This window comes from Anas acuta, chromosome 8, assembly GCF_963932015.1.
Source record: "Anas acuta chromosome 8, bAnaAcu1.1, whole genome shotgun sequence".
In the NCBI taxonomy this organism is placed as follows: Eukaryota; Metazoa; Chordata; class Aves; order Anseriformes; family Anatidae; genus Anas; species Anas acuta.
The window spans coordinates 9,016,362-9,087,088 of record NC_088986.1 but is presented as its reverse complement, the minus strand read 5'-3'; the positions used below and the strand labels follow the sequence as shown (position 1 = coordinate 9,087,088).

The 70,727-nt window shown below is 48.3% G+C and overlaps 2 long non-coding RNA genes across 2 annotated transcripts; one reads left to right on the top strand and one right to left on the bottom strand.

Annotated features, from left to right (window-relative positions):
- Window positions 1-16,659: 16,659 nt before the first annotated feature.
- Window positions 16,660-42,765, top strand: LOC137860435 (uncharacterized). The gene is made up of 3 exons (XR_011098908.1): window positions 16,660-16,683; window positions 17,554-17,624; window positions 42,318-42,765. It is a non-coding gene; the product is annotated as an uncharacterized lncRNA (long non-coding RNA).
- Window positions 20,691-30,130, bottom strand: LOC137860434 (uncharacterized). The gene is made up of 2 exons (XR_011098907.1): window positions 29,815-30,130; window positions 20,691-20,879 (listed from the first exon to the last, which is right to left on the bottom strand). It is a non-coding gene; the product is annotated as an uncharacterized lncRNA (long non-coding RNA).
- Window positions 42,766-70,727: the final 27,962 nt, after the last annotated feature.

The window sequence follows — 70,727 nt, the reverse complement described above, 5'->3', positions numbered from 1 at the left end:
AGGGAATGCGGTGCCAGCTCCGCGCTCGGTGTCCCTGCGGGACGGACCCCAGGCGTGTCGGGGACGGGGGGGGGGGTGCCGCCACCGCCGCTTTAAATTTAAACAAAATTGGTGGAGAAGGGAAAAATTCCCCATCTGGGGATGGGGCCAAAAATGCCAGGGTCCTGCCCCGCGGACCTCACGCTCCCCGCGCTGCCTGGGCCGCCCGGCGGGGACAAGGGGGCATGAGGATGGGGGCGAGGAGCAGCGGGGGCACTGCGGCTCGGCCGGGCTGGGGGGGCCGTGAGCAGCGCCGAGCACCCCCGGCCGGCCCTGGCTGGCGTTGGGGGGGCCCCAACCTCTTCCCTGGGCTGGGGTCTCCCAGAGCTGCAGTTCCTAAAGGCACCTTCCCACGGCTGAGCCCCCGAGATTTTCCTGGGGTTATTTTTAAATGCCCTTTCCCGCTGCCCCCCCCCCCCCTTTTTTTTTATAATTTTTTGGGGGGTTTAATTGTTCCTCTTGCAAAACCCGAGTCACCTAACGCGGATCCCGGCACTGAAATCCACGTCTCCTCTGTGACTTACAACCCAAATCCCAGTCCCATGACCTTTCTCTACCCCCCCTCTCAGGTCCCCCCACCCTCGGTCATGTGGGACACGAGTAAATTTATCCACCCTGGTGGAAAGGCCTCCCTTCTGCAGTTGCTCCGAAGAAGCCTGACACGTTTTCCCAAGGAGGATAATTTCGTTTCCCACCTTTCCCTCTCTTTCACCTCCTAAATTCGATTTTATTTTCATTTTTCCCCTGCCACGCAGGGCTCACACCTCCCCTCGGGCACGCTCCCTCTCCGTGTCTCTCTTCCAATAAACCTGTGCCAAGAGGATCAGCTCGGAGGGACCTTTCTGACGGCCCTCCAGCTCGGGGAGCGGGTGGTCGTGAGGGCATTTCTGGCCCATTTCTGGCCCAGGGAGGCAGCTCCGGAGCTGGCTGCAGCCCTTAAGGAGCGGTGCCCCCCTGGAGCCCGCATTCCCCGAGCTCCGGGCCCCGCAGCCCCTCTCGGGGTCTCAGCCCCGACGGCTCCGGGGAGGTTTGCACCCAAATCCCCCCCCCTCCGACCCCTTTCCCATTTTTTTCCCCTTTTTTTCTTTTCTTTTCCTTTTTTTTTTTTTCTTTCCTTGCCAGCTCAGGGCACGCTGCAGATTTCGGGGACAGAGAAAACCACCGCGGAAAACAAAAGCCGCAAAAGCAAATACCGGCCCCAAACCGCCCCCCACTAACCCGGGGGCTGCCCGGAGGTGGGTTTTGCCCCCCTCCCCCGACCGCAGGCAGGTGCCAGGCACATGTTGGCGGAGGAAATGAAAGCGCAGCTCGGAGCGGAGCTCTCTCCTCTTCTCCTTTCTTCCTGCCCGGGGAAAAACGCTCGGGGCTGGGGAGCGGCGCTGAAATCCCGGGGCCGGGCGCTGCTGGTGGGGAGGGAAGAGGGGAAGAGGAGCAGAGGAGCAGAGGAGCAGAGAGCATCCTCCTCCACGCCAAACACCCGCACCGGGACCACCCGCCAGAAGCAGGCGATGTTGGAGCTGCTCTTCCCAGAATTTCCCTTCTCCTATCTCGCAGCCTGCTCGCCGCAGCGCTGGTTGATGCGCCCGGGACGGAACAACTGGGAAATATTTGTGGGGACGTGCGGGTGACTTGTGCTGGTTGGGATCGCGGGGCCTTCTTTAGGCAGCTCCTCTCACCCCGCTTTCGAGGGGAAAAAACGGCGAAAAGCGGCGAGGCAGCGCCGAAGGGAACTGATCGTGGCAAAACGATCGGAAACGATCGTTTGCCTGAAAAAGAAGTTGCAGAAAGTGAGTTTCAGAGCGGGGCTGGCCCGAGGGAGAGGCACCCACCACCCGACCCGCAGGTGCCGTGCGGGGGCTTGGTCACCGGCACGTTTGTACCGTTTGCTCTGAAAAAAAAATAATAATAAAAAAGGAAAAAAAAAATTACAACCCCGAGTACCATTTTCTTTACTTTTCGCCTCGCTCCGACCGGGTTTATTTTGCTTTAATTCAGCCGCTTTCTAGGGGAAGGCTGAAGGAAACCCAAACCGCCCTCCCGGCTCCGCTGGCGGGGGGGGGGGGCAGCGGGTTACCGCTACGATTTTCGGGGCATCCGGAGCGCTGCGGCTTTATTTTTTTTTTTTTTTGCCGGGACTGCTCCCATTTATTATTATTATTTTTTTTTTGGGGAGGTGGGGGGGGGTCGAGGGATGCGGAGAGGAGCCCCCGGGGGCGCCGCATCCCCGCTGCTCGCCGCGGCGGTGGCCGCCTCTATTTTAATGTCATTATAGTTGCCGTGGCAACCCATCGGATCACTCCTCGTGGAGTGAACCTGGTGACAATGGTTGGTTTGAGAGAAATCAGGAAATGTGCAACCGAGGGACACAGCTACATTACCGCGAACAACAGCGAGGGTTTAACATGTGACCCCTTCCAATTAGACTGATGATACCTCGCTGCAGCTGCCTCCGCCGCGCCAAGGAGATGTGGCTGCTTTGGGGGTATGGGGAAAGGGGGGAAAAAGGGTGCCGGGGGGGGGGTTTGGGGGCGGCCCGGGGGGGCACAGCCCGGCGGGGATGGGGCCGCAGCCTCCTGGGGAGCCCGAGGAGAGCTCAGCATCGCCGCAGCCGCATCGCGAAGGTGGTCTCAATCCTTCCAAAATAAAAAAAAAAAAAGGAAAAAAAGAAAAAAAAAGAAGAAAAAAAGAAAAAGGGAGGACCCCCGCCCCCGGAGCAGGCAGCACCAGCAGCACATCTGGGGCACGGGTGCGGGCAAAACCGACCAAATCCTCTCCCCCCTACCCAGCAGAAAAAGAAAAGGAAAAAAAAAAAAAAGAGTTTGAAGTCTTAAAATATGGTTCAGAGAATTACAAGTAATCAGAGCTGCGGGGGTCAGCAGTGCAAACTTTTTAAGACTAATGTTTATTTAGAAAAGTGAGTGGTGTCTGCGTTGCTTTTCTAGTGCCCCGGCACAAAAGTCCTAATGGCTTTTGCAGACTTGCCCTAAGAAACCCCCGCGCCCGGAGCGGGGAGCAGCGACCCCAAACCCCGTCCCCAGCCGATCGCTGTGCCAGGGGCATTGGCACAGGGCTTGGAAATCTCCCTCCTTGCTCCCCTCTTCGTATTTTTTTCTATTTTTTTCCCCCCGATTTTGCCTTGCTTCCCCATTTGTTTGGTGTAACCTGACCCCTCGGTAATATTGGGAAGGAGGAATCAGGGCGCAGGGGCTGCGATCCCCCCCTCCCCTTTCCAAATCCATCCAGCAGCGCTGCCCACTCTCGGTCCCTGGGAATGGGCAGGGGGCTCAGCCTCAGCCCATGCCCCCCCCCGGGGGATTCTTGCAGTCTGCGCCCCCTGAGTCACGTCCCACCACCCCCTGCCACCCTCGGGCACCCCCAGTTTTGGGATCTCTGCTGGGCCCACCCCAAAAACCACCCCGGGGGTATCCAAAAGGATCCCCGGGTGGGATCTGACTCCCCTCACCTCCGTCCCGCGATGCCCCTTTCCTTCCCAGGAGGGAAGGGATCAATCCAGCAGCCCCCAAACTTCGCAGGGCTTTTGGGGCATCCCCCAGCTTTAAAAAGGGGCTGGACTCAGGGGAGAGGCAGACTTGGATCCCGGTGGAAACCAGCAGCACCGGCCCCAGGTGCTTCACAGGCAGGCTGGGATTTCTCAGCCAGGTTTAACCCTTCCTGGCAGGTGCCAGGATCCAGGAGGGCTGAGCAGGGCAGGGGACGCAGCCTGGATGTGCACCACCACCAGCAAGTGCCTCTCCTTCCTAGAGCCCCGCGGGGAGGCCGGAGGTATTGGGGCTGCTCAGGAAAATGCCTGTGCTCACCCCCTCTCCCCGACCCATGTGCCAAATAGCCCGAGGAGCTTTCTATTTACTCCCTTTCTAAACACAGACGCTTTTACTAGCCGTGAGCCCAGCTGGCAGGAGGTGGTGGTGCTGCTAAAATCCTCCTGTTTCTTGGCGAAGGTGAGACCAGCCCTAAGCCCCCCCAATCTGTGGGGGTCACCGGCCACTGGGGACACCTCATCCCCTTTCCTATTCAGCTTTGAGCAAGGGCCAGGGTTAACCTGGGGCTGTGCTGCTCTGGGCCGTCTGAGCCAAGGGATGGCAGCAGGAGGAGGCTCTGAAGCCTCCCGCACACCTGAGGCTGGATCCTGCCTTCCCCTGGCCAAGTCCAGCTGCGGTGCTCAGCTGTGCGTGGGGCTGAGGACGCAGCCAGGAGGGAGGACGTCAGTATTTATAAGGTGCTGAAATGCGCCTGACACTCGAGGGAAGATCCTCTCTTCTCCCTCAAGAGCTTTCATTTGAAGGACTTGGCTCTGCCCTCGGAGCAGTCGGGAAGATCTCCTGGCTCCCGTTACCTCCCGCGGCCCCGCGTTGCTCTCTCTCCTTGCTGCGAGCTGAGGCGCCCACATCGCTTTGCCAAATCCCCTGGGAGATTGGGGGGGGGTCCCAGGCAGGGCTGGCACCGGGGTTTGGGCTGCAGGGGCAATGCCAGGCTGGGTGCAGGGGCCGGGTGGCTGAGCCCTTTGCTGTCCCAAGCTTCCCTCCATCCCCTCACAAAGCACCATGATGGGAATGCAGCATTTAATCCTAAACTGAGAACCTCAAAAATTCAGGCTGAAACCTTGTAAATGCATTAGAAAGGGGGAACAGAGGTGGGGGTGGCGGTGGAGGTGACAGTGCAGGTGACAATGGGTGGCTCAGGGTGGTCCAGGGCTGGGGCTAGCCTGGTGCTCCAGCAGGGCTCTCCACCCAGCGCAGGGGAGAGGCGAACCCCTCTGTTGGGACACGTGTTTCAAATAACCGGAGTTTTTTCTCCTTCCCGGCGGCGCGGTGGGCTTGGCACACCTCTTGGTTTGCACAACTGCCAGGCCTGCGTGGTCGGCTGCCCAAGTAAGGAGGAAAAGATCCCGTGTGCGATCTGGAGGTGTGCTTTGCTGGTTCTGACATGTAAATATTAATAAAGAAACGACATCAAAGAGACAAAGAAATTAAAAAATCCTCTCCTACCCCTGGACCCCTCCAGATCCCTTTCTTGTCCTGGCAGTTGTTGCACTTGGCCTGGCTTCCCACGCTCTGCTCTCAGATCGGCTGGCAGCAGCCACGGTCCCCAGATTCCACAGCTACGTCCCACTGAGGGAAAACATTTGCTGAAGTGTTCAGATTATTGGGGAAATACATATTTCTACCTCTTCTCAAGGCTCCACCGAGGTCTAAGCCAGCCCCGCGTGTCAGAGCAGGGGTACGGAGGCATCCTCGGCTCTCCTGTGAGCTCCGTGTACCCAAAAAGGCCACGGAGGGGGATTCTCATGGCCACCACGTGCTCCACCAGTGGCTGTGGTGGTGAGCATGCGTGGGGTTGATTTTCCTCCGCCAAGCTTCACTTCAGCCCACTCTGTTGGCACACATGACTGTGACTGAGCAGAGCGGACACACGTGGGGTTGGACCAAGCACTCACCTGGAGCATCTCCATCAGCCCCCCCAGAACCAGGGCTCCCTGCACGTCACAGCCTCCCTTCACCGTGCGTGCCCACGTCCCGTCCCCCAGCACCCTGGCTCGGGGACAGGGTGCTCAGCACCCTTGGCTGCTCCTGCAGGCTCTGCCCCGTGTGTGTGTGTGTGTACACACGCGTGTGCATGTGTGGAGCTCTCTCCCAGCAGCACAATGGGAGAGCAAAGTGTAAAATGCTCCCATTCTGGCTCGGGGGGATAAATTGCCTACAAAGGGCTCTTCAACTTGAACACGCGCGGCGGAGACGCGTGGCACTTCTGCGGGCGAACAAAGGCTCAGGCTGAGTCACCGCGCTGCCGAGAGGCGTCCCAGCGCTACCTGGCAGGGGAAGAGGTTTGGGTTTTACCTCCGAGATGGCTTTTCTTAGTGAATTTCTGAGATCAGGGTGGGACCAGGGGTTGCAGGAAAGAAAAGAGGACGGGGAGAAGAGGCACAAACCCCTCTTGTGCCCCTCTGCGTCCGCAGCAGCGGGCAGAGCTCCGGTGATGCCAGTCCCTTCCCAGCACGCAGCCCACTTCACAAGGGGAAGGGAAATGCCTTTCCCCGGGGCACCCCATAAAACTCACTCTGCTGTGCCTCTCACTCCACCAGCAGCTTCTCAGCCCCAAAAGAGAGGTGGGTTGGGATGGGGTTTCCAGCCGGTGGCTCTCTGGGTAACCACCAAGCGCACGAGGTGGCTTTTAGTGCCAGATGCCCTTGAAGCCACGGCTGCCAGTGGCTGCCAGGGTGCAGTGGGGAAAGGATTGCTCTGGGCTCACTGTTTCTGATGTTTTCTTTCTAAGCATCCATCACCAGCCACGGCTGGAGAGGAGATACTGGAGCTTTGGATGAAATCCCACAAATGCTCATGAAAGCGGAACGGCAGGAAGGCAAACAGGAAAGAAGAGGAGTAATATACTATTCTCAGGGGCACTGCTTGCATTTCTCTGTTTGCTTTGCTGTGTCGTTTCCTTTTCCTCCAGCCGCATACTATGGGATTATGGTAAACGAATTAAGGAATAAAATCACGAGGGAAGATTAGGATCCTGCTGATTTAGAGGCAGGAAGGATACCTGGGCAGGCTTGTAGAACTCCAGATGATGCAAGAGCGTCTCGGGCAGTGTTGTGGGTATAGAGCACAGGATGATTTAGGTTGGAAGGAGCCTCTGAAGGTCTCTGGTCCAACAGCCCTCAAAGCAGAGCCAGCTAGGGTCAGCTTGCCCAGGGCTTTGTGCAGCCAAGTTCCAAATGTCCCCAAGGAGGGAGGTGCCCACCTCTCCATTCCCCTCTGCCTACAAATCTCCTTCTGCAGCTTGTGTTCATTGCCACGCCTTCTGTCGCTGTGTACCTTGAATGCTGGTGGGCGTCAAGGGGCATCAGGGGCTTATTCAGGCCCTGCTGTACCTGCCTTGTGAGCCAGATTGCTGGGGATGTGCTTCGGGGGGGGTTCTGGTAGGGACACCAGGTCCTGGGCCTCCTGAGCCCCCTGGGTGCGCTGCTCTGTGCTGCTGGGGTCGCACGGCACAAGACCTTGCTCAGTGACAGGCTCCCGGGCAGGTGGACCTCATCCAGGGCATTTCAGCAGCTGGAAATCATCTCAGTGAAAGATGGAGCTGTGACACGTTTGGCTGCACCTTGGAAAAGGAAAGAAAAGAAAAAAGACAAAAGGAGTTGTCTGCAGCATCTCCGTGTGTCCCTGCCCCCGGGAGTGGATGTGGGGGCTTGTCTGGGGAAGAGGCAGCCTGGCCCCATGCAGCAAGGAAGGGAGAGGCAGGAGTCATGAAACAGGGCTCTGTTTGGACCCAAATTCGATTTGCATGGTTAAAACGTGTTGATCCCATACAAGGTTTTCCTGGCTGGGAGCTGTGCTTGGTTCCACAGCCAAGCTTTTTTCTTTTCCAGAGCGTTCAGCATAAATCAGACTTTCACAGCCGCCTTTGAGTGGAAGGAGCAAGAAATCACGTTTTGTCTCCTGTCCAGGAGCTCCGGGAGAAGGGAGCTGTCAGCAGGCAGACCAGATCCCCTGACACGTGCTCCTTGCATCTCTGCTGCCTGCCTTTGCTCCCCGTCCTTGGCCGTAATGCGCTGTGGCTCCACCAGCTCCCGTGCGCTGCGGTCCCAGCTGGGCTGCTGGCATCCCGGGGGAGCTGTGCCCCACACAAGGGACATCAGCACCACTTCCAGGCTGGGCTGGGCTCTTCCCTGCCTCTGCCCCGTGGATTTAAGCACACATATCCACACCTGGCCTGGTGCCCTGCCAGGACACCGCTTGCACTCCCCCAGGGTCACGTCTTCATCTCTGGCTCAACAAGCCCAGCTCCCCCTGCATCCCAACACACCCAATGCCTCTGATTTGGCAATGCATTTGCAATTTTTCTTGCACTTTTTCATAGGAATTTGAGGGAGAGGAGCAAGTTCCCATCAGCACTACACAGGGCACCCACGCTGAGCATCTCCTGGCAGCCAGGGAGGGCCTGGGTGGAGGTGGCCACGGGAACCCCACCAGCACCTGCCCGTGCCAAGCTGCCGATGGTGATGAAACTGAGGGTTAAAGCCTCTCTGCTGGAGCCTTTCCCTGCTGCTGAGATCCATACAGTCCATTAAAATTAGGGATCTTATTATGGGCTATATAAAAAAGGTAAAGAGGAAATGAGAACCTTATGAAGGGTTTCTTATGTGCACAGATGGCAGGGGCACCTGAGGCCAGGAAAGCCCCTCCAACAGGCTTTGTGCAAAGCTGCTCACTTCTTTGCAGGTTTCCTCCTCTCTCCAAAAGAGAGGTAGAGGTGATGCTGGAGCTGCAGAAAGTCCCAGAGCTGCTCTCTGAGCCTGTGGGATCCTTGGGGTCCCTTGGCCACCCCACTGAGTCCTGCTGGGACCCCAAGGGGACTGCAGAGGTTGGAAGTGACCCTTTCTTTTTACAGAAGCGTGCCCCCAGCAGCAGGGGGGATCTTCTCACCCTATGTGGGTGCAGAGCTGAAGTCCAGTGAGGCTGAGTGGGGCAGCCAAGGCTGTGCTAGCCCCCCAGGTGCAAAGCCACGCCGCCAGCCCGCTCCCTTCTCGGCCAGGCTCTTAAAATAAGGCTCGCAAGGGCTCGAGCCTGGTTTCGTTTCCACTAATAAATCCCTGCTTGCACTTGAAGCTGCTGTGCCTTTTAAAACATTATCCGGGGCTCTGATTACACTCCCGATGAAAGCAGCCTCGGCCCTATTAGTTTTCACGGCAAGAAGCGATGCCACGTCCCGCTGTCCCTTACGCACTTGGTGTAACCCAAGTTTGACAGGAGAGGGAGGGGTAAAAGAAGACATCTCGTAGAGGCAGCGTCTGCAGCCGCTTCTGGCGGAGGGCGTTATGCGTCCTGAAATCCCTCCCCTGCCTAGAGACAGCTTCCATCAGTGCACGTCAGTTTTTAATAGTGGTGCAGTGGTGTCTACTCGCCATGGCTCAGAGGACACAGGTTTTTGGGGAGCAGGAGTTAAGGGCCAACAGCTGACCAGTGTGGGATGCCCAGTCCAATGGCAGCAGGGCTGCTCTGGGTCACTGGGACAGGTTTGCAGGTGGGTACAGAGAGGAAAGGAAAGGAAAGGAAAGGAAAGGAAAGGAAAGGAAAGGAAAGGAAAGGAAAGGAAAGGAAAGGAAAGGAAAGGAAAGGAAAGGAAAGGAAAGGAAAGGAAAGGAAAGGAAAGGAAAGGAAAGGAAAGGAAAGGAAAGGAAAATAAGATAGTAAGAAAAAAAAAAAGGAAGAGAAAAAGAAAAATAGAGAAAAGAAAACAAGAGAAAAGAAAACAAGAGGACAGAGGAGAAGGAGAGGAAGCCCTGTGGCTGCAGGACGCACGCTCACACTCTCCCCGTGTGGGTCCAAGCTGTGTTGAAGCACATTTCCTCCCCAGCAGAGCCCCCCGAGCCCCTGCCTGCCCCCAGACGGAGCCCAGCAGCTGCCCGAGGCCAAGGAGGTGGTGGGTGGCTGAGCTGTGGCAGGGCAGCACTGGCTTGGCTGGCGTGGAGGAGCAGCCGGGAGCGGGTGAGAGGCGCAGCCATCCTCCGGCAGATGGGAGAGGCGTGACGTTACGTGGCAGGGCTATTATTTACCAAGCGCTCATGTTTGTCATGGCTGAAGATGACATCTTATTAAGGAGTCATGACACCGGGGGATTTTTTTTAAAGCCTGGGGGCCAAGAAGGCTAATGAACAGGGATAGCTCCAGGAATAGATGGAGGGTGGTGCTGTTTGCAGGTCGCAGGCTAAGCTGACTAATGGTTCCCGAACCCGGTTTCTGGGAGACTTCCAGGCTGTGGCACATCTCCCTCTCACTGCTTAGGGGCAGACACTCCTGTGCCAGGGCTGCCTTCACTGCTCTTGTGCTGCCTTGGGTCTGGAGAGCCCCTGCTGCAGAGGAACAAAGCCTGAGCTGCACAAAGCACCTGCCTGCACCTAGCACCCAGGGGCAGCCAAAAGCTGCTACACCTGCAAACAAGGGCCATAGAGTGGCAGGGAATGGCTTTGGGACAGTTCCCCAAATCCCACCTTGCAGGCGGTTCGGAGGAAGGCTCTCAGCTCATACAATGTGAGGCAGCAAATGCGGTACCTGGGGGGTGAAGGAAGCGGGACCCTGCTGTCGGCATGGCACTGCCACCCCGTATGATGCCTGGCAGGAGGGACAAACCGACCTCAGGGCTCTGTGTCCCACACTGTGTCCCCTCAGCACCAGCTCCGCAGCCCTGCCCTCCGTCACCGCGCTCCCTCCCCGAGCCTGAAACTGGAGCCGTCCCCCCACAGCTCCCATGCGCCGGCTCCTTATCGTTGCCCCGCTCTGTCAGTGCAGATGCTTGACTAATGTTCCCTTGTAAAATGTTGTGTTAAGCACATTCCAGCCGCTGACATTAAATACTTGGGCCAGGGCAGCGCTAAACCTCCGGCAGACGGAGCGCTGAGCCATCCATCCCCAGCCGCACGCCTGCTGCTGCCGCAGTGAAAACATTTGCTCTTTTCTGCCCCAGCTGCCTGCCCTCGCCTCTCCCCTGCCCCGTGTCCAGGCAGGACCACGGCTCTCTGGCAGATGAAATAATAATTACCCCGGCCGCATCCCGGCCTCCCTTGCATTCCTCTGCGCTAACAGCTCGGCTTATTTTGTTTTCGTCCGCAAATATTGACTCGCTGGGTTCTTTTCACCCCGCGCCTATTAAAAAGGCATCGCTCGTGTTATTGTTATTGAATTTGTTCTGCAGCTGCGAGAAGCATCCAGCGGCTTCAAGGCATTCGCCCGCGCCGCTGCGTGCCAGGGCTGTGCCCTCGGTGCCCCCAGCCCTCCTCGCCTGTGCCCCCCTGAGCTGGGGACAGGACGGGCGCCGAGGGGGTGTTGGGGTGATCCTGGGGCTGGGGTGTGCTCGGTTCCTGGGGTGATGCTTTGCTGCTCCGTGCCTCAGTTTCCCTTTTACACCCCAGGAGTGCTGACCATTTCTGCTGTGTTCTCTGAGTGTCAATATAAGGATTTGCTTTTTAAGTCACTGGCTGCAACTTGTTTTACACTCAGTTCAGCTCGAAAATGTGCAGCCCCTGACTCTGAGGGAGAACAAGAAGTTGCTGAAGAAGTTGTTTCTGGATGCCTTAACCTGTCCGGTGCAATAACCACAAAATAACCCCCTTGATTTCACACCAAGCTGAATTATCTGGGTAATTAGACCCTGGGCATTTGGGACCATGGCAGGTTCCTCTCCCTGATGTGCGGGGTTTTGAGGTGTGAGGTGGATGTGGCAAATCTCCCCCTGGCAGCGGGCAGGGGCAGTGGACAGCAGCCTGCTCGTGAGGAAAGCCCGTGTTTCGGCAGCTGTGCTCAGCTCTGGCTTCTCTCCCAGAACAAAACCGACTGGCACCGCATTCCCGGGGACTCCCCTGTGTCCCCAGCCATCCCTCCGGGGGAAATCCCAGGGATGCCGGTGCTCCACCAGCAGACCTTACCTGGTTCCCAAATCCCCAGCCAGGATGGGGGTAAGGAACTGGGGTGTAGGAGAAAGGCTGCGGCTTCAGTCGGCACCCTGGCCTGGGGGTCCTTGTAGGAACCTCTCCCTGTCCCCTGTGCTGTCCCCTGCTCCTCCATCGGACATCTGGTGGTGGCCTGTTTCTGCAGACAGCTGGGACGTGAGCACCTTGGCATCCTCTCCTTGCTCATCTCTGGCCTCCGTGGGAGGACAGGAGCTGTGAGGCAGCTTGTGGGGTGACGTCTGCGCAGACAAGGAGTGCCAGGCCTGCCTCCCCTCCGCCCAGCTGGCCTCGCTCATCCTCCTGACAGCTCAGCAGCAAATCCGCAGAGAAACTTTGCTTGCTGAGCTGATTGACCTATCCCTCCCATCCTCTGCAGGGCCCTTGGGGCTCCCACCATCAACTTCTTCATCCCTTTAATCACCCCCCGGATGCCTTTTTACCTCCCGAGCACGCAAAGAGCCAGCAGGAGCTGCCAGTTCCCTTGAAGGTGCCAGCATGAGGAGGGCAAAGCCTGGCAAGAGATGCTCAGCCCCATGGAGACACCTGGTGCCGTCACGTGTGGCACAGAGGGGACCGAGGGCTGTGTGGAGGTGGCCAGCAGTGTGCTGGGGATGGCCACAAAGTCACGGGGACGGCTGTGATCCTGGACACCCTGTGCCGAGCAGCTTGCCTCCTGCCTCGTGACCAGCCTGCAGAAAATACCGCGGCCGCCTCCTTCGCCTGGTGCCTGCTGTCGGACAGCAAATGTCAGCGCCGCCGTGCCTGAGTGTTTATTTTGGCAGTGGCTGGAGGCCTGGCCAGCAGGCTGCAGGGACGTGGTGGGGCAGATCGGCTCCCACCACCTCCTGCTGAGGGTGCGGCCGGCCGGAGGGTGCTTTTCTCCAGGCTTTGGGCTGCACGGCATCGGGACCTTCATAAATACATGTGGGCATCATTTTGGGTGCTGGTAGTGGAGGTTGAGGGCCTGCCCGTGGGTACCACCAGCCCTGGTGCCCCACCACTGGCTCTGGCCAATGCCCGAGGTCATTCCAGGCATTGCAGCCCGGCGGGGGTGGGAGGAAAATCACTGCCGAGGAGTGTCCTGTTCTCCTGACCTTTGCTCTCAAAATATTTAGGATCCCACAGTGTGCAGTCACAGGCCTTGTTCGGCTTCAGCGCAATGCCATTTGCCTCCCGTCTCAGCTGTCCCCAGTAATTCATCTCCAGCTTGCTGAGGTGGGGACGGGGCGGACGTGCTTGGGGCGGGCCGTGGGGCACTCTCCCAGGCCCTGTCCAATTCTCTTGGCCCCGTGTTCCCTGTGTGTCCCCGTGTCCCAGGCTCCCATCTCCAGGGACCAAGAGGAGCATCCCTGGCTGGGCAGTCCCCCATCCCTGGCAGGGATCTCACTTTCCTCACCGGCATCCTCCAAGCCGGAGGTGATGAAGGAGCCCAACCATGGTCATCAGACCAAACCGTGGTAAAGGCTTGGGCTTTAGCATGAAGGAAGGTGTGTTTGGGGAGAGTTGGTGTAATCAGGAGAAGGAGAAAATGGAGGTGCCTGAGAGCCACAGAGAAGCAGTTCAAGGCACCAACACAGCCTAGGTTTTTTGGTCAAGGGCCTGGGCTGGTGGCCATGTGAGGCTGTGCTGCAGGTCATGCGTGTGCTGTAGCTCCCAGCCCATACAAATGACCCTGTGGGGGCTGAGCTCACAGTCAGGAGGTGGCATAAATTAAGGAGGATGCTCTTATCTCCTGGGGTGTCTGTAGATGGACAATCCTTGCTGCATCAGTTCCTACAGGTGTCTCTGGCCTCTTGGAAGAGATAGCTGGTGGAGATGGCTGGCTGGAGCCTGGCGCCTTTGGAAGAGACCCCGTGAGGGTTTGGAAGGGGCAAAAACATCTTTTGAACTACCTCTGCTCTGACTCTAAGTATGGCTTATTACACACGCTAAAATCTCAGGGCTGGTCATGCTTTTGCTCACTTTGGTTGAACATCCACTGTGTTCACAGAGGATTTTGCCATTCATATTCCACACAGGGAAAGAACTTCTTTGCTTTGCTGAGCACAAACCACATGAGAGTGAGAACTTCAAATGAGACAAAGCCAGAGGGGATGTGTCCAGCACAGCCCACTGAGCCAGGCAGTCCAAACGGACCCCACAGTGAAGAAGTCCCTTTGGTGCTGCTTGCCAGGGGCTGAGAGTGGCAAAAATCCCACACTGTAGCACGTAGCACGATGACCTGAAGGCCTATGATGTTTTACATACCAAAAAGAAAATTAAAGCTATTTTAAAATTAATTTTTATGAAACTATTTTAATATTAATTATATTATTGTATTTTTAATGAAATTAGAGTTGACTTTTTAATATGAAATGTGAAATCCCGGTAGTAATTCTTTTATTGGCCAGACCCTACATTTTCTCACCAAAAGGCACGTTTCAAAAGGTTTCCTAAAATAACAATAACTTCAGTTAATGATGAAAATAATAGAAGAGGGGACAGCTTCAAAGCATGTGAAGTGGAAAAAAGTCTGATTTTTTTTTCCAGGTGGATTTATTTCCATTTCCAATCAACTTTTGATCACTGAGCAATGGTGTTGCCTTGAGAGAAGGGAAAGCCCACGTCACCTGCAACACAGTTTGGGTTTTCAGCTGGTGCAGGACAGCCCGTCTTCACAGGAACTTGTGCCAGGTTACATGGAGGGGAGGTTGAACCCTGTACATTCGTGTGGTGTCTTCTCACCCCTGTTTCCTGCTGAAACCAGAAGCATCGCTCCTGCCCGGACCAAGGAGCTGTGGCTGAATGGTGCTTGGTAGGAAGCCCTGTGGAGATAGAGTGAAGATCATAAGCAGATGACAAATGAATGTTGAAAGGTGAAGTTTGATGAGGGGAAGTGACTCATGGGTTGGGAATGGGGATGGGGTCCCCGGGAGGCTTGGCAGCTCCAGTGACCCCTGGCTGCAAGGAGTCGTGGGGCAGGGGGGAGAGGCCAAGCACTGAGGAATGAAACCAATGGTTGAGTCCGTGGAGAGTTATGAAAACGTAAAAGACAAGCCCAAAGCGGTCATGTGGAAACTGGAGGAATATCCAGCGTTTCCAAACTGTTTGTGCCGTTCTTCCTTCCCTTGGCTTTGATCAGTGTGAAGCAAGCAGAGATAGAGACCTGAGGGAAGCCAGTGAAGTTGATGCAATGCTTTCAAGCTGTGTTCGAGCTCCTGAGCCCACAGCTGCCGTGCTGCGCAGGGATGGGGCAGCAGCATTTCCTAAGCTGCTGTAACATAAAGGAATGGAGTAGTATGTTTTAAATAGTCTAGACGGCCTCAAATGAACCCTCTGATCTTCTCCTGCAAGAGCCACCAGAAGCCAGCAGAGCTGTCGTGTGTCTGCAGGCAGGGTGGATGCGCTGGGGAGGGAGGCACAGATGCTGCCGGCACACATGTCCCACATTAAGCAATGCAAATCGGGGAGTGAGTCACCGACCCGTTTCTCCTCCCACCACACTCCAGTAGATGTGTGTGCAGCGCCTGTGTGCAGCGAGGCTCAGCAGATTTGCATTTGGTTGTAAATACGGCTATTTGGACCCCAGCTGTGCCTCAGCAAATGGTGCCTGAAATAACACAAGGAAGACCTCACGCCTGTAAAACAAGGCTGGCTCAAGGCTCAGCGAGCTGCTTGCAAAGGTGCTGTGGTGGCAGCAGGACACCAGGCCATGCACAAACCCCCTAGTGTCTGCTGCCCACCCCAACCCCACTCCCTGCTGCCCACACCTCCTCGCACGCTCCACAGGGGCTGTGGCTCCCATGGCATCTTCATCGCTCTGAGATCAGGCAGAGAGCAAGTGCCAAAAGGCATCCTTGTCTTTCTCCACCTCCGGCAGCAGTGAGCTGTTCTGGGCCCTATTAAAGCTTAACATTGACACAGAAGAGAAATAATTAGCTCGGACAGGATGCGGCCTTCAGAGGGATGTAATGCTTATGAGGGAGCTGTGGAGAAAAGTGGCTTTTTCAGACAACCCATGGAAGGGACAATGTACAGATATGTATGTTGGCAGTAGATGCCTGTTTTTGAAGGTAGATACAACTTTTATTTCACAAAATGAAGGATGGGCTGGAGCATTTGCTTCCTTGGGAGCATTGAGATGGAAACCCCGTTGGTGCCTGAGCTGAGGGGACACCAGAAGGAGAGGCTGCTCGGGGCTGTTCCCCCAGGGTTGGCCTTGAGGAGACGGAGCTGAAGGGGACCCCTTTGATCTGTTGGTCCTTCAGCCTTCATATTTGGTCAGTGCTTCTGGGGACAGAGGAGGCAGACCCTTGTTATTGAGAAGACGAAATTGTTCGGTGAGGTGTGGCAGGATGGAGGCAGACACCGCTAAGCACAGCTTTCACTTATCCCTTCTGGGTGGAAAGCCCCCACAGATACCACACAGCCTGCCCGAGGCCTGGCTGGGCCTCAGCCGCCACGGAGCAATTTCCACGCTCGCTTCCAGGAGGCTTGAGGCCAACCTGGTTTAAACTCCGTGTGCTGAGGAGCTCAGCGGGGGATGACGACTCCAGCCAGGTAGGTTCGGCTCTTCCCATCTCTTCTGATAAATCTGCAGCCGTCATGAGCTAAAACCGAGCGTCTGCAGACTGACAGGGGAATTTCTCTCCCGCTTTCCTAGACCAGCACTTGGACGAGGCTCTGCAGAAATTTTATCATGGATCCCACCGGGCATAATACCGAAGCCTTTATTTAATTGCTGCAGGAGTTGGCCTGGAGTCCTCTATTCCTTGAGTGCTGTCGAGACAAACGTCCCGGCCAAACCATCCGCCCAGGTCCCACCTAGGTGGGAGGCAGCAGCTGGGCCAAGCGCTGCAGTGAAGCGCTGAGCAATTCGCCAGCATCCAGCCTGGCTTTGACCCTCACGCAGAAAGCAGTAGGTGTGACTAGTTTGGACCATGTACCTACAGGTTATTTAATGAACCTGAGCCCTGAAAAGTAACACTGCTCTAAAGCCGAGGCAGCAGTGCCCCTGACATTACCTAGCACAGCTTGGTGGCCACCCTCCCTGTAACTGTGTGTGTGCGCATATGTGTTAGGCCCACTCTGTCACAACAGACCCCACCAAGTCACAACAGACCCCACCCACAGGGGGCTTTCCTACAAAATGCCCTTTACGTGCAGCACAAGGTGCTGGGCAGTGGGAGAGGATGGAGGTGTGTGTTCTGCTTGCAGGGGGAAAGATAGGAAATTTAGGTTACTGGCAACTCCTGTGTGAGGTTTTCTCCTCTGTGTTCTGCAATTAGGAAAGAAATCTCCCTCCACAGCTTGGAAAATAATCTGTAATATTCACAAGCGCTGGATTTGTTGATTGTAAAGTTAGAGGTGGTTTCGAGATTAGGGATCCTGACCTTGGATGTAGCTCTTCTAAGGCTGAGAATCCAGGCTGGTGTTTTAGCTGGAAAGCAAAAATTTTGAGTGAGCAATAACAATAAACAAGCTTAATGTTGGTTTGTTATGCCTCTGTCAGGAGAGTTTTAAATGTGGAGCCCTAATTGCAGAGAGAGACAGGTTAATAATGAGTATGTGAAGCTGGCTAGGGGATTGCTTTAATTTTAAATTTGTTTTGGAAAATCTTATTTTTTTGTGGAAGGAAAAAATGTTTTATTCACTTTCTGGAGCTATTTTTAATGGGGGACAGGGAAGGGAAGGCATGAGCTGTACTTTTTGTATATAACCAATACTTACTTTCTCTGTACTAAAATGGTAGGGGAAAAAGGAGAGAAAAAAAGGTAATATCAGAAAACTATCTTCTCTCCCCTAGTCTGATTGATCAAAGTATTTATAAAAGTTTTTGTTTGTTTGTTTTTGTTTTCTTTGAGAATAAATACTGTTACTTTGTGAAATATATAGGATGAAAAATTTTGTGTTTTGATGAAATGGGACTTTTTAAAGATTTTAAGATTTGGCCAAATATCTTTAATTGCACTTTTTTTTTTTTTTTTTTTTTTTTTGTGTTGAATTCACCTTGCATGCTCAGAAATCCTTCCATTACTTTTTTAAAACTCCGATATCTATTTTTTTAGGCAGAGCAATGGAGAGACGTTGCTGAAGAGGCTTGCCTTTTTTCCTGATGATCCTCCAAACCTCCTATGCTGTAAGTCAGTGATGAAATAGTTGTAGTCTGGGTAAAGCTTTTAGTAATGAACATCAAAAAAAAAAAAAAAAAAAAAGCAATGGGAAGGAGGCTGTAATTTTTCTTTTTCTTGGAGAAGGAAGACTTTTGTGGTCCAGTTGCCATACTGTCAGCCAGAATTGATTTGCAAATGAAGGGTCTGAAACCTTAGCAGGAGCCTATTGCTACTCCTAGAGTTCATCCCATACTTTTCACTTTTCTTTTGTCTGCTTTATTGCTCAAGGGTAGGGCCAGGTGCCAGCAATATGACAGCAAGGGGTGAGCACTGCCAGCAGATCCATTTTAGGCTTAGTTATGAGTATCCCAGGTGAAAAGTGTTAGCTAACAGAATCTGCCTGAGGTGTCAACCCCCATCTCTAGGAGGACGCTCCATCTGGGATGTCATTTGAGAAAGAGAAGAACCTGCCCTGGACTCCTCTACCCATTTCCAAAGATGTTGGCTGCAGCTTCTAAGCCTCCATTACCAGGGCAGTCCACTTTTCATGTACCCACCACTTTAGAAAGATGTTAGTGATGGTTGGGTGACTGGGACCTGGGTGGAGTGGAGCATCTTGGGGAGTGTCTGATAACACCAGTGAGGTCCTAAAGCCAAGGTAGAAAACAAGTCCAGCTTGAGCAGTGTTGTCTTCAGGAAAGCTTGGGAAAACCTCCAGATGTCATGGACTCACAGGTGAGAAATATTTACTGTTCTTGTAGAGATGAGTCTAAAGTTGGAGCTGAATTTTGAAATATTTTTATTACTTTGTGGTGCTTCACACAACTGTGTTCATATTTGTTCCTTGTTTACTTGTATTGTTTTTACAAATTAATTCTGCCTGAGTTCTTTGTAATACTGCTTAAGGTTAACTTTCTCCCTGTCTGATGAATGGGCCTCCTAGACCGGAGGACTGATGTGGTATGGATGGCAGTCACTTCTACTTATAGCGTCAAAGAATTTTAAGTGTTTTGAAGTGTGTTTTCCTCCAAAATACTTATTGGAAAGTGGATTTTTTGCTGCAAATTATTTTTATGTTATCTTGTTTTGTTGTGTGGGCCTTCAAGTATGGCATTTGGAGGCCTTCTGGAGATAAGGGACTAGATATGTTTACTGGGTTGTCTGCTAAATTGTTCCATTTGCTAAGGTAGGCTTATGGGATCAGTAAGGCAGCAGAATCTGAGGCTTCACATGGAAGAAGCCTACTGAGCAACATATGTGTGTCTGACTTTCTTACAGTGGTCCAGGGTGGGGGAAATGTTTCTCAAGTCTAATTTTGTGTTTCTTACCCAGCCATGTTGTCTTAGGACAGGTGGGCTGATTTGCTACAGGTACTTCTCCGGGGGGTGATGAATGAGTTGTGAAGATCAGGTGTAGCTGGGATTGTAATCAAACATTAACTCAGCAAGCTGGGTCCTATAACTTTGTGAAACTTGAAAATATTCCCTTTCTCCTTGGAGAAGGATGTGCTTGCAGCATCTGATTTGTGGGAATTCTTCCTTCTGCATGGGCTCAAATGGAGATATTTCAGTGGGATATGCTTAGGCCTGGAAGAAATCTGAAATTGATTTTTTGACTGATTTGTCTCTTTGGCAGACTGCCAGGATCATAACTGTTCAGCTTTAGGCCCAGTTTCTAGATGATCTGGGGGATCGTTTAGGGCTATGTTGTATTTTATTATATATCATAAGGAGGCAATTTTTGTGTAAACAGGTTGTACACTACAAGGCAGTGTTCCTAACAACCTCCTTGTCCTTTAGCTAGATGCTAAAACGTGGATTAAAATCCTCACTGATTGAGTAAAAATCTTCCTGCAGTTATTTCTTGACCCTGCTTTGTCCTGGTATCTGTTACCCATCTTTGGCCCAATCAAGGAGCTTCAGTACAGCAGCTGAAACCAGACTCTGTAAAATGCTAGAGTGGTATGTTCGACCTGGTGTTAATTACATGTGTCAGTGATATTTAAGTGGCAGAGAGAGGGCAGATGTGCCAAAGATCAAGTTTTGTTGGGCCAAGTTTCAGAAGCAAAACAGGGCACTGCTTTTATAAAGGGAATCTCTGGCAACCCCGGTACTGGATCTTGGAGACCAGAACCCACAAAAATGGATGCTACTCAAGTTTGCTTTGATTTAATGCAGAAGGCAGCATTAGATCTGGAACAGGGGCTGGTGAAGTGGGGATCAGCACATTTCTGGTGCGCTTGGTTTTGGAGTGGAAGAGCTGAGATGATGCCTTGTATCTGGGCAGGATGTCTTCTGCTGGGAACGAGACCAACTGCTTTGTCATCTCTTGACCAGCTCTCTGGCATGTCAGCTACAGAGCTGCATCCTGGAAATATCCAGCTTAAACAGCAAGGCTGTTTCTGACCCGTTTCCTGAAATGTAAGAAAATTTTGCTACGGCGAAAGGAAATAAGGCTTTCCTGAGCAATGAATCTAGTGAAATCATTATCACTGCAACCTTTACAACTCCTGTGTCCTTGTGCCAAGCTGTGTCTCATTCCCCAATCTAATGATTTTCTGGGCAAGAATATGTACAAGATACATCTGTTTCTGAGCTGTTTGTGGTGTTTAGCTGGCACAAAGTCTTGGGGCTGACATGAATTTCCATGTTCATAGCACAGGAGAATTGTTTGCTTTCTCTTGAGAGATGTTAACTAGGCTTGCTTTCTTTTTCTCCTTTGCTTCTGCAAACAGCCCACCCAATTTACAACAGTTTTATAATAATAATAGGTCAAGGGGTAGAAGTGGGAGAATGTGTTCAGTATTTTTAGAGGAAATGGAGAAATCAACAGAACTATTGCATCAGTATTGTTAGTGTTAGCTCACAAGGTTGAAAAGAGTTAAATATCTTCAACTTAGGAAGAGGAGCGTGATATGACTGTTAGCATGTGAAGTGCCATCACCCAGAGAAAAATTCTTAATTTTCCTGAAAGGGGGGGAAAAAAAAAAAGAAAAACAATGGCTGGATAGCAAACCAACTCAAAGTAAAACTATAGCACATTCCTTTTTTTTTTTTTTTTAAACACAACACAAAACAACACAAAAACAAAACAAAACAAAAAAACAACTAACAAGGAACAAGCTGCAGAGGGAAATGGTGGAGTTTTCATCTTTAGTCTTAAAAAGCAGAATGCATGTTTCCTTAGATGTCCTGGCCAGTTGGAAGTTACTGGGCTCAGTGCAGGAGTTGGGTTCTGTTGTAGGTGTTATTCCAGAGGGTCTTGCTTGCCCCTTCACGTTCCTGAAATGCAACACAAAGCTTCACAGCCACATGCCATGTGAGGCAGGTTCTTGTACTGGCTGGTCTAATGATTCATATGACTTAACCCAAAAGCAGATACTGGGGCCTCATTCAGGGCTGCATCTATCTGAAAAAGGGGAGTTGGCAGTTGGGATTGCATTCTAAGAACTGGGGGTGTTTTAACAACCAGAGTGCTTTATTTTGCTATTTTCCTTCAAATATCAGAGTAATAAAGCTTTCCCCTGTAGTGATGCCCAATGTATCTGGCAGGAGCTGAGTTGTTGATGAGCCAAGACCAATGCTCTCCACTGTCTCCTGCCTGGTGCTCTCAGTGTGGGCTCCTTGGTTCTGGGTTTGTATGGCACCAATCCATGGATGAGGGTCTCTGCTGGAGTACTGGCAGGGTTAAAACCATGCTGGGTTAGCACTGGCTGCTGTGGGGTCTGGTTTGCTTGAACATCTTGGGTTTTCTTTTAGTTTCCCTCCAGAGGTCTCTCTTCATCCTGTAGGCTCTTCACATCTTATTTTTCAGTTCAGTAATGAAGCTTGCATACAAAAATCTATCAGGAGAAAGAACATACTGTACAAGCCAGGTTCTTGCATTATTTCTCTGACTCTGCTGTGGTCCTGTGGCAGCTGTTGGCCTACGGAGTACTTTTTAGCTGCTCCAGCATTGAAGCTAACCTACGGAGCTTAGTCTCATCTGGTTTCAGTGGGGTAGATGAACTTGTTTGTTCTGCATCTTCTGTATAGCTTAAAGCTCTCCTAGATGCCTTGCCGACCACAAGTTCCTCCTAAAAATGGGACAGGACACCTTTTTGGCTGCCTTCAATCCATGGAAACTTTGCTGAGCTTTTCTGCAAAAGGGGAACAATGCAACCTCAACAGAGAAGTTAATTATAGCAATGGAAATTTTTCTTACAGACTTTCTGACGTGAGACTGGTATTGCTTTTCAGCAGGATAGAAGTCTCAGAAATGCCACTTTTAATGAAAAATGTTTTAATGGCAAATACTTTCCACAATGTAATGGTTATTCTTGGGTTTGTCTGAATCCTATTGAACCTCTATTTTTTTTCAGTTATATGTAATATGGTTTGGCTCTTTTAGCTCTTGCTCAAATGCAGTCCTGGTTTAGGTGAGGCAGATGCCAGGGAAATCATGGGAACTATGATGATTACAGAAATATTTCTTGTTGTACTTAGACTGTGATTTGCATTGAAATGCTGAATGAACTGAGACAGTTCTGAATCTTTGACTCATGGATATTTGTTTCCTCTAACCCAGCTCCTCTAAAATCATAGGCCTTATTCTCCTCTCTATCTTAAGCTCCATTCAGCTTGAGATATTCCTGATTTATCTGGCCTTAAATACAGGAGAATTCTCCTAAGAATTGATCCAGTGGGCTGATTGTCAAGGAAGGACTGCCTTGGATGTCAGCAGCAGGTATCATCTCACTCAGATACAATCCTGAAACAGGGTTCTGGCAACAACCTCTTTTCTTTTTCTTTTTTCTTCTGTAATGATGCTTATGAGAAGAAGGCAGAAGATTTCATGAATATCTGAGATCCCATCTGTTCTTACCCTGTTCTGTCTCTGGACGGAGTCTGAGCTGTGAGCTGTTTTCTGGGCTTGTGGTGCCAGACTTGCTGAGTTCCTCCTCTTCTCTGGAGAACTGCAACTATGACCAGGGAGAGCTTAAGCTAGCTGGGAAGGTGTGAAGCAAGTTGTTAAGCAGGGTCATGGTGACAGATTGCCACTGGCACTAATAAAAGGAAAGGACTGATAATCTAGTGATATTTTTGAATACTGAAGCCATTTCTATGGGCTTAATAAATGGAGGAGGGATGGGAAGGGAGTGGAAAAATGACTGACCACAAATAATTCACCTGTAAACCTGCTAAATAATAATAATAATAAAAAAAACTTTTTAGGTCACTGCAATCTTCTCTTGGATCTCGTGCAATAGCATAGTCAAAGGTTAAAGGTTAAGGTTAAATACCATGGGCAGAGCTGATAAAGCTCCTCCAGCACCATGCTGTGCCCTGGCAGACACCTGCCTCTGTTACACCACAGGTAATAGAATGGGTGGGACTCTGCCTCTTGATGCCACGGTGACCATAAGTTTGAGTGGGCTGAAAAGGGGATTAGATATGCTCATGATGGACAAGCTCATCTATATCTGTTGGTCACAGAAACCTTTACCCTACAGGAAGCTTTCCAGAAAATTTTTGAACTTCAATGGACCTCTGCTCTTAAGTGCTGGGGCACCAGAAGTCTGGGTAAAACAAAAGCTCCAAGGCAGCATCCTTTTGGGAGAGCTGAGGTCTCGTCCCATAGCTGGTGTCTGGCTCCCAGCTGAGTTTCTCATGTCTGCACCTCCTGAAGATCTAAGACCACTCTAATGGCATTGAGATCACCCCCTAGTGTAAATGGAGGCTGCAATCCTTCCTGGCTGTGTTATTCCCCAGGGGAGGGTGCTTTTCACCACGTAGCTGTTCAAGATCTTTGGGCTGCCTCCCTGCTGTGTCTTGGAAGAAAGGAGATGGCCACCAGTGCCCAAAGAAATGTGCTCAGTTTCTAACTGCAGGAACAAATTTAGGGTGAATCACAGTTTCTGTGACACCCCAGGCTGCAGGCAGGTGCCGAGATGCTTCCTATTGTGACCATCTTTCTGGGGACACAAATCAACTCTGCTTACTGTCTGAACAGTAAGGAGTTGTGGAGCCTTCTTCAGCACCCAAAAATATCAGAGGAGAATCAGCATCTTCAGCTATGTACCCACCCAGGCTAATACCACTTCTTGCAGCTGGAATTAATCATGGCATTAGGCAAACAACAAGAGTTCATTAGGACCAAAGGTGACTTTAATTTAATTGAAATATAACTTGGCAAGTAAAGAGGCGATCCAGTTCACAACACCTAATGGGAGGTCTGGGTTATATATGGAAAAGTTAATGGCCATAAAAATATCCAAACAACATATTTGTGCACGTGTTCCAGTAAAAGTCCGAGCCAACTACTTTTTAATGGTTTGGGTTTTCAAATGTATATATTAATGCTCTTAAAATAAGAATGAGACTATATGAGCACACACAGCATAGAAATATGAGGAGGGTGGGGGCGTGAGGGAGGGGAGCCTCGTGGTGGGGACAGCATCACTGGAAGCCACTTTCCTCCTTGTGGTGGAGAGGCTGCTAAACCTCTTTGTTCCCCCAAAACTTGTGTCCGAGTAATGGATGTAGCAGCCTTGACCTTGCAGGTTGAGGAATAAAGCTTTTTTTTTTTTTTCCTGTTTCTTGTGGTGGTTTGAGTAAAGGTGTGATACAAATGTACCTGAAAAGAATGTTAATGTGGCAGTTTCATGTACTTGAGTTTCATACACAATTACGTGAACATATGAAATAAATGAAGAGATTTCAGATGATGATATTTTCGTTCCCTTGTGAGCGACCACCCACAGCCCCCAAAATAATCATATTCAAATATTAATTAAATCAGGCAGCCTGTAAATCAGTGCAGCAATGCAGCCCTTTTAACCTTCCCTCTCTCCTGTAGAAAAGACTCTTCCATTTCTGCATAAACACTGCCCCATAAATGGACTCCTACATAAAATATTATTTATATTTTAGTAGGTAAACATATGAGATTATGCACACATTGGCAGGCTGTGACATCATGGACCAGCCTGCAGAGTATGCAGCTTTATACCTATTTACTCGCCAGGTTTTTTGTAGAGAAGGGGCCATCTACGTTTTCATGGGGATGTAATCTGTATATCCAGTGGTGAATGCGAATCTGTTCTTTGAAAAAGGCCATTGAAAATAAGGCTAAAAACTCAGATTGTTCCCTTCCCAGTGGCATTTCTCCTTCCCCTGAATTTCTTGAGCATTTTGGTGAAAGGACCCATCTGATGGGTCGTGATGGAAGATCATTTTGTACTTGATTTCCCAGGGAACTGGCCAGTGCTGGTAGTCGATTGCAAATACCATGAAAGCTTTGGATACTTGATTCTTCAGTGCTGAGATAGAGAGGAGTAGGTGAAAGGGAAGTCTGACATTATAGATGAGTTAAGAGTGTAGTGGAAGGATATTTATACATAGAAGTTAAAGGAAAGGGGGAAGGGGAAAGAAAAGGCAGTGCAGAAGATGGAAAACAGAAAGGTCATGTAGGGCTTGGGGGACATTAGCTGAACTGCTTGCTTGGTGTGATCACTGGGCAGGTCACTTGGGGTGTCCGTGCTGAAAGGGAACTGCTACAAGGTGCTGGGAGAGCACGCTGGCAGGCGCCGGGCAGGAACGCGTCTCTTGATGGCTCAGCTGAGATTTCCATCTGGTTTTGCTTAGTGCCTCTTGGGGCCTGCTCTGTCTTTTGGTGGCCTGTGTGCCTGTTTCTTGTTTCAGCTGTTTCTCTGATGGTTTTATCTCCATCTTTTGGGTTCTGGGCTGCTAGGGAGAAGCTGGTCTTTGCACCAGTTGACTTGTGCTCTCAGCAGTGCTCACCTTGTAGCCGAGCTCGCTTTAAGCACTTCCTCTTCAGTGAAGCAGCTGTCTTGGAAACTTTACGAAACCCACAGTTTGGGAAGAGGAAAATCAGAACGAGATAAATTGGCAAATGAAACCTGCTATCACAGACGGGAGGTAGTGGACTTCCAAGTCCCAAGGGGTGGAGTGTGATTGAATGCTAATAGTGAACCCCTTTCATTAGCTCTGCGGGTAGGTGAGAGAAATGACTGCTAATCTTGGGTTTTAGCACAGAAAAGTCCATGAAATACAGCATCCTTGTGCTGGAGCTGTCTCCAAAGGGCTCTCCCCAAAAGGGGGAGCTTTTAGCCCACTGCATGGCGTGTCCCCCCAACTGGCCAGCCTGCTTCACTCTGGAGACCCTGTTGGAAAGAAAATGTTTTGCACCTTGTGGATGTGCCCTGAAACTCAACCATCCTCTCTGGCATGTGGGGAAAAGAAGGTGTGAAAGTAGCAATGCTTCACTGAGGAAGCTGTGGTTTGAGCAGCTTCTTATCAGAGCTTTGCTACCCCCTAAGACTTGTAAAATCTTCCCCCAGAGGAGGTCACCTGCTGCCTTCTGTTGCAGGGAAAAGGAAGCACAAGGAGGTGAAAGGACTTCTGAGTTTTTCTGTAGGGGCTGGCAGGAGATCCCAACCCATGAGCCCTCCTGTCTGTCTGCTGCCTCAAAAAGCCCAAATGCCTAAAGAATTATTATTATTTTTTTTAACCAGTGATGGCATATTTGACCTTCCCCAGCACTTCTGGCATGTGGTGCCTTGACTAGTTTTGCAGGTGTGACTCTGATTTTGTGAAGCAATCCCGAAAGACTTTGGCTTTAGATGGGTAGCAAGCTGTCACCCCACGTGCAGGATGGTGGTTTTGTCACTCTCAGCCTGGTGTCACCATGTACCAGCTCTGACTCTTGTTCCCTCTTCTGGCTGCTGCCTGGCACAGCCTGCTGACCCCGTACTCCCTCCGAGCTCGCCACCTGGCAATGGGGAGCAAGCAGAACAGCTGACCTGCACAAAACGTCTGCGGTGGGTGTGTTTGTTCAGCACTGAGGTGGCCTTGTGTTGGCTTGGTGCCCTTCAGCTTGGCTGAGAAGCCAGGCAAAATGAAAATGAGCCAGCTGGTCCTCTTCAGAAATCCCTTTAGAAGAGATCTAGGTGGTGCTCAGCCTGGCTCCCCTCCACCAGAGCTCCTTGGAGGCCCTCTTTCTACCACCCCTCCAGCCGTCTGCAGCCTCCTTGGCTAAATCACTACAGGTTTTCCCCCTCTGTTGGGCACAGAGGGCTGCAAGAGGCACTGCAGACATGTGCAGGGATGGGGTGAGGGTCAAACTGAACAAGAACTGCGATGACAAATGCATCCAGGCTATTCCATGGCTTCAACCTCAGCCTTCTCCCAAGAACCAGATGTGCCCATTGTTGCAAACTTATTTATGTCCAAACCCAGGGGCTTTCTGGGGGCCTTTGGGGATGCTCAAACCCCAGCTCTTGCTCACGTGCTGGGGCTGAGCGTGTTTTCCCCATCTCCCTCCCTCGCTTCTCAGTTTGGACTTGCTCATTGCCATGCGAAGCCAGAGGTGCTGGCAAAAAAACGAGGAGTTGACGGGGCTCTTGTGGGCTTCTGTGCAAAAGCAGCATTTGTCACAAGGTAAACGAGGTAAACTAGTTCCTAATTAGTCTGCGCAAAGCGCCTAATGCCATAAATGTGGAGCGAGGGCTATAAATTCAGCCCACAGCTCGCAACGTGGTAATGCCCTGCATAGACAAGCCCCAAGTCACAATTCATTACAGCTCTGCTTCGTAGAGCCGGCGATGTTGTGCTTCCCTTTGCTGAGGGCAGATTGTCAAGCTGTGACCCTGCCTTAGTTAATTAACCTTCAAATGGGATTTATTTTCCCTTAGTTACTCGTGTGTGCACACATTTGGTAATAATGACCGTCCGCTTCCCTCGCATTTGCTAAAAGGGGAATAAGTCATTTGTTACAGTGTTTTACCAGGGGTAAAAAAAATAAAATAAAGTAAAAAATCCGGGCCTCAGCTTTCATGGAAAATTGATAGCTTTATGCCAGAAAGAGACAGTTCCATCACAGCCACTTCTTCAGCTGTCTGCAAATATTTGAAACCCTGAGATATTTAATGTTTTTCAGATGGCGATAAATCTGCAATAGCGCGGGCTCGCTTGAGCTTAGTGAGAGATGAAGTGAGATAGGAGAAAACGCATGAGCCAGCACGGGAGAGGTATTGCTGGTCACACTTCTGCCGATGTCAGGACAGGTTTTCAGGACCTTGCACATACCAGCTGGCTTCTTTGCCAGGGAGAAATATACACAAACACCGGCTTCCAGTTCATTTCCCATCCAGTTGTGAGCTAAATGTTTGCTTTTTTTCCTTCTCCCCCTGCTTTTTTTTTTATTATTTTTGCGATCTGACATTAAAAATATGAACCTACAGCTGGGGAAGGAGAAATGTCACTGGCTGAAAGCTTTTTTGCATCTGGCAAGCCTGAGACATTGCTTGGGGTTTGTTTGCTTAACCTTTTGTTTGCTGTGTGGCAAGTTACAGAGGCATCGATTGCTTTTTTTTTTTTTTTTTTTTAAAGGACTTAAAAATAGCCACAGCATCTCCGTGTGCTTTGCTTGCAGTGTTGCTCTGCCTGGGTAAGCCTTGGATATCTTTCCCCAGTATGCTGATGCACCTGATGTGTCCTGGGATTGGTCTGTAGGGAAATGTGTGGGTCCAGGGATGGCACTGGGGTCCTGCTGAATTACAGATAGCAAACTGCAGTGGAGGCAGGTAGCACTGGGAGGTGGGAACATAAACGTTTTCCGACTTTTTCCTTTGGAATTAAGGAGTAAAATGGTCATTGCAGAAAATGTTTTGTTTGTTTGGGAAGAATGGAAGGACAGTCTGGTTTTCTGGTGCACCTCTCCTGCCAGGTGAATGGGTTGTGGGTGATGCCTGTGGGGTTGTGTGTGGCCGTGAGCCCCTGCCCGGGAGGGCAGAGGGACGGGGCTGCATCTCGGGTTGGGTTTCTCACTTCCAGCCCACCACAGCTAAACCAAATCCCCCACCGCAGCTGCGATGCACTGATGGTTTTTGTCCAAGTGTCTGTTTATGAAGTTTTAAAGAGACAGAAACACCTCAGCAATTTGATTTTGGCAAACAGCTGTAAGCCAAGTGTGGAACAACAACAAAAAAAAATCCCTGTAAAAATCAGGGAAAATGCCTGCGAATTTCCACACATTTCACAGAGGCGGTGTGGTCTCGGAGGCAGCAGGGTGGTCTGGATGTTTTAGCACTGGCGTAGAAAACAGGCGCTCCTGCGCGCGAATGCCAGCTCCACCACCGATGTGCCGTGTAGCCTTGGCGAAGGCACCTGACCTTTCCATCTCTTGGTTTCTCTCTTCTCCCCTCTTACTTAAAAAATGAGAATTGGTGGCCCCAAAGCTGGGTGGTGGCCAGCCCGGGCTTGGCGCAGCCCAGGAAGGTGGGGCAAAGGTGGCTATGTTCCCGGGTTTCAGGGGCGGCCAGGACTGGAGCTGTTCCAGGAATAAAGAGCCTCGTTGACCTCGATGGAGGCCCCGATCCCGTAGCACAAGCTGTTAATGCTTAAGCTGCCTCCCACCTTCCCGCTGTGAGCATCCTGGAGAAAGGAAGAGGTTTTTCCAGGAGTTTGGGGTGCCGAATGGGATGTAGTTACCCAGGCAGCCTGATTTTTGGGCAAAGCCCAAGCGGCCTCCCCGCCCAGCCCTCACATATTCATACCTCTCCGAAATGTTCCCTTCTGGGCTGGGCTTTCCCAGGCTTTGTCTCTGGTCTGTGAGATTGAGTGGGAGGGAAACCCTTTTGGAAAGGAGTGAATTTTGGGCAGAGCTGCAGCAGCTAGAGTGGTTGAGGGCTGCTTTCAAAGAGGGGATGAATGGGAAGGAGCTGTGGGGAGAAGCAGGGGCTTGCTGGGCTGTGAGTTTGGGGACAGGGATGGGAATGCAACCCAGGCATCCCAGCTGGCAGCTGCCCTCCCTGGTGCCCTCCCCTGCCAGCCCTTGTGCTGACCATCCCGATCCATCTGCTGCTGAATGAGTGGAAACGTTCCAGTGGGAATTGGTTCAGGCCCTTAAATTTTGAGTGTTCTGAGGACATCCAGGGCCTGCTGCCAAGTTCAGCAGAGATTTGTAAAAACGTGCAGTTTGCCATCACTTTTTTTGTCTTCTGCCATTTCAATAAAAGGATTAGGAATTTAGGTGAAACAAAGAGGGAGGAATAAAAATAGCTGGTAGATCAAGTGTCCTGAAGTTGGGGATATTTTCCAGCTGCCCCTTGCTTTCACTAGTTGAACGTTTTTTTCCTGTTTGTCCTATGGGTGACCATGGCAAACCCACAAGCTGCTGGCCAGGGGCTGCGAGCAGGGACTGCTCTGCACTTACCCCATTGAGCCCATGAGCATCTCCAAGCGTCTGCAGGCAGGGAGCTGCTGGAGCTCTGAACCTGGTGCTTCCGGGGCTGTCCTGGCTCCTCACAGGGTTTTACTGCGTCTTCATCCCCACTGTGGCCTTCCAGGAGGCATCCTCTCCCTCTGCAGCATTTCCGCTGTGGAGAACAGGGCGAAGCATCCCCACAGAAAGCAACTGGAAATCAGAGCAGTTCAAGCTTGCGTCCAGAGCTGTTTTGGCAACCCAGAGTCCAAAGGATGTGAGAAGCTCTGTCCCACCTCTCTCTTCTCCCAGGCTCACCCCTATTAATGATTACTGTAGAGCAAACAGGGCATGTGACGTGGTTGTTAACGCTGCTCTTTTGGCTAAGATTGTCTCAGGTCAGGGTGCTACACTCCGGCATTGAAGTCTTTTTTTTTTTTTTTTTTTTCTTTTTTTCCCTAATGTTGTTTTTATTCTGATGTATTTCTGGGCTTAATTTTCTTTCCTCCCATTATTCAGCTTAACAGGAACCTTGCCACAAGTCCTGCTGTCTCTGAGTGCTAGCTCCTGCCAGCTCTCTGCTAAAAGGTAAATAACTGGAGAGCTACCTAGCAGAACAGTCAATAAATACCGCATGCAGCCCTTCTGGAAACAAATATTGCTTCCCTAGACCCACCCAAATGTTGTTCTGCATAACTGGCTTAAAAGGAAATAACTGAGTATCATCTTGAATATCATGACAGTATTCTTGCGGTAACAGTGGAAAGTTCTTGCCTGTTGGTTTCACAGTACAATCTTTGTGACTTGAATTTTAATAATCATTGCTGTGCTGAGCAATCCAACACCTCCTTATTTCCCAGTTCATGCACTTAGCTTGCCGTCGTTTCACATTTTCTTGTAGCTGGTGGCTCTAGCGTAGTTGGGCAGAAAGCAGCGATGAGGTATTGCTTTGCAAAACGCTATTTTCACAGACCATAATATAATGCTTTTACTGACATTTTATGATATATTATCAAACACAATGGGAACCAAAATACTTTTGCCAAGGATTTAAATTCTTCTAATATGTTTTGTAGTGTTGTCGTTACTTTTCATCCTTTAATTCCTTTGTATCCAGATCCAACAAAGCACTTAAATAAAGCACTATGAGAGCTTTTGGACAGCCCATTTACCTGCTGCTGTCCCACTAACCCCATTTGGAAATTACAGCTCTGTCAGTAATGAAGCTTTTAGAGTAAACTTTGTGTTCCCTGTGATTTCTGTGGGGAATGACTCCCTCCAACAGCCCTTTGGCTGAGACCTGAAACTGGGCTGTGGGGAGGCTACAGATGCCTCTCTGGGAGGGGTATAGGGGTTTGCCGTGGGATGTTTTTTGGGGTCTGCAGACCCGCAGCTATGATCACTGTGGGGCTAGGACCTGATTGCTGGGATATCTGCAAGGGAATGAGACTGTCACGTCTCTCTTGCCATAGCCTTGTATCTTCCCAATTGCAGAAGAAAATTCCAAAAGGTCCAAAATATTCTTGAAATGAGAAAGTGACTGGAGGTCCAGATTCTTGTGTAAACTTGTGCTCAGTGATGGGAACTCACCCTGGGACACTGCTTTGGAGCCTGATTCACTCCCATATAACTCCTGATTCCTATACAACAGCTCTTAGCCTTTCAGTAGGTGTGTGTTCCTCATCTTGGCAATGGCTGTAACTCAGCAGCAAATGCGTCTAAGTACTTGGTACCTCATTTCCCTTGGGTATAGGGGAAATCCTGCATCTCTGAAGTTCTGTAGGCTCGTTGCCTATTTTTGCCCTGAGTTAGTTCTCAAGAATTGGAAGGAGTGACTGAGCCTGGGAGCACTGCTAAGCTCTGCTGAAGGTCTGGGAACCTTGTGCTGGAGAGGGGCAGGAGCACGGCTCCCACCTGAAGGCCTGTCCTGCTGGGCTGGAGAGCCACTTCACTTTGGCGTGGGGCTGTGGAGCTCTGCTTAGGTTTCCTTGTCATAAATGAACTTCTTGGCTTCTTGTGCACATCCAAGTGAAGCGCAGGCAGGGCCATACATATATTTTGACAGCTTTTAATTATCATACCATAACTTTTTAAGTGTTATGACAATGTCGTGTAATCACGGGTCTCAGAAGACGTATCTTTCTCCTTTTTAATGCTTTGGAACAAACTGATCTCTGGCCTAAACTCTCGGGTTAGCTGGAGTTGCACCATTGATGGATTTGGACCCATGAGTTCAGCGGCTCCGGCAGGCTGTTTGCAAGAGTCAGGCTCTGGCAAGTGATCGACTCTGAGCTCAGTTGGAAAAGCTCGTGAAATGAAATCACTGCGCTTTGCCCATTAGGCTTGGGATGAAAAGCGAGTCTTAGAGCTGCCAGTGGTTCATATTTCATGCACAGAGATTTACTTGTATTAAGATTGTGATGAGTTTGAGAGAGAAAGAGGGAGACAATTTGTAAGCCAATGCTGAAATAATACTTCCCTATAGTAAGTGTATAATGAGAATTGTTGCTTTTATTGGATTGAATCAGTTTAAGATTGTTTAAGATACGCAGGTCTTGAATTGTGAACTGTATCACTGGTGATTGACCTCCTGTGTGTTATTTTTACATCACTTATTTCTTGACATCCTGAGTTTGCTTCTGAGGCTTTCATTCCCATTCCTCTGTTCTTTTCCTTTCACACCTCTTCCCTTAATCTTTCCTGCTCTGGCTTTGGAAGTCTCTTTCCTTTTAATGGTCATCTAATATTTGTCATAGACAGCATACCCTTTCCACAAAGAGTCTGTAGACAGACTGTAGCATGTGTAAGCAAATTTGAGCTGTTTTTAATCAGAAAGCAATTTGGCCGCAGTATCAAAGAGCCTTGGAGATCTTTGCTCGTGTCACAGTTCAAGACACCTACACTGGTCATTTTAGAAGTATCCTTCATTTGCTTTGTGTGGTGGCTCAGGTCTTCTGGAGATTAAATCTTGAAGAAAAATTAATCTGTAATTTTGAGTCTAGCATGAAGATCCCACCACAGCTGCGTGTCCCAGTTCTACCTGGTTGTTGACAGATTTCCCATTAACCTGAAGGTCTTGGCTTTTGGATCCAGTGGTTGATCAACCTTTATCGATCCAAAGGTAAATTAAACTCCTGGCCAAAGAAGGCTGCCCATCTTGTGGGTCCCTTCTGGATCAAGTGAGCCTCTCTGCAGTAAGCAAGGGAGGAGAGCAGGAGAGATGATCTCATGCCTCTTGGTTTTGGATGTTGCCTCTTTGGTATGCGATTTTTGTTTTCTATATTCTGCATTTGGTGACCTTGAGAACAAGTTACAGATCCTGCCTGCTTCTTTGGGAAACAGCAAATGTCTCCACAGCGAGCTGGTTTCTGGTTTGGGCAGGTGGTTTAAGGTCTGTCAGAGAAATCAGGGAGCTGGGTGGCAGATCCGTTGGATCTGAGGGGCCTGATTTCTCTACATAGGGCTGAGGAGCCACCTGTCTTCTGAACCATCCTCCAGTGCTCTCCACTGAGCAGCCACCAATATTGCTCACTCGTGTGGATGTGGGGGTGTGAGGATTGTAGCTATTTACCTATGCTTCCACTGGGCTTAAGGACAGATTGGGGGAATGGGGCTGTGAGCAGGGAAAGCCCAACCAACCGATAGCCCTGCCCTGCCAAACTTACATTTTAGCCCTGATCTGTCTTTCCCAATTCATTTTATGCATGCAGAAATAGCTAGGGAAGTCTGGAGGCAATGAACAGATGTGGTGGTCCAGAGGTTATGCAGAATTTTAGAACGAGATGGATGCATTAAAAAATGTGTTGACTCTTTCTGGAATTACATTGGCACTTGTGTCCTGTGTGGGTGCACTCATCTGTATCCGTGGTGGATGTACTGGTGATATGCACATACGTAGAGCATTAAGAGACCAGAAAGTTCCTCGAGTCTCATTTGCAGCAAGACTAGACATCAAACTGATTTTTAAAAAGGTTATATTGAAACTGCTGAAAATCTGTTGGAGACCTTTTGAGAGAAAACTGGGATCTCAACCAAGAGGATTTGTTTCCCCTGGGTGATTTCTGCTTTTCATCAGACTCTGATCATATAGTCTAGCTCTCTGCATACTTCCATTGTTCATTAAAACAGGTCAAGCATGGAACGTTTTTTTGCCCCAATACCTTTTGCCAGAATGTCTGTTTATGTATATATGTAAAAGGAAAGTTTATTATTTGTACCACCTCTCCCTTTTCCCCACTTGTGTGTGTAATGCCTCTACAACACACCTTGTTCCATGAGGCTGTCTTGAGGCAGGCTCATTGCTGTGCCCAGCAGCCACGGCAAGTGCGGGGAGCACAGCGGCGTCCCTCTTGCAGCATACGTCTCCAAAGCCTTCAAGGGGCACAGAATGGTTAAGAAAATCCTTTGTAGGAGAAAGAGCAGGAGAGATGAGGATAAGGACTGCTGTGAAACAGTGTTTGACTGTAATGGGAGCAGCAAAGCCACGCACTCAGATTTATTTTGGGTGCTGTGGAGGAGCCTGTGCCTGCTGTTGGTGTGAGCATCTGCACGGTGGGCACTGGGGTGCTGTATGGGGAGTGAGAATCCAGGCTCATCCCATCTGTCCCCAGCTCAGCAGGAGCTGGGAGCACCCAGCAGTGTGCTCGCAGAAGCCAGCGTGAGGGGAGCGAGGGCCCAGGCCTGCCTTCAGCACTGCGGGCTGTGGGGTGGCACCCGCCCAGGGTGCATTGTCGGCTGCTGGTGTCCTGGGAGCGCTGCCAGCCAGCAGGCTGCTGCTGATGGGTGAAGACAACTCGTTGTCACAAACCAAACCCCCTGCAGGGAGCAGAGCTTACTGTCCCCAGGCACAAGGGACCGGGGTGTCACGAGGCAGGGCCCGTGGTGGCTTGCGCTTGGCTCTGCAGTCAGAAAGGCTGCAGCTGGTTAGCCCAGGAGGGGTTGGATGTCCTGGTACAGCCATTCATCCTGGCTGTAGCATTGTGCTGTGTCTCCTGATGGACAGTTCAAGGTTAAAGTGAACGACATGGTCCTGTCATACTTCTTGGGTCCAGGTGACTTCTGAGCAGTTCAGGCCCTGATGTGATGGGGGCATCTCCTCCCCTCAGTCTGAATCTGGAAGTAGGGTGGTCCCATGTGGACATCCCTGTGGGTTTTTTTTTTTTTTAGGTATATATCCTTCTAAGGAATCCATTTCACCTGCATCCACTCTAGGCTGCTTTCATACAAAGATCCCACCAGGAGTTTGGCACGGGTCAATCCTAAGCCCGTCACGTTGCCCTCACCTCTTGCCCCTCGCTTTGCAAGTGTTTTTTTCCATTTGTTCTAGCATGACTCTTGAACTGCCCCCGTTTAAGACTAAAATGAGAGAGATAAAAATGTTCTTAATTTTAATTAAAACAAAGTTTATTTTGTTATTTCATTAGCTGGCCGTGTTATTTCAGGGCTTGACAGTAAAGTTATACATTACCCTGTGGGTACTCCTAATTGTGTTACAGGATTTCTCATTCACTCTGTCCAGAACAGTTCGACTCCTGTGCTGAACTCCATCCTCTTGCAGCCTGGAACCAGCACTGTTAATGAAAAACACTCCAGTAATAACAGGGGGCTCTCGAGGGCTCCAGATAATTGGGAAAAGGTACTATTAAGTTTACTGGAAGGCAAGCCGCCTGAGCTTTAAGAGCCTACTGCTAAAGATACCGAGAAACGGGGCCTGATGGTTTGGGAGGTAAGATAAGAAGGTGGAAGCCGGTCAAAATAAACCAGCAGATCTGGGGAAAACAGTCCCCATCTGTAAATGTCAGCACGGGGATTTGTCAGCCCCGAGTGCAGCAAATTCCTGCGAGAGAGGCAGGAGGCGAGGTCCTCCCCTGCTGCGCTGTCGGGAGAGGTGCATTGCCAACAGTGCCCGCAGGACCACTGGGAAAATCTCCTGCTTCGGGGGAAATGTGGGGGTGTTGAGGCTTTTTTTTCTGGATGGAGGAATAGTTCCTGCTCTACACTGAGACTATTTGAGCTGGTCCTGGACACCTGGTCCCTCTGCTACCTCTGGCACGATACACCTTGAAAAGAGAGATAGGAAACCGCAGGGAGGCTGGTGGGGACCATGCTCCCTACACGCCCTTTCCTATTCATTAGAAGTTAGATTTGCTGAAATCCCAATCGTAAATCCTGGTATCTCGTGCAGTGTGAACCCAGTGTGGCTGTAAAATGCTTTTGCGGGGAAACTGAATAGAGAATTACATCGATTTAGAGGTGTTTTATCCTCTGTCTCTGGTATAACTGCAGTCACCGCTGCTGAAGTTGTGGTGCCTGGAATTTATTTGCTTCAGCAGAGAAGGTGCAAAGGGAGAGAAGTGACAGTTTAATTCTTCTCTTGTGTTCCGTGCACAATTTTAATGTTTTCAGGAATATGTTTAATAGGCATTTAAAGCAAAATTAATCATATGAAGAATGGAAGGGGGTTTTGAGGATAGCGGTAAAACAGGATGGAGAAGACGTGCTCAGCCCCCTGCTTTGCCCCAGCACATCGGCATGCAGGAGGCAGATAGGTGTGTAATTTTCAGAGATCCAGCCAAGCACCTCCGACTGAATGGACTGAGTCCATCTGCAGTGGTTTTTGCTTTCCTACTCTGTGGTGAGTAGGGAGGTATCATCTGAAGCTTGGGCAGTGCATAAGCTGTCCTGCTAATTTTCCTCCGCGCTTCTGTTGGTTGGCATTATGGGCTTACGTCATTTGGTAAAAATATGAACTTGTGTTTGATCCAGTGCTTGGATTTCCAACAGGATTGCACTGTACTTAACCTTCAGTATGTTATTGTTTTAGTAGTTTTGTCCAATATGAATAACACCTTATACCATAACATCCTCGGTGGACGTAGAAAGATGTTCCAGAAAGAGCTGAAAAGGGTTCCAGGAAAGTCTAGCTGTATGGCTTGTTTGATTTTTGCTGTTTAGCCTCTTAAAGTAGCCAGAGAAGGGGGAATAAAAACATTACAAAGGATAAGTTGCTGGATAAAAGATATTTGGTTACAAACCTTGTCAACGTTAATAACTCACATCTCTTCAACAGTGCTCTGAGCTGTCAATAAGAAACAGGAATGAGCCAAGATAAAAACGATCTGTCAGAAAGCAGATTGTATCAGAAAGATAATAGAATCAAATTAATTTATGGTGAGGAGATTTCACAACAGACAACGGAGCAATACTGAAAACCACAGTCCAATGTTATCCCTTTGAAGAAACGTTGTACTTATTACAGCTGTGACGATTACAAATGTTTGGTTTAAAAGGCTGTGTTGCAGTCTAGAGGAAAAAAAAAAACAACAGCCTATTTATGGTCTCCAGATTTTAAAGATGGGAGCTAAAGAAAATAAGCCCGTAGACATATGAGCTCAGGCTTAATATTTCCATCTTCGTTTATGAAGAGATAGTTAGAAGATGGACCTGCCAGCCTGAGGGAAATTTGGATGTGTCAACATCTTGTTGAGTTTTCAAGACTTTTGGTCCCCAGTTAAGATGAAAAAGCCAAAATAACCAGTCTCTCCTGAGTAAGAAGTTCTGACTCAGTAGTGCCAAAAAGTTTAAACTTGTCATTCCTCTCTGAAGAGGTTAAACTGTCTCAAAACAAATGATTCCATTTGCAGTATCCATTTTGACTTGAAAAACATGATTTTTAAAATCAAAAGAGCAGTTTGGTCTGGAATATTTTGCTTCAAACTGGAAAGCAAAACCTTGCGTTTTGTTTTTTTGGGAAGCGATACTTTTGTTTTCCTGAAGGAGCTCTACTTTGCTAAAATTTGACATTTTCTCTTGCTTGGGGGCAGGAAAAGACTACCTGGACTAAACAGTATTTTCTGGTGGAGAGGGGGAAAGGAATGTAAATTTCTTGTAGTGCAAAACTAGGACCTCTTGGTCCTAATCCTAATGAGGACCTCTTTTCTCTTGGATTTATTTTCATATTAGCTAATGCATGTAAAGCTGTCAGTCCCTGTGGTTCAAGATCTCCGACTGCTCCCCATGATCCTGCTCTTTTCCCTTGCCCATGGCCCTGGATGGGGTGCACAGCTGTGCTGCTTTTAGGGTGGGAGAAAATTGGCAATGCCCACTGTGTCCTGGGGCTGTGCCTCTCCCTGGCTGTACTCCTGGTCTTGCCTGCATAAACCTGACCTCAGAAAGGTCAACGTTATGTGTTTTGCTGCATGCACAGCATAGTGACAGTCCTCTTATCCCTCAACAAAGCAAGTGAGGAGCAGCCAAAGCAGTTAGGTGTGCTTTTGTACCTCCATGCCTTCAAGTGTCCTGCACCCTGACTTGGCAGAGGGCAAACATTTCCCTCTCTGTATCCAGATGGGTGAAGCCCGTACTGGCTTTGAAGCATCCTCCAGCTAGCTGAGTGGAGGACTTGGCGTGGCCTCAGATGTATTCAAGAAGATTTCTGTCCCTGTTTCTCCTTGCCACCCCATCCATCCCCTTTGTGCTGAGCACCCTATCTACCCTTGGTGGTGCAGAAGTCTGTGGCTGCGGTCAAATTCGCAGGGTAGGAACATCCAGCAGAGAAATCAGAAGGGATAATGTTCCCCAGCACCCAGATCCTCCCCGCCCAGCGTGCTGCGTTGCTTACACCTCAAAAATAAATGACCTGCATCTAAAGTATTTGTTTTTAAAGGGCTGAATGCCTCGGTCCCTCCTTGCCATCAGGGCTGCCTCTTCCTGCCAGCCCTGCATGTGGGCATCGTCCGCAGCGCGCTTAGCGCTGAGCCCCCCCCGGCTTAATGACAAGTTCTCACTTTGTTTGTTGTTGTTTGTTTTGTTTTGTTTTTTCCCCTTCCAGCCCGGCTGACATTTAATTCTGCCTTGGCCGGTTAAATATAACCCTGAAACCCGCGGGTGAGAAAATGTGGCTCTGTCACGCTCGTTTCAGAGGAGCCAATTAGCAATGGTGATCCTCGGGACTTGGCAGCCTCTTCCTGGGCACCCAGCAGCCCTGGCCCTGCCTGTCATTCCCGGGATGAAGTGCTAGGAAATAGCCCTGTGGTTTACTAAGAAAAGCAAAGCAAAACAAGCACCCTCCCCTGCTTTTGCAACCCCACAACCTGTGGGCACACTTGATTTGCAGCCGGGATGTGGCTCTGGGGCTGATACGCTGCCTGTTCCTTCTGGCTCTCCTCCCATTTTTCCCCTGGTCCAGCAGCTTTCCATTTCCCAAGCATCCAGTGCAGAGGCACAGGGAGGGCATAGCAAAAAGAACAGTTTCCTACTCCTCTAGGCGCAAACCTAGCATGTGCTCTTCTTGGCACGCCTAACCCAGCGTCCTGCCTGGGGCTGGGCCTGGTCAGTGAGAACTGGGAAAAACAAGCTGCAAAAAAGCAGCAAGTCTGGGCTACTATAAGCCATTTTTGGCTAGTCTTGCAAATCTCTGCTCCTTCCCAGAAGAGCTTGTCTCCCTTGTGCTTTTAAGACCTGCGTTTTCATTTCCCATAAGGTTCCTCATTTTGGCTTGACACCTGTTCCTCTCCTCCTCTGTAGGCATCAAACCCTACATGGTGAAAGGACTCAGAGGTGAAGGACTCCTGTCCCTCAGGTATTGGTGAGCAGGGCCAGCTGGGGCTGTTGTCAGCCCTTTCTCCAGCGTGCACTTACCCTCCTGGTGGAAGGAAGCCCTGGTGCTCGCAGAGCAGGCAATGCAATGGAAATCCAGCGTGTGGGCATGTGGTGTTTTTAAAAGGGACAATTCCCTGTGCTGCAGCAGGGATCTGGGATCAACTCCATGCCAGTCTCTGGGGTTTAGCTGCTGTTGTTGTTGCCACCTCGTCTGGCAGCCCCATGTACTGCTGCATAACACCCATTCTTGTAGTGCTTTGTACCTGGCAGTAGGGTGCTGTGTTTGAAGTTGCCCATGGATGGGGGAGCTGGGGATGTCCTCACCCCCCAGCCAGGTGCTGCCTGCTGCCCCTGGGCATGCGTGGGTACGGGGACAAAATGACGTTTCTGCCAAGGCTCTTGTTGTGAGCCCCTTTCCAGTTATTAACTCACATCTGGTTAATGGCCCAGCTTTGATTTGCTGACTTAAACTTGTGCACGATAGATGTTTGTGCAGGGTGCCTGGACATCGCAGTCACTTCTGTATTTTATATCTGGCTGTAGCTTATCTTCAAAATGTTTTCAGCAAAATAGCTCCTCAAAACAATGTTTTCTCTTAGTGTTGAGACTTACTTTCCTCGTGCTCCTTTGATTTTTATCTCCTTCACGTATTTTGTACATTGCCCTAACAAGTCTTAGAGGCTGGACAGTGTCCATATCACATCAATACTAAATTTCATTATATACAAACATCAATCTGGCTCTGGACTGCCTTTTTAAACTGTCATCCAAGCCTGGCGGTGTTCAATTTCTGTTTAGGTCTGACCGTGAAAAAGCATTGGTTCAAAGCTTGTTCCCCATAATGTTCAGATCAAAACAGTTCCTCTGCGTGTTTATAATAAAAATATATTTTCACCAGCTCTTGGGAGCATTGACATTTTCATCAAGGCAATTTTCTATGGCCCCGATCCATCATAACACACGAGCTGTTCCATTGGTTCCACTATGACTACTCATTGCTTAAAGTAAATTGTTTGCTTAAAAGCTTGTTGGATCAGGGCCTATAAGCGAGAAAAGATTGCTGATTAGAAAGCGCATTTGTTCCTGTTGTGGGATTTGATGGCAAATTGAGGACATTAGGAGGATTCCAAGATTAATGCCTATATATTTGGGGAAAGAAATATTTTAATACTTTCATATTATCAAGAGGCCTTATAATAAACAGAGCTTATGCAAATGGGACACTAAAGACCAAATCCCAAACATTAATGGGGTTTGATGAGAGTAAACTGAAGGCAGAATTAATCTCCAAGAGAACTAAATAGCTATTTTCATGCTTATGAACTTAACATACTTTCAACTCCACCTTAATGAAAGACACACTCAGTTCACTGTTAAAAGAGGCACTTAAAAGGTATTAGAGGCATAAGTCCAGCTGTTGCAAACTCTAATAAATTTGGATTAGGTCTCCACTGTTTGAGTTGCGTGTGTGGGTGCCTGACCTCAAAGCAAGTTGTTGGTTTTTTTAACTTATTGATATATAGCGTTACATCAGGTTAATTGCACGTTGCTGTATTTCATGTCGGCTCGGCACGGACCTGCATGCATCACGGCATCGTGCTGGAGAGCGGGGCACCGCGAGCCGCCGCTGAGCCCTCCCCTGGGAAGGATGCTCCGAGCATGGGCGGCTGCTCGCTCCTACGGCATACAGCTGGCTCCCTGCCCTCTCCTCCCCACCCCGTCCCATATTTTCATTCCTCAGGATACCTTCCCATCCTTCACCTCTCTTGAAAACAGAGCATATTTTGAAGCTTTATTCTGGTGTGTCAGAGCAAAATGCCCAGTGTTTTGGGGGCAGAGTGAGGAGCCTGACCTGGATGCAAACTTCGTCTTGCTGGCTCTGGAAAAATATTTGGTCCCTGTGCTGTTTTGCTATAAATTCCTGGCCACCCGTGGAACGGATCATGGATGGGTAGAGCACGCTCAGATTTACAGCAGCATCTGTGTGGATTTGTCTGGATAACAGCAAATCTTTTGCTCCGAAGGCGCTGTGGGCGCTACAACAACAAGATCGCTTAAAATTGCATTTCCATTTAAAGTAACACCAAGCGGCGTGGCCACGGGAGGTACATATAAAGCTCCGCGATAGGCAGCTAAGGAGGAGAGGGAAATATCTGGGTAGCAAGGAACTAAAATAGATGAAGTGGAACAGTTGGAAATCTCAACTTGAGTGACAGGGGAGAGCGCAGAGATCCAAAGTCAGCAGCAGATGACTCTGGTCTCACGTCCCATCCCTCTTCCCCCCCCTCCCTGCCGCCGGTTTCCCAGCAAAAGAGAAAAGAAAAAACCAGAACGCCTTTTCCAGACTGGGGGCTGGTGGCCTCGCATGTTGACACAGCAATAATTTTTAATGAGAAATTTTTAGTATTTGTGTGGGAGAAGTTAGCGTTGTGTACACAGATGCCTCTCCGGCCACCGCGCTGCGGCCGGGCTCGGCGCGTCCCCCTCCGGCACGGCCCGCGGGTCCCCAGGCAGATTCCTTTCAGGCGAAGGGAAACATTTAGGCTTGCTCACCTTTGAACCGCATGCGATGGTGTTTACCTTGGCAAGACAAAGTGGCAGTTTTACAGATATTAAAAACAGTCCTGAGGGGAATCTGGAGGCCTTCCTATATTTTAATCACCCAATTTAGCCAGCCTGAGGAGTGTGCTGGAGGGAAAATGTGTGGCAAAGCAATTTTTATTTTTTTTAAAAAATGGGATTTAACAGAAAATGTTGTGCTAAAACAAGAATGGAGGAAAAAATGTACGTTTTATTTTTTGATGCCCCCTCCTCTGTGGTTAAAAAAAATATAATAAAAAAAAATGCAGGAATTCAGATATTAATCCATAGCACCTCCACGCTCCATATGGTTTCTCTCCCAACGTTTCCTGCAGGTCTGGGCTCTACCTCAGCCGACCCCAGCTCCCTGTAGACTTGCTCGTCCTCGGGTTGGATTCTACCTGTTGGGAAGGATCAGTGCACGTTGGTTTTGGAGCAAGGGTTTGCCTCCCCACCACTATTCCCTCTGGTGGGTGTGTTTAAAAGGAAGAGAGGGGGAGAACAAGATCCTGAAGAGTCATGAATGATGTCTGAAGTTATACTTGGGTTGGGACTGTGCTTATTGATTTTCAATGAAACCATGTACGAAAGGAAGAGACCTCCTTGCCTCCCTCTGATCCAAGATACTCCTCCAGCCTTTTTTTTTTTTAAAAAAAAAAAAAAAAAGCACAGGGGGAAATCTGGCTGCAAGCAGTCAGGCTTCAACCAGCCTGTCAGACAGCTCTCTGCAGGAACACAATCCATGTTGATTTTACAGAGAAGGTTGTTATCCACATTTCACCACTGATTTATTGTTTTTTAACCAGCTCCTTATGCTGGGCTTTTTTTTCTTTATTTTATTTTTTTTAAAGAAGTCCTTTTGCACTTGGCAAGTGGGGACGCTTGTGGTGCAGCAGTGCCCTGCCTCCCGTGCCCGCTGGGCAGCGGGGCTGAGCGCTGCCATCTCAGCAGCCAGCCACTCGTGCCTTTTCCTTGATATCTGTGGGATTGATGGAGGCTGTGGCTGATGCCCAGCTGGTGTGGGGCAACCTGGCTGCAAGCGCGGAAATGTCCCTGCCGGGCTCCTTGGCCGCTGAAAGATGGGTACGGTGGAGGTGGGTTTGATGAAGCCCCACAGAATTAAAGTGGCCAAAGGAGTCGCGTCGCCTCCATCTGTAGAATTCATTAGGCGAGCTTGATTGGCCTTTGTTAAACAAAGATGGGATAAGGTTTCATACTTTTTCTGTGGGAGTCGAGCTAAAGTTTCAGGCTGATGATTTAGTCAGGTGTAAGCATGAAGTTTCCAATTTAGAGGAATAAATCTAAAGTGATTTTATTATCCTCTGCTTTACCCTGACACCCTGCTTCACCCCGGCTCGCTGTCAGAGCACACGTGATGTGTTAGTGCGGGCCAGGCCCTCATCGGCCAGCAGGCAGTACAATGCGATGCACAAAAGGCATCTTCCACGCAACACCGACGTTGGTAGCTGCTCTTTAATCATCTTCACGTTCCTCCAGGAGAAGCTCTTCCTCCTGGAATTCTTCATGTCCTGCCTCACGAGCCTGTGCTCTCCTGGAGTTCTCCTGGAGTGCTGCTGCTCCTTTTTGCTTTCATCCATGCATTTTCCAGGGTGGTCCTGGGGTGAGACGAGGCATCCTTCAGCTGGGGTCGTGCTAACAAGTGTGCGTGCCCAAGAACACCCACGGTGTTGCTTTTGTGAGCATTGATGGTAATGTTGAACGTTTTAAGATTTTTTTTTCAGCTCCTTATTTTCTGCTTCAATGCAAGTATTTTATGAAAATTTTGTTACAATTTTGACAATATTCTTATGGGGGAAAATAAAATAAGTGATTAAATTAGCTGAAAATACCAGCTTTCAAAAATTGCATAAAGAGAAAGCAATATGAAAGTAACAGCAGCACTGAGTGGAAGAAAGCAAGCCATTTTGGCCAGGTTTTCAGATTCCTTTGATTAAAAGCCTGTACAACTTAGTTATTATCTAGAACATAAGGACACAGGACACAATAGGTCAAATTCATTACTTCATCTCAGATAGATCCCTGTTGACTTCAGTGAAGTTCCATTAATGATGAATTTGTCCTGCTGGCTCAAAGATAAAAAGAGAAGTTATTTTTGTTTAATATTTCAACAAGGGGAAGAGGTTAGCAAGGGAATTTGGTTTGCACAAGTTGTGTTTTTCTGTGAAGTTTAACAAGGACAGCCACCACCTAGCCAACTCTGCTGTGTATTTGTCTTTGTGGGCTGAGTGCTTTCCCTATAGACTCTCCCAAGCCCTTGCGAGACACTTTTTGCCAGATGCAACCTGAAAAAAATCATTCATGGTGGTGATTTTTTTTCATATTCTTGTAAGCACTGATGAGAGCAGCTCTCGTTCAGGTGCCTGCTGATTTTATTTATTTTGAGGCAGAGCAGTGCACTGGGTCACCTTGTCCTTGGCACCACAGCATCTGAGTGCCACCTGGTGCCCTCAGCAACGTGCCATCGTGGTTGTGCTTTTCCCAGGCGAGTCTCTTGCTGCAGGGCTCACGTTTCCATCAGTGCATTTTGTCCAGCACTGGTGACCTTTGCTTTCCTATGTCTTTCTCTCATTGTGCTTCAGCAAGGCTGGCCTCAGGCTTTCTTCCACCTCCACTAGGCTCTTCTGGCTGGGGCAGCACTGAGGACAGGGCAGTGTGAGAGAGGCCAAGAGCCCACAAAGCCTGGGGGTGCCTTTGGAGATAATGAAGCAGAAGCCAGCTCCAGCAGGCTGTTGTCTCCTGTATCTGGATTGTGTGAACAAGTGGGGTTAGAGGGCTTTCCATATTCCCAGTCTGAACAAGAAAAGGAATCAGCAGGAACAACATGTGGACAGCCAAGGGGGTTTGGTTTTCTTGTGGGTTCAAACCCTGGGTGAACTCAGTGATGTGGGAATTCCTGCTTTGCTTGCTCCGGAGAGGACGGCTTGTGGTGCTTTGGTGGCCGCAGTTGTTGTGATATCTGCTCATGGACATTCAGTGTGGGTTGGGTCTGTGGGTGCTGAGCAGCAGGCACAGGTGTGGGGAGCCATTGCACTGCCTCCTTGCTCCAGTAAGAAGTTCAAAGTTTCACTGGTCGCTCTCCATCCTGGAGTTCAAGGCATCTGGGGTAACGTGTAGGGAGAGCCTAACTTTCTCAAGGGAAGAGGAGGCTTAAAATAGCAACTTTTCTGGAAAAGAGCTGCCAGAGTTTGCGATAAGATGATTATTTTTAGTCATAGTGGTGCGGTTTTTCTTCCCGTTGGACATGCTGTCCCCATTGCTGGCCATCGTGTTGGCCATGGCTCCCTGTGACAAGGCCCTCAGTGGTGGAGAAACTGGGAGAAACAGGAGAAAAAGGTGAATGTGCTTCACAGGAATACAAACCTCGCTCTTGGCTGTGTCTGTACAAACTTGTGATGAGTATCATAGTTTATCCCTGAGTCCCCATCCCCTGTGGAAATAAGGAAAGAGGATGAGGGCTGTCGGGTACCCAACTCTCACCTGGACGTGGGCTGGGATGGGACCTGGATGCAAGGGCTGGGAACCTTTCCTGGGCCCTGTGGCTGTCCCTGCCCAAAACAATGAGATCTTTGGGACAGAGAGCAAGAAGAAATGAATGAAAAAAAATGGAGAAAATGGATGTGGGGGAGACTGAATGAAAAGTTAGAGGCTAAAACCTCGGTGCAGCCACAGGGCTGTGAGGAAGAGGGCAGAGGCGGGAGGCGGCAGCAGCTCCACGTGGTGCTCTCCTGCGTTGACCCGGTGAGGTTGCCCTCAGCATCTCCCGCTGGTCCCCTTCCTCCCAGCCTACCCAGTAGCCCTTGTGCCAGCGTGGCCCTGCTGCCACTCATGTGGACGTGTGTCGGCCCCGGGGACCACACGTGAACTTCTTGTGAGGCACAGATGTTGCAGAGTCAAAGCCTGGCCACCCTTGGTCTAGGAGGGACTTGAGTTTCCAGTGCCCCGGAGAAGCAGGAAGTGCAGGAGACACGGATATCATGAGAAAAGAATCGATAGTCCCCCCTCGGCCTGACCAAATATTGGTTTTGCCGTTCGGTCCGTATCGTTTTTCACTGCCTCACGGGCCCTCGGGGCGGAGGCTCCCTCTCGCAGCCCAGGAGGGGCATTTTGGGGAGGGAGGCCGAGGGAACCGGCACCTCAACAGGCAGAGGGGGAACAGGGGTCAGTCACCTGCTGGGGTGACCCTGGTTGGGGATGGCAGCGGTGGGGAGGGGACTTTTTGACACCCTGTTCTCCTGAGCCAGCACCACCCCGTTAGCTATCGCCGCTGCGAGAGCTTGCGTTGGAAGAGCTTTGCTGTCTCGCATTCCCTTTCTGCGTCCCCCGCTGTGCTGCGACTCCAGTATGTGTTTAAGGTTTGATATAAAATCCAGGGAATGCGAAGGATCTTCTTGGCTTTCGTAGCTTTTGGAGTAGGCCCTTAATTTTCAGATCCAATCATTAATAAACGCAGCGATTGGGAACCGCAACCCTGCCTTCCCCGATGATTCCTGCTACCACAACTTCGCAGGAACACTGCTATCCAAACACTCACAAATTATGATTTTTGACTCAGAATTGTATCTGCTACTGCTGGAGGTAAAGCTATTAATATATAAATACAGGCTAATTCTGTCCTGGTTGTTTTTCTTCATGAGGTCACCGTTCCCTGAGGAATTGCAAGCAAAACAGCAGAGTGCCTCACAAGAAATAGAAAAATCATCTCTCATGGCATGAAAAAGAAAGATGCCTGGAATGTTTTTAAAGGATGTACTCTAGCTTTCTTTGGTTGTAGTTTCTACCACATATAACATGTTTTTACTGGGTTTGCAAACGTTGGTGTTTTCTTCACAATGCTGTTGCTAGAAGCTATACTTGGTGGGAATTATGTGGCCAGTTCATTTTTTGAAAATATGTAGCTGATTTATATATTCCAAATGATGCAAAACCACTTTGAATCCCCATTAAAAAAAAATAATTTTCAACAATTCTGTGGTCTCGAGGCAATACTGCCTTGCTGTCTTCACAAATCTTTGGCTTAATTATAAGTTATGTTACCTGATGGAGAAATGCTCTTTAAAACAGGAAGAAACTGTGCATGGATTTCTTTCAGACCATTTGGGGCAATGTTTCTCAGCCTGTGTAAACCAAAGGGCTACCCAACCTTTAAAAGCAAAACAAAAACCCTACCAAGCAGTTGTGAGTTTGTGATGTGAACCACCTGCTGAAATGAAAAATCAGCCTGATCACCAAATGTTCAGTTTTAGTAGTATTTCCCCTGCTCTACTTGCACATCTGGATGCATGGGTCTTGTATTACCTCTCTTGAATATTAGGATAAATTTCTTCACTTGGGGTGGTGCGGTGCTGGAGCAGGTGCCTGGGAAGGTTGTGGGATCACCATCCCCAGAGTCTTTTAAGGCTCAGCAAGGGTGACCTGCTGTGGTGTTGGCAGTAACCCTGCTATGGGTGGGAAGTGGGGCTGGACAACCTCCAGAACCCCTTTCCAGCCAACACACTTGTGCTTCTGCAGTTCCTTCACATCTCCAAGCATTGCATCTTCTGGTGTGCTGTGGGGCAGTGTTGACCCAAAGAAGCTTCAGGTTGTTGTCCAATTTTGGGGACAGCAAAGCAGCTTCCCACACAGCGTGGGTGCACCACATGCAGAACATTGATTTGAAGTCTTGAGCTTGCAGCAAACGTATCAGTGTGTTGCACTCTGTAATGTGCATGTGGACCTAAAAACATGATTTTTTTTTTTTCCAATGTAAGGTTTTGCAACCAATCTTGGTTGAAAAAGTGTGAGTTTCCTTTCTAGGCAGTAAAAAATGCAGTAAGGAGCATCTCAGTCTTCCAAAATTAGCTTCATCTGAGAAGAGGGGAGCTGAGCTGCCCTTGGTCGCTGTCTATCTGGCTGAAGGTTAGAAAGCACCTGCAGTGCTTGTTGCATTTCATGGAACCACAGACGGGAATCAGAGGGTGAGTCCTGGCCCTGGTGCTTTTACTATATCAATTTTCTCACGTTGTGCCTTTTTACTTGTGGACTGGCAGAACGAGCAGCGGTGAGGTCCTAACCTGTGCTGTCCTTGGGCATGATGCTGGTGACTGGGCGCAGGGCAGCTGGGCTGCACCAGGTCCTGTGATATGTCTGCATTTACCTGCCTGGGCTCCCAGCCCAGATAGAGCCTGTATTTCAGGGTAATCCTCAACATCATAAATTTACCTGTGCAGATGGGACCCAAAGGGGATATTAGAACAACGGAGGAAAAACAAAAAGGAAAAAATGTACCTATTAGGCAAGCTGAACCTTTGCGCAGCCTTCATTAGTACGAGCAGGGTTACAGTTACTTTTAATCATTCAGCTAACTGTACTAGTGAAAACTTTCAACTCTTAGTCATTTAAATTGGAAGGGTCTTTAAAATATTTATTATTACAGTAAATCACACCATTTAAGGTCAAAGCAGAAGTATTTGTTGGATTCGAGCAGGATCCAAAGTTGTTTTCTTACCTGGAGGTTGAGTCCTGGTGGAAAGGTCTGTGTTTCTAATTTCACTGTGCTATTTTGTTACTATGAGATGATGGGAACACCATTATGCTGTGCTATTTTCTATTTTTTTTAATTGGTTGTTCATACACAGGCCTGTCTGGAGTTGAAAATCTCAGGGAAAAAGCCATTAACACCTGCATGTTTGACCTGCAGTTTATAAATCAGAACATATGTTTTCATATTTCTAACTGAAAAAAGCAGAAAAATGTGTTAGTGAATATTTGCAGCAAAGTCAGATGCACATTGTCTTTCCAGTGTCAGCAGACCAGAGTGTCAAAAGGTATAAATCACCGCAATTATGTGGATTTTGCCTGAGGTCTAGCCTTGATTGATGTCTCTCTTAAATAAGACATTATTGGGGATGTGGAACATGCACACTTCTTAACCTGCTGTATTTAAGATTGCAAAATGCCATTCCTGCTTTCTTTGTGCATGCGTAGGGCATCTAAACTTCTCGGTGGGTTTCTCCGTGGTGTTTGTGCAATGACTGCCATCTTAGGTTTATTTGTTTGTTTGTTTATTTGAGTTTGCTGGTGTAGACAACACTTAAGCATATGTGTCCTGTTGCAATCGCTGTTGAAATCAGCAAGGCTGACTTTAGCACTTGCAGTTCTTCCCAATTTATTTGGATAAGATCATTAACAAAGACTGTGGAGTGGCTTACACAGATGCAAGAATGTGCATGTAGCAGGAGAAATGTTTTCCTTTTTCTGTCCCAAAGCAAGCACATCGAAGCACTCCTCTGATCTGTCCGTCTCTCCCTTTACCCTCCTGGGATAATGCTAGGACTCTCGGCATTTCTGTTGTTGCTCACCTGGCAGTGACGTTCAGATCGTGATGGGTGTCAGGCAAAGATGGGGCATGGTAAGAAATGCACACCCAGGTTTTTAGTCCTTTTATCACTTGTGTTTCACTTTATGAGACAGTACAAGGAAAATGTGCTTGCAGGGTTGTGTTTGAAAACCCAGGATAGCTGCTGCTGCAAGTCAGAGAGGAGCAGGTGAAGTGAGCTGTTGGAAGGTGGTGTCTTAAGACCTCATGGACTTCCATAGAAGAAAGCTTGGCCTTAATTCCTTAAGCTCCAAACTTTATCTGTAAAACATACCAATTTGCATTATATCCAGATTTGCTTTTCTATTTTAAAAATATTTCTTAAAAAATGTGGATTGATTCAATCACGATTAGTGGATCATGGTAGAAAAACTGTATAAGAAATCATTGAATCTGCTTGGGAGTATTACAACTTTAAAAAGTTCCTATCCATGCTGTCCTGTCATTTCAGGTAATAAAGATGTAATTTTTTTTTTTTTTTTTTTTTTTTTTTTTTTTTGAGAGCAAGGATTTAAACAAGAAAAAAAAAAAGGAGAAACTTTGGGTACTATTTTTTTTCCTCAAGCAATGCCACTTACTTGGAAATAGTTCTAATGGTTACCTTACCCTGTAAGACCAAAAGTTCTAACTCGAGTCGATGTACTTAGCTCAAACTCCCTGTAGAGATTCAGGTTTCTTGCTCGAGCTGCCTGGAGTGGTGAGTTCAGGCCTTTGCAGTGGTTGTCAGCCAGGAGAACATTAATGGAGTATTAGAAAAATGAAGTCCCCGACCCCTCCTCCCTTCTGGCTGGTTGTTTCTACATGGTGGGAAGGAAAACATTTTCCCCGTCAGCCATTTACTGTGCAACAGGGGGAAACTGTCAGTTTGCTATGAGCAAACCCCTGCAAGATAAGTCAAAATGATTTACCCTGTAAATAAAGTGGGCTGTTTTCTTTACTTGGAAGAATTGCCCATGTGGCGAGACTTCCTATGGGAGGGGATGTGGTTGGCCCTTCGCATTTATCCACTGTGTTTGTCTTTTTTGAAAAAGCAACATTGGAAAGATTAACAAGTCTGTCACTGAAGGAACTGATATATCAAAGCTGCGGATACAAAGCAGACCATTCATTCCTTACGTTTCTGAAATCTCACTTCCAGTGCAAACCAGGTCTTCCCATTTAAGTCCAGATTAAAAGAGGGATTTCCCTCTTCCTCCCTCCCCCGAAAGTCTTTGGCACTTTTATATATATATATAGGTGTGTGTGCACATAAATATATGAGTATCTGGGTGTACACATGCACGTGCTCACTACATAATGCAGCTGGACCCCGTTTTTGGGGGGAGGCTGTGTCTCTGCCTGGGATGCACGGAGATGGGAGTGATCTGAGTGCTGGGTGAGTACTACAAGTGCCCATGGTAGTGGGCACCAGGAACCACTGCTCCCATGGACATCCCTGATATTTAGGATCAGGGGTCTTGGCATTTCTCTTTTATCTTTCTCATTGCTAAAGCTAGAAGTTGTTTCTATTATTTTATTATTTTTTTTTAATCTAACCACAAGAGGCTTGTGGGTGAGGATGTGGAGACAACAGGGATGCTGCTGTGGAAGGGACTGGATGTCTGGAGATCCCTTCCAGCCGTGTGGCCGAGACTTACTGAGTACTAAGGTTTCCCTCTGTGCAGAAAATCCTGTGCAGAAATACCCACGTGTATGGTTATGGCTGACAGGTACTGGCTATGCAGGATTTATGGTGCACAGAACGTATGCACATGGATCACATTGATTAGTGCATGTGCACTTTAGAGGAAATGAATTTGCTTATCTCCTCAGGCTGAGGGACGTTCTGAGGTTCCTGACGTTGTGATGTTAGGACCAGATTACCTTTTTCAGGGGTTAAAAAAGGAGCGCATAAAGGACAACCCAGATATGTGGCAGTCCTGGCTTGCGGTTGGTGCTTGGCAGACAGAAATGCTTTCTGGTCGTGTATTTCACTTTGTCTCTTTATTTAACTACCTCAGCTGGTCACCTATATGTATATGTTCTTCCTAGTAAGGCAAAGAAACATACACTGCGTGGTTGCTCCCAGTGCCAGAAGTGCTGTTTTAAGCCCTCATGTGCATAAACAGCTGGTGTCCAGATAAAGATTCCAGCATTAAACCAAAACAAAACAACAAACTGTGCTATTAAAACCTGCTGGCTGTGGATGTGCCGTATGCTCCCGAGCACACTGAGCGGAGGCAGGAGGATGCACGAGGCGTGCTTTCCAGGGGGGTCCCTTCCGCAGCACTCCGGCTCGGGGGAGAAGCCCCCCTGCCTCCCCAGCTGTGTCTGACCCCAGATGGAGACCAGGGCTTCGACAGCAAAACTCAGCTTTCCTGGGACTCCTTTCCCAGCCAGCCTGCGGAGCTGTAGCCACCTGCTCCTGAATGCTTGTTTGTGCCTCAGGCAGAGCAATGCAGGTACCATGGGCCATCCCCAAATCACTTACCAGAAGGAAACAGCCCTTCTGTGATGCTGTTGTGTGAAGGTTTTTAAGAACCGTACGCCTTTTGTCTTTGCCCTTTCCCATTCCTGCACGTTTCTGTCCCTTGGGCAGCAGGGAGTGAAGATGGGATGGGCATAGCCCACCCAGCTGCCAAAAAGGCTCCGTGCCTGCCGCAGAGAGGCAGCAGGAGAGGGCAGCAAGGCGGTGGAGGCTTCTTCCTGGGGTGAAGAGGGATGGCAATTTGAATCTCTGCTCTGATTCAGGCTGTGGAAGGAAAGAGCCCTGGGTTTCTCACGCCTGAGGGGAATTCTGGCTGCAGGACCTCTCTCTTTTTCTCTTTTCCTTTGTTGCTTTGCTCTTGTAAAGATTTTGGGTTCAATGTGGTACAAAGCATAGAAATATTCAGTGCTGTGTCAAACTGGACCTTTATCTGCTGTTCCATAGTCTGTGCAAACTTCAGTGACGATCATTTGTATGACCTTGAGCTATATTTTTACCTGAATAAATGGAAAGTGTTTCTCTTCTCAACACCTGGGTTGTATTTTGTGTAAGGTATGTATTTTCTGGAGAAAACAGTAAATATGGCCGTGAACTCCTGAGCTCAAGTTTCCTCATCAAATATCCATCACTTCCCTAAAGCAAAAAAAAAAAAAAAAAAAAAAAAGCGCCCAGAAAATGTTGAAGCGTCCCTATACAAACGACAATAAAATACGATTGCCAGGCACAATTCCATCAAGTTTTACAACAATTGCTTTTGAGCTGTTAAGTATGCTGTGCTTTAGTCAAGGATCACTGCTTTTGTACACAAGCTTCATGTTTGGTGACATTGAACCTTCGCATGCAGATACCGATTATTCAAAAAGGGGGGAGGAAAGAAAACTCAGAGGCAAGCTATTTTACATTTGTACTGCAGATTGTTCCCTTTAATCTGCAGTCGGAACAAAGGCTCGCTCGGTTTTTATTACGGTCCTCTCAGAGGCTGTTAGCTACAGTGTGAACCCCTTTGGGGTTAAAGTGTAGAAAAATTGGGAGATGCTTGTGGTTTTGATAGAGAAGTGGAAGATTCCAGTGCGAGAGAGGTTGGTGCCTGTGCTGGAGAGGAACAGGAGGCAGTGCAAAGTGAAAGATGTTAGCTCGTTTACAATCACTTGAGTTCAATTTACTTACGGAGGTCACCGTCCTGCGGAGTTCTGTGAAGGCTTTCTGCTTTCACGTTTGAATAGTTTTCACTGAGGCCCTTAGCTTAAACAAGTCGTCGTCTATCAAGAACAAGCCCCAGGCTGGGCGGTGGAGGTGATGTTATTGTTAGCCAGGTGCACATAATACGTACTCATCTTGCATTGTCCATAGCCACGGCTGAATACCACTGCTTTCACTTGGAAACACTATTTATTTATTTTTTCCCCTGATTTTCCACTAGCTCTCTTGCTTTTCCCTTCGGATTCTGCATTTTGTTATCTGTGTGTGGGAGCTGGTGCTGGGACAGGTGACACGGTTACCGCTGCGGTGTCAGCAGAAACACCTGCTGGTCACTCAGGAGGGGGGGCTCAGAGCTGCTTTGTGATTCACAGCTTGTTTGAAATCTTTTGGCTCTTTGCAAGGAAGCAAAGAAAGCGAGAAGTCTGCGAGATGCCCTGACTGCCTGGGGAGGCAGCGGAGCTTGGCGCTGCTCAGGGTGAGCAGGCACAAAGTGTCCTTGCACCCCATGGTGATCTCAAGCTGGATGTCAGGCAGAGGAGAGCGGTTGTCTTCTGGGTGGTGCTGCCCTCCCTGGCTGGAGGAAGGGCACTGCTAATGCCTGCTTCCCAGCAGGGCTTGAGAGGAGAAAGTGGTCACGATAAATACCATGGGGTTGGGATGTCTGAGAGGGGCCGGGGCACCTCTCCCTGTCCCCTGGTCCTACTACCTCTGACTGCCCAAATGGTAATGAGCCAGCCCCATTTGCCTTCCCTCAGTGAGGGCAACTAAAAACAACCACAGCAGAGGGGCTTTCAAGCTCTTGTTATCTGTAGGACACAGAATGGGGACAACTTTGCCAGACATGAAGGGGACACAGAAGTAGCAATTGCTTACCGTGCCTCAGTTTCCCTTGATAATGAGTTCAACGTGCACATGCTGTCCCCATCTGATGCTTGGGGTGTGCAGCTGTGGTTGATTAGTATCACATTTTGTGGTGCTGCTTCATGTACAGTATTTCAGAAGAGCTCATTAAGACCTTCCTTAATGAGTCGCAGTGTGTTGTAAGAAGGGGTTAAAATAATCCAGATAAAAATCACCTCCTTTGTAACCTTTGTTTCAAAATCCTGACAACCCAAGGATGTTTGCTTTTCTCTCTGAAGGTTAAGTTGTCCTAACAGGTGCTAATTTTGTGTTTTCCTATGGAGATCTGTCCATATTAGAAGCAACTGTGAGCAAACAAAAAAGCCAATTAGAGTGCAAGGGTATTCTTCCTCCTCCTTGTTTCCGCATAGTCCCCAGCTATCTCGATCACTCACCTTAAGCCACAGATTTATCCTTTCAAGCCTTCTGGAGAATCAGTAGACTTGTGCCCTCTTTGGGGGGGAAAAAAACATCCTTTTAATGTCATGGGAAAAATACTGTCATGGGCAAGTAGATGATCCATGCTAACTGGGGTTTGTCATCAGCTTTGGCAATCTGCATAGCAGGGTTTGAGATTAATGGAGCCAAAGACTTTAAGCAAATATTGTTGGCGTGTAGTTAAACTGTCAAGAGAGCAAGAAAAAAACTTGCTCTGCAGCCACTAAATAAAGATTTGTATTCACCAAACACAGTGAACCTTTTATTAGCAATTATTTGCAGCTCACTACCTTCCAAAAAGGAAACAACTTGGTGTAACTTATTGTCAAGGGTTTATTTGCAGTTTGGGGCTTTTTTTTTTTTTTTTTTTTTTCTCCTTCTATTTTGAGGGTTTAATTTGAGCAGGCATTAAGCTCTGCCATCTTCACTTCTTTCAAAACACTGTGGGCCAAAATCTCTGTACCATAAATAGTTTTGTATGATTTCAGAGAGATTTGAGTCTTTAGCCAAATTTGTACAAGCTGTTGAGAGGAAAAAAAAAATCACAGAAATTCCTCAAATGCAAATAATGGCTATTAATTATTGCAATATGTTAACATAAGGTCCAAGATGTTTTCTTCCATGCAATCAACTATCTAGTTTGTGAGATGTAATAAACCAGAACAGCACATCAATTATAATATTTTATGATTATTTTATACTCTTGGCAAAATGCTTGTGCTGTTATCTCAAACCTTATTAAAGCTCAGCTGATTAAAGGTTGAAGTTTTTACATAAGTTATTGATGTTGCTTCTTTTATTCAAACATTTTCATAACAAACTAGCTAGGATAATATTTTTCTTGGCCGGAGTCTTAAGAAGAGAGACTTATATTGAAGGTAACAGTATGCAACTGTTTGTTTGGCTTAAGGACACTGAACAAACAGCTCTGTGCATCTGTCTTTGAAAGAGTTCTGTAACACAACACACTAACATTTCTAAAAGGAGACTGATATCTCGTGCTCAGAAAATGGTCTATTTAAAAGTGACATGTACAGATTGCTTGTGAGTGCTGGAGTCCTTGGTTACTGAGTGGCAGCCCAGCTTCCCTTTCGTAGCAGTTTGTGGTATACCTACTGCCTTAAAATCCAGCAATACTAGTCTTTTCTCTCTGATATTAAAGGAAATTATTGCCTTGGCTATGTTGTGGTATAGGAAGGAGACACATCCTTGTATCCTGGTGCAACAGTGCATTTCAGTTGATCTACGAGCTCCAGAGCAGCAGGATGAAACTTCAGGGCTGAGTTAAAATCCCATTAAAACTACGAGGGCTGCAACTTGCTCCCCCTTAAGGCATCTTTTCTGTTCCTCCTCTCTGGCTCCCTCAGCAGCCTGGTGAGACATCTGCATCTTCAGCAGAACACTTCAGGTAGCTGAGACGACTGCTGCTGTGGCCTGGAAGACCGGAGCGGTCCAGGTTACATCATTTTAGAGCTCTCAGTGTACACGAGAGGAGGCCCATCCCCAGCTGTGCCAGTTACAGAGCTGTGATTTATCTGCTTCCAGCCTGCTCTGTGCTGCTGCCTCCCTCTTACCTGGCTGGGCTGGGAGTGTTCCCAGCCTGCTTTGTAGCTGATGGAGAAATGGATGTTTAGAGCTGTCGTGTTACTTTCTGCAAACCTTACAAGTGGCTTGTGACAAAAGGGAATTGAACCCGGGTCTTGAGAAGAGCTAGGCCACCCTCTCAGGAGGGCACTTTGTACCATAGAAAAAAGCAGAGCTGTTGTCAAACCTCAGTGGCTGGAGAGCCTCGAGAGCTGGCATCAAGGCTTCGCGAGGAAAGAATAGAATTCTTCATGTGAATAGAATTTATAAAACTCTGTGTGCCCAAAGCTTGTTTTCTTTAGCTGTATCAGCTGATCTAGGAAAAGATCGCCTAGAAACCTTGTTTCTCTATTTTCGGACCATCACAGCTACAACAACACAACTCGTCTGGAGAAAGTACCCACTGGAGAATTACTTTGGGGCCACTATGTACGTTTCTGCTTCTACCTTTGAGAGTTTCTCTCCAGATTCTGGGAAGGAAGTCTAGAGGCAGTTTATTACAGAAATGCCACTTAATTTTCCTTCGCCCTCTTGACACAGAAAATGCATATCTGATGGAAGTTATTTGTTTTCACTTGCCATGTGCTAAGAAAGTTTATACATGGCGAGTATTACCAATCTAAACAACACAGGCTAATTGGTGTCCTTGTAAAAATAAAACAACATGGTTGTTTGAAGGATTGTCATGTGTTCTGGAGTAGAAAATGTTAAAATGTCAGAAAGATTCAGTGCCTGTGACTGAACGTCCATCTATCTACTCAGTTTATAGCTATAGGAAGCCCTCCATCTCTGTAACATCTTCAAGCTTGACTTAATGCAAAGAGTTGGATCCTGCACATTTGAAGGGTATTTTTAATAGACAAAAAGGCCTCTGCATAAAGACATTAATGATGCTGGTCGCACATCCTCCATCAGCAAAGTGATGGAGGATGTCTGAAAAGTGTTTCTTAAAACACTTCAAAAGGAAGTCACAGCAGCACAAGCAAAGAAAGATGAATGGTGGTTGGGAACAGCCACCTACAACACACGATGTGCTGTGTATTAAACATGCCCCTGTAAGGAGTTTAGCGCTGTAGAAGTAACCATATGTCAGCTTCTCCACAGTAACCTCCTTAGCAGTTAATAGATCTGCTGTCAATACCTTGATGATGCACAGATTAACTGTGCAGTAGTCTAAGAGCTTGTCTGTACCAATACATCATCTCTGCAGCCCTGCTGGGTCTTTAAGATGGTGCAACGCTCTGCTTACAGCTGGCCTAATTTTGGGATAAATGTGTTTCTGCTGATGTGGGCTGTTAGGCTGCAGCAGGAGTAAATGCACTACAGTGAGGTATCGCTCAGGTGGGTGGTGACCCTGACACATTGGGTAGAGCCATGCCCTGAACTTGTGCTGGATGCTGCTGGGCAAGGAAAACACATCTGAGCATAAATACCAAGTCACTGCACTTCCCTCTGTGCCACTGGCCACAAAAAACAGCGTGCACAGATCCCGTCAACAGAAAAGGCTGAATCCTTAGCATACACAAGAGTTTATTTACCCGGAGTGCTTCTCTTGGCATACCTTGGGCCATGGCTGGGTTTGGGGCACCCCTCTGCCAGTGCACTGCCCGAAGTGGGGGCACCAGCCTCTGCAGGAAGGGGGTGACTTGGGGCGGTGCTGGGGCAGGGGGAGAAGGCTGCTGTGGTTCCTGGCAGAAGCTCGTGTCACGTAAACTGCTTCCTCTTCAGCCCATCTCAGGGCTCTCCTTGTTGACATACGTGTTTCCATTTACACTGCAGTATGTTTGCCAGAGGGCAATTGCTCCTTTAACCCGAACCCTTCTCTTTATGCCTTCTCTGTTTACTCATTTTAACCCCGCTCCCTTTATCACTGCCCATCCCTCCTCTTCTCCCTCCTCCACCTCTAATTCCTATTTCTTCATCTGCCTCATTTTTCACCCTTTGTTTTTTGTCGCCATCTCCTTTTCCCCTCTGAATTTCTGTTCACCATCTATCCCCTCCAATGTGACTACTTCCTTCCCTCTTGTCCATTCTCTTGTTCTTTTTACACTCACACCGAGGGGATCCAAGCTAAAGGCCATCCTCATGTGCAAAGAGATGTCCTCTTTGGGGCCAAATCTTGACTTCATTTGATCATATTTGAGGTCCCAGGAGCCTTGAACCACCTCCTCCTCTTTTCTCACAGCAGCTGAAGATACTGAGCCAAGAGGTGACAGGTAGCCTCCCTCCAAATTTAATAAAACACAGCTCCCCAGAGATGTACACCTGAAAACAGGAAATTTTCAGGACTATGTTTGCACTGCTGTACTATAGTGGAGCTCTGACAGCCCATAACCAGCTGAGGACCTAGTTCAGGACTACATTTCTTCCATTGTTCAAAGAAGTGGTTTGCAACATTTTCCTGGATTGTGTACATGCTTTGAGTTTGCCTTTCAGCATTTCCTATCTTCAATTACTTCTACAGAGCTTGGAGCCAGTCCCCAGTCTCATATAATAATGCCTTTTGTATCTCCACTCGGCGCTTCAAGCCAAATCATTGTCAGTAGAACAGCATTGCAGCGAGGCACGGCTTCTCATAAGTTTTTTGAAATATATATGTATGTTGGCAAATGCTGCATAAATGTTATAGCTTTTCCTGGCAAAACAGCACTTTTGCAGTTACAGTGGATTTCCTTAGGGAAACTGGTATAAATTATCCCAGCGGAAGCATCCCTTTTGCCAGTTGAGGAAGGTAGGCTCGCGAGCAGTGCCAGCAAGCCATTACTAACGCAGCTTTGGCCTTGGAACTGAATCGGCATTGTTCGAACTCTCGTACCGGGGAGGTTACTTACATGCTTAAAATTTGAGCTAGAACGTCTGGGTAGCTTAATGCTTAATGTTTGTGTGCGTGTGTGGTTTTTCATAATGACAACCTGCTTTTTTTTTTTTTTTTTTTTTTTTTTTTTTGTATTAGAGTATTTTCAAGGAAAAAAAAAATACACACAAAAAAACCCAAGAAACAACACCTTGAGCAAATCTGTGTTAATATTCAAGGAGCAAAGAGCTTTGCGTTGGGCTGAACGCAGCCCCAGGCTCTTTTTCGCTCTTCCCTGCTCTGCGCTGATGACTGTGGGAATTGAGAGCTCAGTATCAGCCCCTTGCCCCAAAAGACATTTTGGTATCCGTTGCCTTTGCGCCACTGGGCTATTGTATTTCAAAGCCTCAGTTGCATCCATGGGGAATAAAAAGTCATGTTTTAAAAGGGCTGGAACTGTGATGCCTGTGTTCCTGTGACTCCGGGACCCGAGGACTGGTGGAAAAGCACCTCGTGCCCCAGAGCTGGTGGCTCTGCAGAGCAAAGGAGCCCTGGCAGGGTAGGAATTGCTGCAGTGGGTTATGGCTGCAGAGGTCAAAGTCATCGTCCATTTTGGAAGGCGGGGTTTGAGATCGCGTGTGTCCTGGCACTGCACTTTGGACCCCAAGCTGCTTGTCGTATCAGGGTTATGTAAACCCGAAGTAAAAATAATTAGAGCCGCTGCATACGAGCTTGTTGTGCCTTAATAAGCAGAACAACAACACGTTCACTCATCACACTTTGAAATTGAAGTTGTAATGTCATAAAAGGGAATTTTTATTGTTTTCAAAGAACATGAAAGCTCTTGGAGCAAAGTCAGAAGGGTATTTTGATGAATAAGGTCAAAGTCTGGTGTACATAAAGCGAGCATTGTACAGCACTATAGGTTGTGCCGAATGTCAGCAAGTTACCGGAAGCCCCGACCCTGTAAACACGAGTGTGTGTGCATGAGTTTACCCTCGTAAATACCCTCATTCAGATACAACCGTAGTAAAGTTATGCTCTAACTCAAGTGTTGGAAGAATCAACATTTTCTCAATAAAATAGCCAGGGATAAATATTTTGAAGTCCTGAATTGGCCCCAAAGAGCTCAAATGTGGAATTTCCTATCAGACTAGATTTTCAGAACTGTGAAATGTCAAGAAAGTCTCTGATAAAATGCCCTTTGTCAACACTTTTATGACCAGCACTAATATTCAGGCTAGCCAGAAATCTATTTTCCTGAAAAAAAAAAAAAAAAAGCTACAATTTTTTTTCAAATAATTTCTAGAGGGGCTGAATTTGTTTTCTTTAAATGCTGCTTAAAGTGTTGTCTATATTTTACCAACAACAAGCGAAACAAGAAACCCTTCCAAATTCTTTAAAGACTTGGGTGTTTGGGCACACAAACTCTTTCTGTAGCAATTTTGGTACCTTTTCCAATTTTTTAATCAAAAAAGAGGTAAACTTTGCCCCTAGGCAAAGATGCTCCCAGTCCAGGGGACTTCACTGCTGAGCTGACTACTCCAGGGCAGAAGGTGGGTTGGATGGGGTTGTTTTTTTTGTTTGTTTGTTTTTGCCACTGCCAGAAGAGTGGGGACCTGGTTTCCCCCATGAGAACTGGCCGTGCTCCATGCTCGCCACGTGCCCCAGCACCTTGCAAGGGGCCAGGAGCACGTATGGGGCATGCATGCACCCCTGCTTGGAGGGACGGTCAGCTTGAATAATGTCTGCAAAGGGTGGGCTACAGGATGGCAAGGGAAGTTCGTTGAACCAAAGGAGATTTCCCTTAATTTTTGTTTTCTCCACATGCTGAAAGGTGGTCACTGACTTGCAGCGTGCAGCGTGACTCACTGCGACAGAAAAAACCAACCAAGCCACAGCGTGTTTGCTTGTGCAACGGCTGCCTTTCGGCCCTCCTCCATCCCTTCCTTATTTTGTTCCCGAACCCACGTGGCAGACATTACGCCTATCTATTCTTAAATCCTTCCTGGTTTCTTTTTGGTACCGGCCGTGGGGCTGTGTCCATCACTGGAGCAGGCTCACGTTTTGTCACCCTGCCCAGCCTGGTCCCCATGAATGGAGGGATGCGTGGCGGGCATCACGTGTGGATGGGACGTGGGTGCAGCCTGCTCTGAGAGCTTTGCCGGCTCCTCCCAAAGTGGGTGTCTATGTTCCTCCCTGGGCTAGCTGGAGGAGGAAAAAAAAAAAAAAAGAAGAAGAAAAAGCAAGGATCAAAGTGTTAATTGTAAAACATCTTACGGTGCCAGGTGGAAATGAAAGCAGGGTGATCAGTGAAATAACCGACGGGGATGGAACCGAAGTGCATTTTCCAGCAGCTCATTAGAATAATGAGGAACCCACAAAGGACACAGGAGACACAAACAAGCTTTGTTGCTCTGTCATTATTTTTAGGAGCAATGTGATACCACTCAGGGCTGGGTTAATAACAGATAATTGCCTGGCTTTACTCTTGCTTTTCGCTCTCTTTTCTTCTTCTTTCTTTCTTTCTCTCTCTCTCTCTCTCTCTCTCTCTCTTTTTTTTTTCTTCCTTCCCTGAATGGTTTTATGGGATGTGGACTTAGTAATGTTGTGGCAAAGTGTCATTTCCTCTTTTATTGGAATGACTCAAGTCTGTGCGTTGTGGTGGAGGTCAGGAGCACGTTTATGAAGTTTGCATTGTGGTTAATCAGTAGGAGCACAGAGAAGTTTCCTTCTCTCTTTCTCTCTCCCCCTCTTCATTTCTGTGGGGGGAGGCAACAAACCCTCCATAAATTTGCTTGCATTGCGTTGTTCTGACATGGGATTTCTCTTGAAATGGTGTCCACAGAATCAGACTGCAAATCCTCCTGGCACCCCTCATCCCTGTGTGCCGCCGTGCTTGAGCTCCGCAGGGGCTGCGAATCTGGCTGCAAGGGGCTTACCAAAGCCCTGAGATTTTGCCCTGTGGAGGGGACTGGGCTATGGTTTCTTTTCCTTCTTTCCCCAGGCTTGCTGGGTGGCATTTGGCAAATGCTTTTCTGGCTGTGGCCCGTTTCCCCTGCTGCTCTGGTGTTGCCTTTGCCAGCCTGTGCTGCCGGCTGCTGGCCCCGTGTCCCTGGCCAGCCTTGGGAGTGGGGACCCTCCCTCTGCTGGCTGTGTCCCGGCTGCTCGGACCCCCAGTACAGGCAGCAGCTGGGGGAACATGGGCTGAGGACAGTGCAAGGGGAAAGGAGAAGTGCTTGGAGGATGGGTGGCAAAGCAAGAACAAAGTTGCTGGTTCTTGCTAATTTAGGTCGCCCTTTCAATAAAACTATATTTTTATATTAGTTGATATATAAATTTATATTAAGGGCAGCTTTTAACCTTATTTTATGGCCTTGCTCTAGCTGTCTGCCTTCCTGGGTCTGCAGCGAGTCTCAGCTGTCACTAAGGCGCTCCTGGCTGCTCGTGGCTTTGCCCTTGCTGCCCTGGCATCAGGCTCAGGGAGCACATTTGTAAGGAATCCAGCATGGGCCAGGCAGCCAGCTCAGCCCCAGGCGCACCATCCCAACTCTGAGCTAACAGAGCAGCCAGGATGGACATCGTAAGAGCAGGGCCAGCCATGCATGGCCCTTGGACAGTACTAACAGGGACCCAGGAAGGGAAGTGTCCAGCAGCACAGTCAGTTGGAGCATGAAGATGCTGGAAAAGGATTAGAAATACTTAAGTTTTGTGGAGAAAAACATCACCAAAATGATCAGGGAGAAACAGGGCTTTCCACAAAATAAACATAAAACCCTGAAACAAAACAACAACAGCAACAACAATGACCAAACCAAAATAAATGAACAAAACAAACAAACAGAAAAACACAGGAAAACAGGAGCCACACTTTCATTTGGGTCAATGATTTTCAAGAGACGTGTGTGCAGGGAAATCAAGGCGGGGGTTTTACACTCTTTATAAATACTCTGAATTGGCTTGGACCCGTATAAGTTAAGGTTGAAAATGCAAGCTCAGGGTTTTTTTTGTACCTCAATATCGTGTCTCTTTGAGAAAAATTCTGGTAACCAAAAAGCCTCCGGGGTTACAGTTGTTCAAATCTGATCTGGGTTACACTGGTAGAAAATTGAGAATACAGTCCTCAAATGTTTTAATGCCTATAAAAGAGTATTAGTGAAGAGATTTGCTCCTTCTAATAACAGGAATCAAGTACAAAATGTTATATTGAAGTGGAAGTGAGCATCCAGTTTAACTTCATAGCTATCTACCTAAATGGGCAAAGAATTTATAGCCCTAACACAGGACAGTGACCTGTAACTGCAGGCCGGGGTTGGATTCTTTGTTTCAGCTGGTTATGTAGCCTGGCAGTGGTGTTGGACAAAATAGATGCCAGATCTCCATTTGGGGTGCGTGGTCAGAAATGGGAACACTGTGTTTTGAGGGCAGCTTTGGTGGGAGGCCCAGCTCAACATCAGGCTTTCTGGTGCTCTTTGGAACAATGCTATAGACACTGAAGACATCAGAAGAACTGATGCAGAGAGTGGTGTTAAGGAGCCATGGGAGGCAATTATGGGAAGGTCTTCCTCTGATGCTGAGCAAGAAGAGCAGTACTGTCGGTATATATTTGTACAGAGAGTGAGAATGGTATTTCCACCTTGCAAGGTTCACCATTCAGGGGTTGGAGTTGGACGATCTTTGAGGTCCCTTCCAACCCGAGCCATCCCCTGATTAACCTGGGCTGTGCTTTTTGCTTTAGGTGTCTCTACCCGTGCTGGGGGGCCCCCAGCAGGGTGGCTGTGGGTTTGGGAAGGGAGCATTTGAACGGGTGCTGAGGAAAAGACAGGGAGATATTTGCACCAGCAGAAAGTCAACAAAGCTGGCGCTAGCTTGGCTGCGTTCAGGCTCCTTTGAGATAAACTGGCGGAGGAGCAGAGACAGTGTTTGCCTGCTGCAACCCTACAGCTTTCCTCATCCTTTTATGCCATATTTGATTTATAGAGGCACTTAGTGGCCAGATGTGAGGGTATAAGCAGCAGTCAGGGGGATGTTAACATAGTCTCTTCTTGATCTGTTTCTAATGAACGCTCAATCATTTAGTCTCACTTTCTTAGCTGTACGTTGTGAATGTGGGTTAAATCAATAACTGGTCAGCAGAGATGTTCAGAAGAAGCCTAAAAAAAAAAAAAAAGGCAACAAAAAACCCTGACCCATGTTCAAGTCATGTTAAGAGTGGTATGAAACCATCAAAAGGAAGGAAATTAAAATTGAAAGCAATCTTAACTCGTGCAATTAGAGGTGGTGGGGGGTGGGTGGGCTGGAAACACAATATGCCTCAAAGTGACCTTAAGGTGATAGCAGCAGATGAGATCCAAGCTCTTAACACAGTGCCAAAGGCAGGGAACAAAATAGCTATTTTAAGACCTCCCATCCAGCCTGGAGTGGCAGCCTTCTGTAGGCACGAGTACAACAAGCACCGACTTCTCGGCATTGTACAAAGGTACCAAGGATTCAGGCTTCAGAGAGCAGCAGGTCATGTTTAAAGAGCTAGAAGGACTGAGCTGTGGGGAACGCCGAGACAGTGCCTGCAAAAAGAGTCAGTATGATAGGGACGGTCATTGCTGTTGAAAAATATTGGCTGAGTTACAAACAAGGGAAGAGAAGGAATCGTTTAAGGTGAATTTGGTGCAGGATTAAGGGATGAAACTCGTGTATGGATGCAGCTGTGTAAAAGGATAAAGAAAAATCTTGTGGATCTGGGAACAGCATAAGCAGAAGATGAATTTGAACTGGGAAACAGTGCCAAAGCCACTGGCACTCTGTGAGACTCGAGCTTACATCAAGGGTTTAATTTGGGCTTCACTCTGGTCATTCTGTATACAATGGACCTGAAATGGGATGCCAGGCTTTGGGGGAAATCCAGATCATTTCCAGATCTGGGTGTGAGTGTTACAACTCTAGGATCATCCCTGGTTTTGAAAACAAGGAATGTTTGCACAGAGCGACTATGGGGATGCTACGAAGGCAGATGGGCAGCAGTAGCATGGGAAGAAAAGGCAGGGTATGGACTGTAGGCAATATCCTCTGACTACCCAGCTAAGGGTAGGTGGTCCAGGTTTCTCCTCTCCCGCAGGCATGGTAGAGGCTCTCCCCACCCCCCAAAAAAGTTTGTGCCTTTAATATCCGAGCCACCCTTGGTGGTACACGAAGGAGAGCATGCATTTTAAATTACAGGAAAAAAAAAAATGGTTCCCAATCTTATCCCAGTTTGCAAACCCACCAAAGCGTCTGAGAGCCTTGAAAAGCCTCCAGCACCACGAGGTTTGCCTGTCCCAACTTTGTCTCATTATTTTCCTTCCCCTGCACCTCTGTGCGTCTGGAGCCCAGCTGAGAATGGAATGAGCAGCGCCGAAGGACTGTGAGAAAGACTATTTGTGTGGTAAACCCAGCACAGCCAGAAGCAGGAAGTACCAGATTTATCATGGGAAATCCTCTTGTTGTTAGATGTTTCCAGCCTACTTCTTCAGGCTTAAGCTATCTCAGTGCTGTGTGTAGGCCCTGATTCAACAGGGATGCTCAGCATTCGCCTAATTTCAAATGCATGAAGTTAATTAGCAGCCTGTTAAATCAGGGCTCTGTCACTGCGTCAGACAATCCCCGTTTACCCAAAGCTGCTTGCAGATTTCCTGCACCTCCCGAGACAGTGTAATAAGGCTGGAGAGAGTCTCAGCCTCTTGGGGTAGGGTTGGGTTCCCTGTCCTCTCCTTTGGAAGTGGCTGCCTGAGTCGTGCTCAGCTTCTGTCTCATATGTGTTGCTTTGGGGCTGACGGCTGCTTCTTGGGGAGCAGTTCCTCTGCCTCCCATCACTGTGGCAGCCGTGCCAGCGTCTTTCTGCTCTCATGGACGTGAGTAGTGGTGTCAACGCTGCATCAGTGGTGCCTTCGGCCATGGAGCCAGGCTGCAGATGATACCTGTCTGCGTCCTATTCCTCTGCTGTTGTGAAGAAAGAAGTCCAGCCTTCCATCTCTATCTTTTGCTCTGATTTTGGCCCTGGAGATGAAGCCCACAGAAAGCTTTTGTCTGTGTAGCCTCTGGCGGGGGGAAGTTCCACAGCTCCATTACGCACTGCGTGAGGAACATTCCTGTGTTCCTTTATTCTGCACTTTCTCTGTTATCCAGGATTTTCTGCACCTCTCTCACCCTTCTGCAGCATTTCTCCCATCATGGCCAACCCACCTGCCTTTGTGCTCCAGGGTACCTTCCTCTCTCTGGAGGGGTCTCCATCACTGATGCACTGGTCTGAGTCGTATGCAAATTAGCACTAATCAGGAGGAATAAGCCAACCGACAGCTAGGACATAGCAGGGTGTCATGAATGATTTATAATTACTTCCTCCTGAAACCACTTGACATTTGTCATTACTTGAAGTCTGTTTGCTGTGCTTGAATCAGGCAGAAACATATCTCCCGTTGAACATAATGGGGGTCATTGCAGTAAGCAAAACTGTATGTACTGTCGACAGCTACAGTATAATTTTATTGATTTAAAGTGTTTTAAGTAAAGGCATGATTTCAAGCCTGGAGATAAAGGTGGCTCGTTGGTGTAATTGCACGGTAATCTTGTTCAGTGCCCCAAATAACAATGTGATGTCTCCTAATTTATGGATAGCGTGTGCATCAAGTGATTAGGGGTCTGGGATGATGAGGCTGCAGGATGGAGGGCATGAATGAGTGGGAGGAGATGACAGAGTCCTAGGCAGAGACACTTCACGAGGGCAGCCAGCTCCGCTTTGCACTTAGCTGGTGTTGTGCTCCTGTCCCCCACTCGTCACAGGGGAGCAGGGGTTGAAAGCAGGACCAGGATTTAGACAGTTTGGATGTCGGTCCCTGGGGAGATTTCACAAAAATCTGGGGGGCATCTAGGACTGGAGATTTTGAGTCAGTCTTTTCCTCAGGCCCTTCTGCTTATAACACACCAGCTTGTTTTCAGCGCAGGTGGTGCAGGGTGAGGCCAAGAAATTTCCAAGCAGCTGAGCCTACGGGGACCCAGCCCAGCAGGTTGAGGATGCTGAGCAGGAGCAAGCTGCCCTGTGACCCCGCATTTCCGTGCTGTCATGTTGTGCTTTGATACTGTAATGACTATTAAAAAAAAAAAAAGTGAGAAGCGATAGATTACAGCAGAATGCATGCAAATCTTCCGTGTTATTTTAGCAACTTAGTACAGGCCTAGCACATCCCAGTGGGCTGCCAGCGGCTTTCATGGAATTTTACTGGAAATGAACTGGGTACATCTGGTCAGAGGGAAGCCTCAGGCTGCCAGCAAGCTTTCACTCACTCTCTGATTATTTTATTTAGATACATATATGTATGTATGTATACATAGTAATTTAAGGCTAAGACTGTTGTATTGACTATCATTTTCAGAAGGCTTTGAAAGAAAACAGGAGCTTTGTTGCCTCGTAACCGAGCTAGGAAAGCCTTGCTGAGACAAATCTTCTCTAGCAAGGCTGTAAGGCTGTCTAGAGATAATATTCAGGGAGTAATTGTCCTAATTTCATTATCAAACTTCCATGCTACAGCTTGGAGGATCTTGAGGACTGTGTCCTGTGCTTGTTGCTCTATATTTGTTCTCTTACCACCTGGGATGACGGAAGGAGAGCTTGGCTGTTAATTTTGAAGGTGTCCCTGAAGAGTTGGTGGGAGTAGGTATAGGACATAAATGAGCTTGGCAAAGCATGATTTGGGAGGAGGAATTTTGGTAAAGGGTGAAATTTGGTAGGAGAAATCAGATGTATGAATATGAAAGGTATCCAAGACAGTAGCTCTGCAGAAAAAAAAAAAAAATATATATATATCTGGGGTTGAGAGTCCAGCACAAACAAAATTTGGGTCAGCCAAGGTGTGCTCACAAAAAAGAAAAGGTGAAGAAAAAGAAAAAATAGATAAGGTACAAGCCTACCAACATGTTAAGGCTGATGCAGTGGCAAGAAATAATCTGTTGTCCACACCCATGAGGGTTCAGACAGAGGATCATGGATTTAAATACAGCCAGGGAAAGCTGGGGGAGGATAGGCAGTGACTGCTTGGTGAGGAAGGTGATCTACTGAGACCCAAATTGAGTCTCATAGGTGGAGTCTCATGGGCTGCAAAATGGAGGAAGGCAGCAAGGAGACCTGGCAGGTATATTCTTTTCTTTCTCACAAAGGAATACAAATATGCCTTGCACTGTTGATGCCAACCTTATAGCTTTGCAGCTGAATTCAGCAGGTTTTGGTTGGCTGTGTTACCTGTTCAGTAAGAAACCCATAGACTTCTGGGTCAGGTCTGAACAGGAGGCCTTGTGCACTATCACTGGACTCAGCACCACGTCGCAGAACACCTGCTCAGCACCAAGCATGGGAGGAGCATGCTTCCTTTCCCCTGGAAATGGCTGTGAAGGTGCCGTGAGAGGGCAGCCCCTTGCTTGCACCACCCCCATGAAAGAAAGATGATAAACCTTGAGAGGATTCGCCCTGCCATGGGATCAGAGCCCAGCTTTACTGGTGGCTGGTCCAGGCCACAGGGCCATAACCCTCCCCTGATGATCTAGTTATCCTCGCTATGGATGACTAGAACCACTGTGGTCTTCTCCCTCTCATTTTCTGTGACAGTGATGAGGCAGTAAAAGCATCCCCGTCTTAGGGATTTGCTTTTATAACATTTTGGTTTTGGAAGTCTTTTGGGATCCGACTAGCCAGAAATAGAAAGAGAAGCCTTTAGAATGGCACGCAGGGCATGTGAAAATGACTGTCGATTCCTCTCCACTCGGGTGTGTGCTTCAAGGGCAAGGATGGCTGCGGTAACGGCACAATCGATTACGAGGGCTTAATTGCTTTTGAAATGACCATGATCTTTTTATTACCATAGCAGAACGTGCTTTGGACTCCACTGTGGCCAGTGTTTAGATTGAGGCAGACCACAGGAGGAAGAGAGCATGACCCTGCTACTCAGTACCCCACGTTCCTGTCTAAAAACGGATAGAAAAAAAAAAAAATTCCACATTTTTCTGTCCTCAGAGCTATGCAGGCTGCATCTAGCTGGAGCTTGTAGGCTGCGGTGTTTGGGGTCCCGTGTTACTGACGTTGTGCGGTGGGGGATTTGCATGTCCTTGCTCATCCATGCAGTCTGAAGGCTGCTGGCTGCCCAGTCTCTGCCCTCTGAGAATTTTCTTGGCCATGTCCCCAAGAGGAGGGAGCTCTTCAGCCTTTTTCAGGCTGGGGCAGGACCGAGGCAACGTTTTCACACCCAGTGGTTGAGTTTGGAGGGCTTCTCTGGAGAACATCTACTCCAACCCCCCTGCATTCAAAGCAGGGTGTTCAAAGCTACGGCAGCAGGTAGCTCAGGACATGGTTCAGCTGAGTTGTGAGTATCTCCAGGCATGGAGACTCCTCAGTCTTTCTGGCAAACCTACTCCAGTGTTTGACCGTCCTCAATGTAAAAAAACTTCTGGTTTCCTTACTCTTCAGATTTAATTGAAGAGGGTGAAAGGAAGTCTCTGTTTTTGGTTTGTCAATCTTCAAATGCTGTCCAGATTACATACCTTGGCCTCTTTTAGCGGAGGCCAGATTGAAGGTGGCAGTTTTAGACTTCCCTGAGTGCTGTCAGTGCCTGAAATGTGGCTTCCTAGGATGCAGATTTTGACTTGCCCTTTGCATTTCAGACATCTCACGTTCCTTTTTCTCTGAGTGCTTCTGGCCTCAGCTGGGCCAGATCTGCATCTGGCTCTGCTACAGCAGTGAGATTGTTCCTGTTTCCCCTCACCTGAAGGACAGGCCAGTTGTTTTGTGAGATTGCAGTGAACCTGTAAGCAGTAGAGAGTATTTGCAGGTGCTCTCCAAGCCTGGAAGGAGTTTTCTCCTTCATTCACTCCCTTTTTCTCTGTCACACCACGGCTATAGTGAGTTCAGAGTGACTGGTGAGCGGTGCCTGGGTACAGAAGTTGTACTTGTGAAATATCTCCATTTTAATCCACATGTTTGTTCCAGCTAGACTATTTTCACAGCTGCATGAGGGGGGGGTTGGAGGAAAGGGACACTAACAAATCTTGAGACCTCTCTAGTGCTTCAGTTTCTCATTTCCAAACATCCTTGAAGAAGAAATCACATCCACTCACTCACACAAATGCCCCAAATAGATTTTTCTATAAACTGAGGAGGAAAAAAAATCAGACTCTAGCTGGAACTTAATTCAACAAAGGGCTGAGTCCTCCCAGCGCTGGAGCTGTTCCACATTTGCATCCGTTGAGGATGTGACCCCCAGCCCTCAGCCCCAACTGAACTTTTGCAGTAGTTTTACACAGCAATAGGACACACACTAAAAAATAAATGTAGGTTTCAATGGAAGCATTTACAACCCTGTATTGTTTCCATAGTTTCACTGCAACTATAATTCTACCCCTAATGATAAAAGCTATAGTATTACTAGGATATAGGGCTTTTTTTTTTTCTTCCTTTTTTTTTTTTTTCTTTTCTAGTCTTGGGTGGTCCAGAATGTGCAGTAATTCATGTTCTCAGCTGGGTTTCCACCACATTTCTGATTGACCTGATTACTTTCCCAATGACAGAATCCAAAATTGAAACCACATCAGAACTCACTAGAGTTGGTTCTGTTTTTGATGTTCCTGGAGCTTCTCTGGTGGCTCAGCAGGATATATGTCTTCATGAGCATTCCCCCCCCTCTCTCCCCCTTTTTTTTTCTTCTCATGGTGGGCTTACATTTGGGACGTTACTAACAGACTTTGGACTTTTACCTCCACAGCCTGAACTGGTTAGGGAGATCCTGGAGGGAGGGCAGCAAGGGAAGAGAGAATTCAATAGAGATGTTATAGTCAGGGCCTAATTCTGGACACTAGCACGTATGGCTTCAGGGGGTTGTGAAAAAAAAAAAAAAGGAAGAAAAAAAAAATTCCCCCTGCAGGCAAATAGATTTTTATGAGAGTTTATGTTGGTGCACTGACAACCTAACCTCCTT